General features: G+C 37.4%; 8 protein-coding genes across 11 annotated transcripts in view; 5 read left to right on the top strand and 3 right to left on the bottom strand.

Annotated features, from left to right (window-relative positions):
- Positions 1-315, bottom strand: part of LOC117986111 (probable ATP-dependent RNA helicase pitchoune) — a 7,346-nt gene extending 7,031 nt beyond the window's left edge. Inside the window, exon 1 of one of the 2 annotated variants that reach the window (XM_069501636.1) lies at positions 197-315. The gene's annotated coding sequence lies outside the window, so the exon portion shown is untranslated. The other variant, XM_034972937.2, reaches the window with a different exon arrangement.
- Positions 316-2,782: 2,467 nt separating this feature from the next.
- LOC117986110 (peroxisomal N(1)-acetyl-spermine/spermidine oxidase-like) lies at positions 2,783-10,117 on the top strand. Its single transcript, XM_034972936.2, has 8 exons — positions 2,783-2,896; positions 3,826-4,008; positions 4,308-4,523; positions 4,652-4,868; positions 5,000-5,178; positions 5,731-5,992; positions 6,295-6,398; positions 9,672-10,117. The coding sequence occupies exons 1-8, from the start codon at positions 2,832-2,834 to the stop codon at positions 9,988-9,990; spliced, it is 1,545 nt and encodes a 514-aa protein (XP_034828827.1). The 5' UTR covers positions 2,783-2,831; the 3' UTR covers positions 9,991-10,117.
- A 1,602-nt stretch (positions 10,118-11,719) lies between these two features.
- On the top strand, positions 11,720-21,561 carry LOC117986041 (probable ATP-dependent RNA helicase pitchoune). Of its 2 annotated transcripts, none has more exons than XM_069501215.1 (11): positions 11,720-11,912; positions 12,961-13,050; positions 13,301-13,438; positions 13,907-14,167; positions 15,294-15,443; positions 15,951-16,115; positions 16,553-16,694; positions 17,851-18,010; positions 18,432-18,584; positions 19,883-20,053; positions 20,806-21,561. In XM_069501215.1, exons 1-11 carry the CDS (start codon positions 11,801-11,803, stop codon positions 21,124-21,126), a joined length of 1,863 nt encoding a protein of 620 aa, XP_069357316.1. In that variant the 5' UTR covers positions 11,720-11,800; the 3' UTR covers positions 21,127-21,561. The 2 variants fall into 2 exon arrangements, with proteins under 2 accessions (XP_069357316.1, XP_034828745.1); XM_034972854.2 differs by having other exon boundaries at positions 11,772-11,912; positions 12,961-13,047; positions 13,303-13,438.
- Positions 21,560-29,766, bottom strand: LOC117986109 (ATP-dependent RNA helicase DDX18-like). 2 transcript variants are annotated; one of them, XM_069501216.1, is made up of 10 exons: positions 29,295-29,766; positions 28,496-28,744; positions 28,236-28,388; positions 27,439-27,603; positions 26,458-26,596; positions 25,508-25,670; positions 24,269-24,421; positions 22,926-23,093; positions 21,894-22,071; positions 21,560-21,641 (listed from the first exon to the last, which is right to left on the bottom strand). In XM_069501216.1, the coding sequence occupies exons 2-10, from the start codon at positions 28,740-28,742 to the stop codon at positions 21,595-21,597; spliced, it is 1,413 nt and encodes a 470-aa protein (XP_069357317.1). In that variant the 5' UTR covers positions 28,743-28,744; positions 29,295-29,766; the 3' UTR covers positions 21,560-21,594. The 2 variants fall into 2 exon arrangements, with proteins under 2 accessions (XP_069357317.1, XP_034828826.1); XM_034972935.2 differs by lacking the exon at positions 29,295-29,766 and having other exon boundaries at positions 28,496-28,869.
- Positions 29,767-30,384: 618 nt separating this feature from the next.
- Positions 30,385-32,800, top strand: GCS2beta (glucosidase 2 subunit beta). Its single transcript, XM_034972855.2, has one exon. It carries the CDS (start codon positions 30,514-30,516, stop codon positions 32,089-32,091), a length of 1,578 nt encoding a protein of 525 aa, XP_034828746.1. The 5' UTR covers positions 30,385-30,513; the 3' UTR covers positions 32,092-32,800.
- A 924-nt stretch (positions 32,801-33,724) lies between these two features.
- On the top strand, positions 33,725-41,736 carry noi (splicing factor 3a subunit 3 noi). Its single transcript, XM_034972856.2, has 11 exons — positions 33,725-34,013; positions 34,092-34,139; positions 34,704-34,862; positions 35,708-35,780; positions 36,425-36,516; positions 36,584-36,805; positions 37,484-37,644; positions 38,805-38,933; positions 39,659-39,851; positions 40,093-40,294; positions 41,513-41,736. Exons 1-11 carry the CDS (start codon positions 33,918-33,920, stop codon positions 41,644-41,646), a joined length of 1,509 nt encoding a protein of 502 aa, XP_034828747.1. The 5' UTR covers positions 33,725-33,917; the 3' UTR covers positions 41,647-41,736.
- An 857-nt stretch (positions 41,737-42,593) lies between these two features.
- On the top strand, positions 42,594-49,187 carry LOC117985886 (WD repeat-containing protein 36). The gene is made up of 8 exons (XM_034972692.2): positions 42,594-43,692; positions 44,016-44,185; positions 44,594-44,830; positions 45,039-45,221; positions 46,016-46,211; positions 46,553-46,631; positions 47,455-47,617; positions 48,476-49,187. Exons 1-8 carry the CDS (start codon positions 42,746-42,748, stop codon positions 49,174-49,176), a joined length of 2,676 nt encoding a protein of 891 aa, XP_034828583.1. The 5' UTR covers positions 42,594-42,745; the 3' UTR covers positions 49,177-49,187.
- A 14,357-nt stretch (positions 49,188-63,544) lies between these two features.
- On the bottom strand, positions 63,545-64,174 carry LOC117986108 (uncharacterized). The gene has a single exon (XM_034972934.1). It carries the CDS (start codon positions 64,172-64,174, stop codon positions 63,545-63,547), a length of 630 nt encoding a protein of 209 aa, XP_034828825.1.
- Positions 64,175-70,548: the final 6,374 nt, after the last annotated feature.

Genomic DNA, 70,548 nt, shown 5'->3' with positions numbered 1-70,548 from the left:
TGTAGGTTGTAGTGATATTGTAATAATATTATTATTAATAATATCAGAGAATGAGGAATATTGAGTCGTATATTTAGGTAAAACATTAAAAAGACATTTAAATAGTATCTCATCTATAAATAAAGGATAAATATTCTAGTTATAAAAATATTTTAGTACGTAAGTATTATATTTTAAAAAAATGTTATTTATTTACTTCCTAGTACTTAAATACTTTAGTCAATAAGCATTTAACATTCCATTCTAGCATGCCACCAGGGTCATCAATCTTAGAACAAATAGCATGGTACTTCAATTCATTTAGTACCAAAAGGCAATAGCAGACCGCGCTACTGTGACTGGACAAATTCGATATATTATTCTGTGGTCAAGGCATCCCATGTTTAATTTTTCTACCAAATTGGTAGTTTAGTTTACATTAACATATTTGTATTTTAAAGAAAAAAATATTCTCTAACCATTAATTTGTATTTACCAATATTTTATTTGGTTCTACCTTTGGTATGTATCATTGATTTAATAAATATTCTTCAAAATAAAATTTTCAGACAATTTTTTGCTATTGATATGGTAGAAATTGGGCAAACAACCTGGTCTGTGCTGGCGGTCGTAATGTTTTCTGATTTTGCTATTTTCAATACCTTTTGTAACTATTTAAAGCCAGTTTTTAGTGATTTCACGCTACGTTTAGCAAACTAGTGAACCTAACCCACGCTAAGTAAGCTGTCAGAGATTCTAGTGTTTTGAGACCAAAGAAATTTTAAGTTTTCCGTACCCATGTTTGAAACAGGACTCCAGTGTTTTGAGACAGAACTCCAGTGTTTATTTACGAGACAGGACTCCAGTATAGTTGTAGTTAGGTACTAGTTAAGTTTAGTGAACATTTCTTACAAGAGGGGCTGTATTCCAGGCTGTTCAGGTTCACTGCAGGTTTGTAAATGCCATTGTAATACCGTCATATCTACTTTAATCCTTGAATGCAATTTTTATTAAATTCCTTGAACTTGATGACAATATGGTTCACGCATAGGTTTTTCTTTAAGTATTGGGCGTTCCGATCCAGTGATAGATTCCCTTGACGATTCGAAAGCACCTATTTACAAGTTTATTTGAATAAAGAAGTAGGTATTTCTTTAGTTTTTCTAGACCAAATTCCTATCATGATCAACACATCGCTGGCTCACTACAGAGCACGGGTCACTTCTTAGAGTGAGAAGGGGTTTAGCCATAGTCTACCACACTGGCCATGTGCGGATTGGTAGACTTCACACCCTTTGATAACATTATGGAGACCTTTCAGGCATGCAGGTTTCCTCACGATGTTTTCCTTCACCGTTAAAGCAAGTGATATTTAATTAGTTAAAACACACAACTCCGAAAAGTTAGAGGTGCATGCCCTAGATTGAACCCCCGACCTCAGATTAGATGTGATTAGATTAATTGAGTCAGATTTAGTGAACATGTTATGAACTTGTGACCATACTAAGATACTCATATTTTTACTTTTCAGGTTTAGAAAATGTCCTGCATGAATTTCCAAATCGTGCAAAAGATTTGGATCGTTTTATGACCTGGATTCATAATATTGATATCTTGAAACTAAACTACTCGGCACCAGACCCCAGTCCTCAGGCAACTTTATAAACTGTTTTAGGATAAGGAAGAGTGATTAGGATTAATTTTGGTAAAAATAAAGATTAGAATCCAAAAATTTCTATTATTTAAAAATATGTGTTCAGATTAATTATTATAGATTTTTTTTTTAATTTACATGATATGTTAAATTGTAAGGGAGTCAAATATTAATAAATAATTAATCTGAACACAATCCTACCTTCCATAGCAGTCCTATATGTATAGGTATGAACCTATAAAGCAGTCTATATATATATAGGTAGGTATGTACATATTATAAACATTAGTTCCGTTCGTCAGATACAGATGGCGCTACTAAGCTGTTGCCACTATTAGCTCGCGAGATAGTACTCTATTTTCCATATGTTAAAAGTACTCTGTGTACTCTATTTCCATATGTTAAAAGTACTCTGTGCATGCCACTCGCATTTTATTTTTACCGCACCAAGGCTTTTTTTTAAGTATTTCAACATTGCACAAATTCACCTTCACAAAATACAAGAATTTTCTTTTTCAACTGTGTTTATTTCTGTGCATAGAGATTTCATCCAAGTTTCTGTGTGTTTCTGTGGTTTATTTCATGAAGTTTTATGACAGTCTATAACTTGGATGTCTATGTCTATAACATCTATGAACATGTACTCTGTGCTATGAACCAATATTTTTTTTAACTGGTTTTACGGCTCTGGGTTCTATGCCAATGTGCTATGCCAACACCATAGACCGTTTTCTGTGGTAAACAGAGTCCAATTTTTAGGGTTCCGTAACCAAATGGCAAAAAACGGAACTCTTATAGATTCGTCATGTCTGTCTGTCCGTCCGTATGTCACAGCCACTTTTTTCCGAATCTATAAGAACTGTACCTACTGTTGAAACATGGTAAATAAATGTATTCTGTGAACCGCATTATGATTTTCACACAAAAATAGAAAAAAAAAACAATAAATTTTGGGGTTCCTAGGTATAGAATAAATAAAATTATTCTTTTATTAACTACTAACTAGTTAACTAACTAAAATTGGGTGCCGTATTTAAACGAGGCGGCTATTTGACCGCCCGGTCATTTAACTGCCCGCGTGCGCTCAGCCTTAGCCTTCCTATAAAGATCCGTAATCCGTAAGGTTGGTAAGTATAGTTGCGAGAAAGTCAATACGGTCGTGATCGTAATACAAAGTAGTTACTTAGTATTGGCGATCATGGGAAAACGTTTTTTCAAATTGATTTTTCTCCTTTTCATTTTGGGATATGCTGTTTGTTACGTGTAAGTTAGATAAACAATAGTGTTGATTCATTTTCAATTTTAAGGCGTAGATATGGGTTTAATAAAAACTACCATACTCCTTCTAGGGTAGCCCACTTCCATCTTAGACTGCTTCATCACTTACCACTAGGTGAAATTGCAGTCAAGGGCTAACTTGTATCTGAATAAAAAATTAAAAATATTAATTTTCTATAGTAGGTAAGTACCTAGGTACCTACCTAAAAGTAGGTATATATTTCTTATTTTATATTTTATTATGGCTTTTTGTTGCCGATCTAAAGTTGACATCGATAAAGCTATGGAGGGTATTCTGTATTAGATAGACTACAGAATACACAGATACGTACCTAGATATTAGACTGTGGCTTCGTTGCGACAGTGCATATAAGTCGTTCACGCTGGTTAAGCAACGTTGATCCCGGTCAGTAACTGGATGGGTGACCGACTTGACAATCGACCGGTAGGTAAAAACTAGTTCAATCTCTATGCAAGTAGTGTTAGTCTCATCTGGTTAAGCCAAAAAAAAGGGTTTAAATTTCTCTGTCAAAAATTTCTCAACCTTAGGTCGGATTTGGGACTTTGGAGGTGAATAGGATTAGGTTAGGTACATGCTTCGGAAAGCACGTAAAGCGGTATTGGTCCTGCGTCGGATCTCTCTGTTGGAATTAAGGATGTTAAACCGTACCCCGATAGAATGATCATACGTAGGTAATTTTACTGTAAAATTAACAAATGTTACGTAATTTTCGCTAAAATTGTTTTTAGGGTTCTGTATCTCCAGATAAAAAAACGAAACCTTATGGGATCACTTCGTTGTCTGTCTGTCCGCTGTCGTGTCTATCAAGACCCATCAAGGGCACTATAGAGTACTTACTTCACAGTATACAATCCTGACAGTAGGTATACGGCATTTATCTTTCCGGTTAAAGATCCAAAACAGGTCAATCATATGACACTATAATCGTTGGCCTCGGAGCTGCTGGTACCACAGCCGCGTCCACTTTAGCCAAAGCTGGCAAAAAGGTTCTTGCTTTGGAAGCCCAGGACAGAATCGGTGGAAGGGTATGGACCGTGCCTTTTGGTGATGGAATTGTGGAGCTCGGAGCAGAATGGTGAGAATGAGTTTAAATAATTATTTAACTTCTTTTATAAGGAAAGGGAAGTTTAGACAGTAAATACTTTGAGTTCAGGTCAAATTTACCGCACAGGAATTTAAGTAGAGCTGTGCTTAGGTTTTATAAAGAAGTTTATGCACCTGACTAAGGAATCAAATGGTATTAATACTACCTAAGTATGTACCTACAAATTCAACATTCGAGATTCAAATCTCTAAAATAGGCAGAGCTATTAAATATGTAGATTACCCAGCTGCAGTTTATATGTTACTTATACTAAACATCCTTTTTATCAGGATCCATGGCACAGACCACAATAATTGGGTGTACAAAACGGCTGTAAAAAACAACATTTCTGTATTTCTTCAAGACACATCTTTTAAAGTATACAAATCTGATGGTACTGAGGGTAACAAGAAATTAATTGATGAACTTTTGGCGTATTTGTTCAAGGCTGTACAGTACCACCCATCTGAAAAGCCGGAGCCGCTGGGAAAATTCTTAACCAAGAAGTAAGTTTTTATATTGAGAGGTAGCTTTTTTCTTCAAGCAATATTTAGAGGTAAGTAGGTATATATTTTGTTGATTTGGCTTACATCTTGACAACACTGAATCATAAATTACTAAATCCTAATTCCAGATTGATGGAATACCTAAAAAAGAAACATCCAGAAGTTCTCAACGACCACGATTTTATCAGTGAGTTCCTTGATTTAGCGGACCTCGTCGTCAATAGTGACTACGGTTCTACAGATTGGAATAACGTTACTTCTCAATCGGATTACGAGCAGCTTGAAGGAAATCAACATACTAGCTGGCACCGATATGGTTACAAGACCTTTATTGAGCTATTATTGGTAAGCTTATCCTTGTGTGCACATAACTCAATCACAACATAATATACTTATGTAAAAGTGTGCATAATTTTGTAATTTTAATTGGTAGGTAGCTATTTCATTCGTTAAATATCGATTTTATTCATTAACAGAATACATACAAGAATGGAACAGGCTGGCCTACATTAGAAATTAAGCTAAATAAAGAGGTAATATTGATAAATTGGCCAAAAAAATCTACTGGCGATGTGGAAGTAGTGTGCAAAGATGGTTCCAAACACAGAGCTAAAAATGTCATTGTAACAGTATCTCTAGGAGTGCTAAAGGAAAGGTAAGTTTTGCTTGGTGCAACTGCAGTGCAGAGCATAATATTATTCTGCAACGCATTGTTATAATGAGTACAACGGAAAACGTGTTGTAATTCGTAATGGATTTAGACTAAAACACGTATAAAATTGTATAAAACAATAACAACAACAAAAACAACACTGTGTATTTTTTTTCTCAAATACCTAAATAAAAAACGATAATTAGGTACATGCGTTGACACATTAGCCCCGTTTCATATCAGGAAGACAACATCAAGGGAGCCGCAGCAGAAATGTCTGAAAACGGCAAGCGGCGCAAGTATGCCTCTCTTATCGAGAGTCACATTTTTGTTCCGTTTGCCGTGGAGACCCTGGGGTCATGGAGTCTTAGTGCAAAAAAAAAATTACGAGACATTTCACCGCGATTATTAGCCTTGTCCAGCGTGGAAATGCAGCCAGTATTATTGGCACCATTCCACGTGGGCATGATTTGTACAGTAATTAGATAAGGCAAACTTTAAGTTTTATTGTAAAATTCGTGCATGTAAAAAAGGATAATTTATAAATTTTTCCAGGTATTGGCTGTTCTCACCGCCAATTCCTGCTAACAAAGCAACAGTTATAGACAAGTTATCAATGGGAGTTGTTGGGAAAACCATCTTTTCATTCCAGCAAGCCTGGTGGCCTGATGCACCTGGATTTTTTTTCTTTTGGTCTCCTAAAGATAAAGAGGCATACAAAAATTATTCGTGGGTAGTCCAAATTAAAAGCGTGGCAATGCCAATGGGATCTAGCAATACATTATCCGTGTGGTCCAATGGGGATACGGCCAAATTGGTCAGTTTCTAAGACGTATAAAGGTGAAAATAAACTAAAGTGTTGTGGTTTGTCGTTAATTTTAGTAATGCGACAGAAGGTGTGCAGACTAGGCAATCTATCATAAAGTAGTGCGCTAATTTTAATCAAGGGTGCGAATTTTGAGCTTGATTTTGCGTTGATGGTTGCAACTTGCACCGCATCACAGCATTCTAGCTTATTTACACGTTTACCTACACATGATATTAAATTTTTACAATGAATTATTGTATGGATAATGGATTGTGGAGGTATGAAATCGATTTTATTGAAAAAATTCTCAGATTGAAACATTGCCAGAAGATGTTGTAAAAAGCAAAATGATGGAAATAATCAAAAAGTTTATGGGAAAAAATCTGACTGTACCAGAACCAAGCGGCATGCTCAGGTGAGGGGATTTTCAGGGTTCTGTACCCGAAATGTGTGAACAGGGCCCTATTACTGAGCCTCCACTAACCGCTCAGCCAGTATTAGTGTATTATCTATGCCTCCGCTGTCCGTCCTCCTGTCCATCCTACCGGCTGTCTGTCAGTCAGTGGGCTGCATCTCATGAGCCGTTATAGGTGAAGAGTTGAAATATTCACAGAATGTAAATTTGCCGCTATAACAATAAAAAAAATCAAAGTGGCCCGCCATATAAGTAGATTTAAAAAAGTACATAATCTTGTACGATGTCACGGAATCTTTCATGTGCGAGTCCGACTCGCACTTGATCGGATTCTTTTGGTTTCTTTACGAGGTAGGTAGGTAAGTACCTAATAAGTATATTATGTAAGTTAATTATTATTGTGCTAGGTATCTACGCCGCGAAAAACCAAAATAGTAAGGTTGTGGACTGTGATAGATTGCATTTTTGCATACTTTAGCGAATTAATACACGTTGACAAATTAATACACTTCTAATTGACTTTTGGTAAGTACATTTACATACAAGGTAATAGACGTACATAGGTGTAATAAAAAAAAAATACTTTGATTTTTCATTCGTTCCAATTTGATAAAATTTAAAGAAAAGTAAAATACTTAAATAAAGGCAAGCGGCGCAAGTATGCCTCTCTTATAGAGAGTTACATTTTTGTGCCGTTTGCCGTGGAGACCCTGGGGCCATGGAGTCTTAGTGCTAAAAAAAATTTACGAGACATTTCACCGCGATTAATAGCCTCATATGGTGACAGAAGGGCTGGCTCATTTTTTGCGCAACGGATCAACCTGGCTGTCCAGCGCGGAAATGCAGCCAGTATTCTTGGCACCATTCCACGCGGTCATCTACATCTACACTATATAATATTACAAAGAGGAAAACTTTGTTTGTTTGTTTGTTTGTTTGTTTGTTTGTTTGTTTGTTTGTTTGTTTGTTTGTTTGTTTGTTTGTTTGTTTGTACTGAATAGGCTCAAAAACTACTGGACCGATTTTAAAAATTCTTTCACCATTCGAAAGCTACATTATCCACGAGTAACATAGGCTATATTTTATTTTGGAAAAAAATAGGGTTCCGTAAGATATTTGGGTTTTTCGGACACAAGGTGTAAAAAATCAACCAGAAAAGTTACTTATTTTGCGTACGCTGCCTAAACTATAAAAGATAGAACCATAAAATGTTCTAATTAATTGTAGATCTTATAAATATCTACAAAAAAGTCCGCGACACACTATACCCATCTATGTCGAGTGAGGCACAGCAACCATTTTTTTATTTAAAAATCTTGAATTTTTTTTGGACTACATTTAAACGCGTTTATTTTACTCATGCTATTAATCCTTATCAAAATAAATGATTTCATCACTAAGAACAGTTTATGGAGATAATATTTGGTCTTTGAATGATTAAAATTGGACGTTTGGTTTTGAAGTTATGGCGAAATTAAAATATTACGATTTCTGCTGCACGGCCCGTTGTCTACACTATATATATAATATAATATATAATATATAATATATAATATAATATTATAAAGAGGAAAACTTTGTTTGTTTGTTTGTTTGTTTGTTTGTTTGTTTGTTTGTTTGTTTGTACTGAATAGGCTCAAAAACTACTGGACCGATTTTAAAAATTCTTTCACCATTCGAAAGCTACATTATCCACGAGTAACATAGGCTATATTTTATTTTGGAAAAAAATAGGGTTCCGTAAGATATTTGGGTTTTTCGGACACAAGGTGTAAAAAATCAACCAGAAAAGTTACTTATTTTGCGTACGCTGCCTAAACTATAAAAGATAGAACCATAAAATGTTCTAATTAATTGTAGATATTATAAATATCTACAAAAAAGTCCGCGACACACTATACCCATCTATGTCGAGTGAGGCACAGCAACCATTTTTTTATTTAAAAATCTTGAATTTTTTTTGGACTACATTTAAACGCGTTTATTTTACTCATGCTATTAATCCTTATCAAAATAAATGATTTCATCACTAAGAACAGTTTATGGAGATAATATTTGGTCTTTGAATGATTAAAATTGGACGTTTGGTTTTGAAGTTATGGCGAAATTAAAATATTACGATTTCTGCTGCACGGCCCGTTGTCTACACTATATAATATTATAAAGAGGAAAACTTTGTTTGTTTGTTTGTTTGTTTGTTTGTTTGTTTGTTTGTTTGTTTGTTTGTTTGTTTGTACTGAATAGGCTCAAAAACTACTGGACCGATTTTAAAAATTCTTTCACCATTCGAAAGCTACATTATCCACGAGTAACATAGGCTATATTTTATTTTGGAAAAAAATAGGGTTCCGTAAGATATTTGGGTTTTTCGGACACAAGGTGTAAAAAATCAACCAGAAAAGTTACTTATTTTGCGTACGCTGCCTAAACTATAAAAGATAGAACCATAAAATGTTCTAATTAATTGTAGATCTTATAAATATCTACAAAAAAGTCCGCGACACACTATACCCATCTATGTCGAGTGAGGCACAGCAACCATTTTTTTATTTAAAAATCTTGAATTTTTTTTGGACTACATTTAAACGCGTTTATTTTACTCATGCTATTAATCCTTATCAAAATAAATGATTTCATCACTAAGAACAGTTTATGGAGATAATATTTGGTCTTTGAATGATTAAAATTGGACGTTTGGTTTTGAAGTTATGGCGAAATTAAAATATTACGATTTCTGCTGCACGGCCCGTTGTATTATATAAAGAGGTAATGTCGTTAAGTTTGTTTGTAGGGGGTAATCTTTAGAACTACTGAACCGATTTTAAAAATTCTTTCACCAGTAGAAAGCTACATTATTCCTGAGTGACATAGGCTATACGGGATCTTTAAAAACCTAAATCTACGCGGGCGAAGCCGCGGGGATCAGCTAGTGATTTATATAGTAATTAGATAAGGCTAGCTTTAAGTTTTATTGTAATATTAAAAAAAAATACTTACCTACTAACGGTATATACGTTACTATACGTTACGGTGTTTGAAATCGATTGACGATCATACCTAATATTTTACTATCGCTGGTGTAGGTAGTGTACCACCTAGCTAGACGTTTAATTTTAATTTTAACTTAGTACTTAGGTAAATTAAATAATATTATGTAGGTACTTAGGTTGGGTATCTCGTATCTTCATAGTTCATACCTACTTATAAATAATCGCTTTTGTGAGTACTTTGCTAAGCGGTGCATATTTTAATTTTTTGATTTTTTTGTCGCAGATCCAAATGGTATTCCAATCCATTCACACGGGGCTGTTACACATATGACAATCTCTTAAAGCACGACTATCCCAATGCACGTGCTATATTGGGAGAGCCTTTACTCGACGCAACAGGCAGTCCCAAAGTACTGTTCGCGGGCGAGGCCACTGATTTATTTCATTTCTCTACCGTCCACGGGGCGAGCGAGTCAGGTTTCAGAGAAGCTTCAAGATTATTGCCTTTGAGCACTGTTAAAAGAATAGCAAACCAACGATTTTTTCCGATGTATTTTTCTATTATCCTACGGGGAAACCTAGGCCTAGCCAATCCTGACTAACCCTGGTTTCTTTATAAAAATCATGGAGCTACGAATCAGCTTAGCTTGTTGCTAAAAACTTCTATGGGTAGGTAGCTTCAATAAAATAAGTCTAAGATGTTGATAAAAATAAAACTCCTTGCATAATTAATTTGTATTGTTGTTAAGTGTTGTTTTATTTGTCTAAAGAGCACCTATGTAGGTACAATAGCCCGTTTTATAGACTTAGATTCCAGATCAAAATCTGGACACACCGAGACCCGAGTCCCTACTTTCGATCCCACCCAGTCTCAATACTGTCCTCAGTCCTGGCTCCAGTACCTACTGAGGTCTGAGTCCTAAGACTGAGCAGCGGCGACATCCGTAACGACACGAAGGTAGAGTACTTATGTGAAGCGCTGAATGAAGGAACGACAGAGTCAGTCTTCTGGCGTGGCATTAAAAAAAACCGGCCAAGTGCGAGTCAGGCTCGCGCAATGAGGGTTCTGTATACGGTCGTATTTTTTCGACATTTTGCAGGATAATTCAAAAACTATGATACATAAATATAAATAAAAATCTGTTTTAGAATGCACAGGTGAAGACCTTTTATATGATACCCCACTTGATATAGTTATCTTACTTAAAATTGAAAATACCAATTATTAGTTCATGACCACAATTTAATTTTTTTGTGTGCTGTAACCACAAATTCACGGTTTTCCGTTTTATCCCCTAATGTCAGCTATAAGATCTACCAACCTGCCAAATTTCATGATTCTATCTTTGAACCACTCACTTCACTCGTGGCTCAACCTTAGAATCCTTCGCTGGCTCAGAATTCAATACAAACTCTCGCGATAAAATAACAATTTTGCAGCCTTGCATAACAACTAGGTACTAGCCTTGCATAACTATTAGGTATTCAATATTCGGTTTTGGGTCAACGTTCTACATCAAATACCACAGGTTTGTAACTATTTTCGCCTAAGAGCTACAGAAAAAGAGACCTATGAGATGCGGGCAGCAGACAGCAGATAGGGCTTTGTTTTTACCCTTTGGGTACGGAACTCTAAAAACATTTCATCGCGTAGATAGAATAATAAAGCTAGATAAATGAACATTTGCTTTCTCATTCACACTAAAAAGAGATCACAGATAAAGTTACTAATATGATAAACAGAGACGCAGCTAACCTATTTTTATCCCTTATCGTGTAACCGACTTAAGTTGCAAAACAAACTTTGAGAATTCGTGGCGTCATTGTATTTCTCATTAGTTATTTACTTGTTTTCACATAAAAAACGTTTAATACCAATATTGTTGAGCAGTTTATGCAAAAATATTGACTACTAAACAATAATTGTCGTGTTATTCATCGTTACGTCGTGCTATCGCTATCTCATACGCGGTTACACAGTCCTACTTTAGTCTAGCTTTTTTAATCAGTCTACGTTTTGCAACTAAAGTTGTAGTCCTTGAAAGAACCGTTTACGCGATAAGGGACAAAAAATAGGTTAGCTGAGTCTCTATTTATCACATTAGTTAGTTACTTTTTGCGCTCTCTTTTTAGTGTGAATGAGAAAGCAAACGTTCCTACGGAGTCCAAAGAGTATGTAATATTCCTCAGTCTCAAAGAGATTATAATCACCACGTTTCTGTCTCAGCTAGTATATAGTGATCTGTGGTCTCAGGGTCTCAGTCTTACACCACAGAGTACTTTGTAAATTCTATGTCACAGACAGTACATGTACATACTCTTTGGTCAGAACTATTTTGTCCTTTTATTTCTGGTCGGTGATTTTGTCCATGTGAAAGTAATTTAAATTTATTTATAAAATAAAAACCAAAAATGCCGACTCCAGATAAGATACTAATGCGAAAAATAAAGAAACGTGAAAAGAAGAAATTAAAACTTATTTCGCAAAAAGCAAACGGCGTAAATAGTAATGACTATACAACAGGTACCTAACCTCTATGATACTTTTTATTTTTGAAATTATGAAAGCTTGTTATATGAATGTATTTTACTTGAGCTACAATGTTTTATGATAGTAAAGCTAACTACTAGGCGTACCTTAGCTTACAAACTTAACGATAGGCTGTAGGCGAGTAAATTAATTCTCTCGGACTCGGTGGTAACTGGTAGAAGCATGTTTTGGTAGCACTTGTTAAGAAATCTAAAAGTTCACTCAGAACTCTAGTGCTCTACCGCCACGAGTCTAATGGCTTCACCTAAGCAGAGATTGCCTAGCTTCACAGTCTAAACTTGTTTGAACAATAACTTGGCGAACTTAATTATTTATAACCCTATCAAAAGTTTACGGTTTGACACCTGAATAACATGCAAATAAACATGCCTCAGTTACTAATAGTGCTTCCAGCATGCTTAATCACATGCGTTCTAGACAGATAACAATGCTTATATTACTGAGTCTAAAAACTTGATTTTGATTCTCTAAAATGAAATAAAATCTCAGGCTGCCCCACATGACTGAGGATAATATTAACCCCCCTCTTTATTCTCTTTTGGTATGTCAAGACGATTCCACCTCTAATCTATTAAATCTATATATATAAAAGGAGAAGGTGACTGACTGACTGACTGACTGACTGACTGATCTATCAACGCACAGCTCAAACTACTGGACGGATCGGGCTGAAATTTGGCATGCAGATAGCTATTATGACGTAGGCATCCGCTAAGAAAGGATTTTTGAAAATTCAACTCCTAAGGGGGTGAAATAGGGTTTTGAAATTTTGTAGTCCACGCGGACGAAGTCGCGAGCATAAGCTAGTAATACATATAACGGTGTATATACATATTATAATCTATAACATAGACCCAACTAAGAAAGTATGTTCAGAAATTCCATTTAAATGAAACTGGGTCTGGTTAGCGAGGACTGACTACAGTTTTGCTGTTGTTATACATATTAATACTAATTATTATTAAGTCTGTTATGTTTTCCTCTTAGAGTAATATATATTTTTATCTACAACAACCTGCAGGAACTGAAGAAAGTGAAGTTTCTCAAAATGAAGTAAAGAAACGACCACTAGAAGAACAACAAACAAATTATGTTACATTGCCAAAAAGTAAGATATTTATATACACATTACACTTACCTTCTATTAATATAACCCAATTGAGGTACTAATGTTATAAATGTGAATGAGTGTCTGTCTGCTAGCTTTTCACTTCTCATCTGTTTAACCGATTTTGACAAAATTTGGTAAAGATATAGCTTGCATCCTGTAGATGGATACTACTTTTTATCTTAGAAAATTAAAACTTACGCGTACGAAGTCGCGGGCATCATCTAGTCCTTTAAAAAATTGTAATTTTTATAGAAAAGAAAAAAAAAGCAAGAGGTCACTAAGGTGGAGGTGGAAGAAATAAAAGACGAGCCTGCTTCAGATGAATCTGATCAAGAACAGACTAAGGACAATAATGAAGATGAGGTCAAAACAAAAGAGGAAAGTCAGTGTAAGTGGATTTTTTTTATACTGTGTCAAAAGCAGTGTGTCACAGTGCAGTATGTATTTGTTTGTAAATTCACAAAAATTCAAAAGCTCTGCATGCTGCTATGTGGCATTTACTATTTTTATGTTTTTTGCATATTAATCATTATTCCTATCTCAATTGTTGTGATTGGCTGAATTTATAGTAATCTTGTTGCAACAATGCTTTGTGCCAACAGCGAGAGAGTTTAGACCAATCAGAGATGATTGTGATTTGTTAAACTACAAAGGTAGGTGTCCAAGTCTATCTGTTACATTCAATTTCTGGAATGTTTAGCCTCCCTGCTAGGCCTAATTCCCCGATCGTCCAATTTGTTCCAGCTTGGAATTAAATCACCAGCGGACACATTCAGCTTAGAATAAGCATAATATTAATGAAAATTTAATAATTACTTGACAAATGACTTTCAGTAATATAAAATTCTATTTACAGTACCTGGCTCAAGTTTATGCCTAGGAATCTTATCAGATCAGAAGTTCTCTTGCCTGGAAGGCAAAGTTTGTGAGGCAACTCTTATGGGCATCAAGGATATGGGTTTCACTACAATGACAGAGATACAGGCTAAAGCTATCCCCCCTTTGTTGGAAGGGAGGGATCTTGTCGGAGCTGCAAGAACTGGGTCTGGGAAGACTCTAGCCTTTCTTATACCTGCTATTGATCTTATATACAAATTGAAGTTCAAACCGAGGAATGGTAAGATTTCATCTTTAATGGCTTATAATTTTTTTTGGGGAAAAGGCAATATTTAAACATGTTTTTTACCTAAAACCAAATCAAGTTATTGTTAAAATTGAACATTTTAATTTTAAGTACCTGGAATTATATTTCCTCTATCTGGAAGAGATGTGGTTTTAAGTTTTGTTGTCTGTACATTCATGTGTTCCTTTATAACTGCCAAAATATTCACTAGATTTCGAAAACTAAATCATTGACGTTCTATTAACATTCCGCGTGTCTGTTGCGATTATGACGACATCGACATGACAAATTAAACGTGGCACTTATGACACAAAAAAGTATTTAGAATAAATAAAATTTTAAATTATACTAAGGCCATTACGAATGTGTGAACTGGGTCATAAATAATTTTTGTCATACCTCTCGCTTGCACTTACAGGCCTTATGGAACTAAAACCTGATTCTATGTTATGTGTAACAGTAAAAAAGGGATTTGTCGATAGTCAATAATCCATACTAATATTATAAATGCGAAAGTGTGTCTGTCTGTCTCTCTGTCTGTCTGCTAGCTTTTCACGGCACAACATTTGAACCGATTTTGATGAAATTCCGTACAGAGTTAGCTTACATCTCAAGAAAGGACATAGGCTACTTTTTATCACGGAAAATCACAGAGTTCCCACGTGATTTTTAAAAACCCTACATCGACGCGGGCACTCTCTAGTAGGATATAAAAAGCAACTTTTTACCTTTATCGATAACGACTTATGCAGCATTCTCACAATCCTATGATCGTAATAGTTTGTGACCCCGTTCGCACGTTCGTAATGGCCTTATTATAGCAATAATATATTAGTCAGATCTTAGTTTCGAAGTTATCTTGCTAAATTTGAAAGAGTCTTTAAAGTGATGATAAAAAAGGCGAATGTGAAAATTGGACCCCATAATGTGTCTGTAATAAAAGCAGGTCGAGTCTCCAGTTAACACTGTAGAGGCACATCTGTTTCATTGCAGTTTCACTAAATTATGGTACGTCCAGAGTTATTTCATGAACTGAGAATGGATATCTGATTTATTAAACTTTAAAGTGCAAAATTAATGTTTTTTTAGTGTTTTTTTTTAATAAAAATAAGTTTTTTAGGTACTGGTGTCATAATTTTGTCACCAACTCGGGAGTTGTCAATGCAAACGTTTGGTGTGCTCATGGAATTGATGAAGTATCATCATCATACATATGGGTTGGTTATGGGTGGAGCGAACAGGAGTACAGAGGCACAGAAACTTTCTAAAGGTTTGTTGACATAGTATCAGCACCAGTGACGTGCACAGGGTTTGAAGCCAGGGTAGGCATTAGTTAGGTGGGAACCTTTACTGGCAGGTCATAATGTAAAATTTGCATCGAGCTATTACAACTGGGGTAAGCAGTGCATTTATGCCTCTATGACCTGGACACCACTGATCAGCACCTGGTTCTGACCACAATTAAATTTTAGAGTATTTGCATCCTTTTCTTACTGATGTAATACGAAAAGGACAGACACAGTTTGACAGGTTTAAATTTAATTTAAAACTGTCAAACTTCGTCACTTTAGCTGCCAGTCGCGATCCTATTGTTTAAATTTGCAGCGTGCAGTAAAATTCAGAGCCTTTAAATGTAAAATTCATGTTCTATCCCTTTTTTAGCAATATTAAAAAGAAAAAGATGCAGATATTCTTAAATTTAGTTTAGAGAAAGATAACAGAATCGCCGCCAATCATTACATTACATTACTGTGATTGACGTATTATTTTTTCACAGGAATTAATATTCTAGTAGCAACACCAGGTAGGTTACTAGACCACTTGCAGAATACACCAGATTTCTTGTACAAAAACCTGCAATGTCTTGTGATTGATGAGGCGGACAGAATACTGGAAATTGGTTTCGAAGAAGAAGTTAAACAGATTATAAGACTTTTACCAAGTAAGTACAGTATGCGGCAGAAAATAATGTACAATCAGCATTTAGAATGACATTTCGGCTTTGAAAAGCGTTGTCTCGTTCACTCATACCTATGTGACTCTACAAAACCGCTACCTCTTTCTAATGGCTGATGTACATTATTTTCAAAAGTCATTCCTACTCTCAAGAGTTCCAAGATTCGCTATAATCTATGTGATGTTGATGTCTCGCAGTCAAAAGTAGTTAACCACGATAGACTGTAAAGTGATTAATCTTTGATTGATCAGTTAATTCTGAACTCTAGACCATTTGTAGGCGGGCCTTACCCAAATTACACAATCCAAGCTGCTTTTGAGGCTCCCGGTTTTATCCCTCGAAATAACACGCAGCCAATATTATGTCAACGCATTTTGCGTCCCACATTAGAGCCTGGTCTCGAGAAACACCTTTGATTCCAGAGCGTCGTCAAACTATGCTCTTCAGTGCAACACAGACAAAAAAGACGGAATCGTTGACAGCTTTGGCCGTCAAGCACGAACCTGTTTATGTTGGCGTCGATGACCACAGAGAACAGGCCACAGTGGACTCATTGGAGCAAGGGTGAGAACATACTGCAATATTATAATTGAGAATAATATAATTGAGAAAAAATGTAGAAAATAACTTGTTTTAACTTTGTTGTACAAAACATTAATAACATCGTAATAACTAATCATCATCATCATCATCATGACCAACCCATCGCCACAGAGCACGGATCTCCTGTCAGATTGAGTGAGGAGGGTTTTAGCCTTGGTCTACCATGCTGGCCAAGTGCAGATTGACAGACTTCACACATCTTTGAGAACATTATGGAGAACCCTACGGCATGCAGGTTTCCTCACGAATGTTTTCCTTCACCATTAAATCAAGTGATATTTAATTACTTAAAACGCACATAACAATCAGTCGCGAGCAAGCGTTCGCAAACGCACACATTTAGTGTACCTTACTTATACCGACACGACTTAAACACAAGCATGAGCCACTCGCTTCGTGAAATGCAAGAACTATGAATAAGTATGAAAGTAACTAGAAAAATAAAGCGGAAAGCGTAGCGTTGGAAGTGCCCTCACTAGGTGGATTAAACGAAAGAATGTCGTGGACGAGCTGGGAGACGAGTTTGGGGCGGAGAGCCTCGTAAATACTATTCTGGAAGAGGAAAAGAAGTGGGTGATAATCCAGAGATATATGGAAACCATAATGGAAAGACAAAAGAGAAGGAAGATGAGTCAGACCGCGGCAGTAATGGTAGGCCAACAAGGCGGGAACGTTATTGCTTGAAGAAAGGAGGGGTTTTTAGTCGGTAGGAGTCCAGCACTATGTCCATGAGGATTTTCCGCTCCTACGAAAAAAAAAAACAAAAAAAGGTGGATTAAACGAGTCGCAGCTGCCTCCGGACTCAGGTGGCGCAATACTGTAGTGTGTTTTGTATTTCATCAAAATCGGTTAAACTGTTGGGCCGTTAAAGAAAGACAGACAGACACACTTTTGCATTTATAATATTAGTATGGATGGTGGAATAAAGAAACTTACATACAAGAGCCGTAAAAACATTACTCTTTTTTTTGGTCTTGCATGGTGCTTAATGTTATTTGATCATCATCATCATCATCATCAACATAACATGGACATAAGTCTCTTGTCTCTACAAGAGACCTATGTCCAGCTGTGGACATCTATTAGTCGATAACGATGATGATGAAAAAACTTTCAGATACATTGTGTGCCCATCGGACAAACGCATGATGGTACTGTTCACATTCCTGAAGAAAAACAGGAAAAAGAAGGTGATGGTTTTCCTGTCCACCTGCATGTCTGTCAAGTACCACAATGAGCTGTTCAACTATATCGACCTCCCTGTTATGTCTATACATGTAAGTATTGAACTTGCCACTTTTGTAGCGAAATTTAATCACAGACCTTTCTCAGAGTCTCCGGCAACGCCAGGAAGTAAATGAGTAAAAAAGTCATTGATAGTGTTAACTTCCCGAAACACACTCGAAATAGCTACTTCTTGTTTTACTTAATTTCGTACGGACTGAACTGGATTGGACCAGACTAAACCAGATCAGATTGTCAAAATTACTTTCACCAACTTCGTTGTTTCCCTTGACACCGAATTTTTTTAAAATCAAGATTTCAAACTCGTGTTAATTTTATCATAATATGATCTTTTAATAATCTGAACACATCTGCTTCACAGTGGACAGAGGCACCCTTAAAATCTATGACTGTGTATCTGAACTTTCGTGGCGATTACTATGATAATATTATAGATCATAATTTCATTCATAGGGTAAACAGCAGCAAACAAAACGCACAACCACTTTTTTCCAATTTTGCAACGCGGAGAGTGGCATACTGTTGTGCACCGATGTAGCAGCTAGAGGGCTCGACATTCCCGCCGTGGATTGGATCGTACAGTATGATCCACCGGATGATCCAAAGGTGAGAATTTACTAACAAAAATGTTTAGTAACAAAGAATATACAAGTACTAGCTTCTGCCCGCAGCTTCGCCCGCGTAGCCTACAGGAAACAAATGGCATTTTTTTATTCAGAAACAAACAATATAACATCAGGACGCGCACCCTGCACCAGCAAAACCTTCCAACCCCCAAACCCCCATTTCATCCCTTTAGAAAAAACCTACTTTCCAAATTTCAAGTTAATAATATCAATAATTAAAACTTTCCCATACAAACTTTCATCCCCTATTTTACCACCCTTATGGGCGAATTTTTCAAAAATCCTGAAACACGTATTTCTTCATTCGTGACTGAAAACCCAAATACCAATTTTCATGCAAATAACTTGAAAAATGACGGACTTTCATACAAACTTCCATCCCCCATTTAACCCACTTAGGGATGGAATTTCGAAAAATCCTTTCTTAGTGGATACCTACTATAAAGAATAGACCCTCCAAATTTCATGTCTTGAGGACCAGCGGTTTAGGCTGTGCGTTGATATATATGTCAGTCAGTCAGGACTTTGAATTTTATATATAGATTAAGTATAATAAAAAAAAGGTCAAATGCGAGACGGACTCGCACAGGAAGGGTTCCGTACCATCGTACAAGAACATAATAACACTTAATTTTTTAGGGTTCCGTACCTCAAAAGGAAAAACGGAACCCTTATAGGATCACTTTGTTGTCTGTCTGTCAAGAAACCTACAGGGTACTTCCCGTTGACCTAGAATCATGAAATTTGGCAGGTAGGTAGATCTTATAGCTGACATTTGGGAAAAAATCTGAAAACCGAGAATTTAGGGTAAGATCACACAAAAAAAATTTAATTGTGGTCAAGAACTAATAATTAGTATTTTCAATTTTCGAAGTAAGTAACTATATCAAGTGGGGTATCATATGAAAGGTCTTCACCTGTGCATTCTAAAACAGATTTTTATTTATTTTTATGCATCATAGTTTTTGAATTATCGTGCAAAATGTCGAAAAAATACGACTTTAGTACGGAGCCCTCAGTGTGCGAGCCTGACTCGCACTTGGCCGGTTTTTTTAATTTTCATGACGCCCATTTTGAAATTTTTATTTTGTTGGTAAACGAATAAAACAAGGAAGCCTTCTAGTTTCGTTTCCGCACCGCCGCGCGCCGCGATAAACTACCGCAGGAACCTACTCATTTATGCGTTATGCCTCTAGTAGTAGGTATATTAGGTAGGTAGGTAATAGGACGAATAGGTCATTGGTAGTAATAATGTGAAATGTGTAAATTTTCTTGCAGGAATACATACACAGAGTGGGCAGAACGGCGAGAGGGCTGGGCACGAGCGGACATGCGTTATTGTTCTTACGTCCAGAGGAAATAGGCTTCCTCCGATATTTGAAGCAGTCTAAAGTTACCCTCAACGAATTCGAGTTCTCTTGGAATAAAGTCTCTGACATACAATTACAGGTAAATAAGTAACTTATAACAATAATAAGTAGTGATAGTTTAGTGGTTAAGATTTCGGCTTCTTACTTGGGGGTGTATAATTAGATAACTTTTGGTAGTTAGTTGCGTTAATCAATTAAATATCACTTGCTTTAACAGTGAATTAAAAACCTGCATGCCTGAGTCTTTCTGAAAGTTATCAAAAATGTATGAAGTCTGTTAATCTACACTTGGCCAACGTGGTGGACAATGGCCTCACTCATTTAATTCTAAAAGGAGACTACTCAATAGTGGGCTGGCGATGGGTTAAAATTATTGGACCAACTATTCTAATAAGCAAGACTACTAGAATTAGGCAATGTTACTGTTTGCTAAGCAATGCTATCTCCTGTCACCAAATAAGTTCAGTGACTACAAGATAGACGAACAAATATTATATAATAGTTGTTTTCTTGCGACAATATTGCAGAGGGCCCCAGATCCTTACGCATACGTCGCTACAATTATTACGAAGCCAAGCTGTGTTTTGACCGAAGTCTGCATAGATGGGTGCCCCTTTTTATTCTAACTCCTTTCGTTTGTCAGTCAGTCAGTCAGCTTTTCCTTTTATATAAATATTTATATTTCCTTTAAATATTAGGTCGTATTTATATTTCCTTTAATATTAGGTGTTCGTGCATTGTACCATACAAGAGTAATTAATAGATTTAGCGTCTGTTTAAACTGCGCCTAAAGTTTTTGTAATAAGCCGAGTAATTATTGTTTTTTTCTAGCTTGAGAAACTGATATCAAGAAACTATTTCCTCAACCAATCTGCAAAGGAAGCGTTCAAGAGTTACATCAGGGCTTACGACTCGCACCATCTCAAAACGATATTCGATATCGACACGATAGATTTGGCGAAAGTCGCCAAATCTTTCGGTTTCACTGTCCCACCGGCCATTGAGCTCAAGATTGCCAACAAAGGACCTCCGCAAAAGAGGAAAGGAGGAGGTGGTTTTGGTTATTTCAAGTCGTTAAATGCACATCATAAGAAAAACGAAAAAACTAAGGTTTACAGACAAAAGGGTAATAATAAAAGATCTGTAAGCTAAAATTGTGTTATTTTTGTAATTTGTTAAAGTACATCAATTTAAATGGCCTAAAAGCTAGTATGTGCCAGACCTTCCTTGTTTTATAAAAGCTGAAAGTGTCTCTGCGTATTGTCCCAACACAAGGAGGAATGTTTGTTTTGATCACGGTGGCTTTAGGAGATAACAGGTAATGAAGGTGTAAAAAATCTTACGTCAAAGTAACTAGGAAGGTCTGGTACGGGCTGGCTTCTCTCTAAAAGGATATTCTATTAAGATTATTGCAGAAAATCGTTAAAGTTGCAACATGTTGCAATGAGCGTGTAATACGTATCTGTTTTTCTGAAATGACTATAATATTATTATTAAAATGTTCAAAACAAAATACTGTACTTGTATATGTAATATGTATGTATAATTCAATAAAATATTGTTGGTTTTAAATAAAACACGTAAATTAAACAATTCTATTGTTTTATTTAAATAATGAAATTACCTTTCCGATGTCCCTTTGCTTTTCTTGCGTTTTCTAGTATTCACTGAATTCAATAAGTTAAAGAATTATTTTATAATTAATGGCACAAACCATTATAGATTAATAATTACAAATGGACAGATCATAGTACCTATTTACTATTTATCAGTGTTAGTTTTTTCAGTTTACTTCATTATTTTTATTCCAGTTTATAATAAAGTAATAAAAAAATTGGAGTCAAATACCCAATTGATTGACTCTTTCCTTTATATGCTATATGGTACTGCAAAGTGTTACTTATATTATGAAAGGATACAGAAATCGACGTGCGGTTGCTCCAAGAAGCCGAATGCTTTCGCTGCAAGCTTTAAGTCCAAGTTTTTTATATTGAAAACTTCATTGTGTGAATGTTTATTGTAACATCGCAGAAATGAAAGGTATGCTTTGCGGGCGAGGATCTTCATAGTGCCGTCTCTTTGAATAAGATCTTCTAGCTGCAAAAGATTTATTTTTAGGGTTCCGAACCTCAAAAGGAAAAACGGAACTCTTATAGGATCACTTTGTTGTCTGTCTGCCTGTCTTTCTGTCTGTCTGTCAAGAAACCTACAGGGTACTTCTCGTTGACCTAGAATCATGAAATTTGGCAGGTAGGTAGATCTTATAGCTGACATTTGGGGAAAAATCTGAAAACCGTGAATTTAGGTTTGTTTTAATTAAAAAATTAAATTGTGGTCATGAACTAATAATTAGTATTTTCAACTTTCGAAGTGAGCGACTATATCAAGTGGGGTATCATATGAAGGGTACACCTGTACATTCTAAAACAGATTTTTATTTATTTTTATCCATCATAGTTTTTGAATTATCGTGCAAAATGTCGAAAAAATACAGTTACGGAACCCTCATTGCGCGAGCCTGACTCGCACTTGGCCGGTTTTTCGATGATACCCGCGGTTTCTTCCGTGTGGATTTAAGTTTTTTTTATAAATCTTGTGGGAACTGATTTCCGGAATGAAAAGTCATTACCCATATTATAAATGCGGATGTGTATTGGCTTAATAGTTTGTTCTTCAATCACGTCGCAACATAGCAATGGATCGACGTAATTTTTATATGGGTATTGTTAAAGATCTGGAGAGTAACGTGGACTACTTTTTATGTCCTTCCCCGGGATGTAAGCTAACTCTGTACCAAATTTCATCAAAATCAGTTGAACTGTTGGGCTGTGCAAAGCTAGCAGACGGACAGAAACACTTTCGCATTTATAATAATAAGTATGGATTGAAGATTTGTAAAGACCTCATCTCATCTCTTTTTACTGATATTACGGCTTAGGACAAAACCTTACCATTTTCTGTACATCATCAGATGGTTCACCAAAATTGTATTTGTCCAAATAAACTTTCTCTCTCTTCAAATAGTCAACGAATTTCTCTTCCTCCGCTCGCAACAGAATAACGGCATTGCCAGTGTTGTTCAGCCCTCTCGCCGTGCGACCCACTCTGTGAATATATTCCTAAAATTATACAGAACTACTCAGTTTAACTAGCCCCATAAAGATTTTATTTTGGTAGTCTACCCACATACTACATTAGGAAACCTGCATGCCTGAGAGTTCTCCATAATGTTCTCAAAGGTGTGTGAAGTCTGCCAAGTGGTAGACTATAGCCAAAACCCTTCTCAATCTGAGACTGAGAGAAGACCCGTATTCTGTAGTGAGCCGGCGATGGGTTGGTCATGACTGTTATTTGTAGTATAATCGTAGGTGAGAACAATATTATCGTTTAGTGGGGAATCGAAAGGTGGTACGATTCATCCTGCGCGGCCCGGCGGTACGACACCACAAACTCCCCTATATTGTGTAGGTACACTTGCCAAAAAGAACTAACAGAATTTAAATATTGTGTACATATAACATGGTGCATGTTGCACCATGCTTTCTAAGCGATATCCAGATAAGTTTGATATTGGAGACATTTCGCTCTCGGCTCGGGCTGTCTGGTCGCGGCGGCGAACGTGACTGCCCGTGGCCCTCAAACTGCCGCGCGGATTGTCGCCCCACCCGCCGCTTCGCCGTTCGCGCCGCCCGTTCCCGTAGCCAGGTCATAACTGATTGACTTGACGCACAACAGACGGAAACGTTTAAGGTGACGCAGTACGCTCGACCGAAATTGGCAGCGCACGTGGGTAAACTGTTTGCTTTTCACTTGACATTGTATGAGAAAGGTGTGAGGCACGATGATTTTCACCGAAATCAAGCGCGCGAAAAGGGTTTAGGAAAAGTAATTTTGAGAAAAAACTACTGCATTTATGTTTACAAAGTATAGTTATTTCAACAACTAATGAATAAATATACTGTGTCAAATGTTAAATTCTTTTAGAATTTTTATACCCCTAAACTTATTTATTTACGCCCAAAGTTGTCATAAATTTAGTGTTAAAATAGGACTCTTTTGAGGCTCGCAACTTTAAAATATATTTTTTTTCAATGTTTTATATATCAATAAACCTAGATAATGACGAGATAAACTGATATAATACTTAGTTTTGAGCGTGCAGTATCAAATAATGTTGTAATTACCCTCCTACGTTTGTATGAAGAAAGCACCGTCCTGAGCCCTCTTAAGTGCGGAAACCAAGCCAGAGAGAGAGAACTAATTGACTTTTCAATATAGGTTCATAATTAGTTACCTTCATATCCGTAGGGGGGTCAAATTGCACGATCCAATTCACTGATGGAATATCTAAACCCCTGGCTGCCACATCGGTACAAAACAGTGCCCCCTTTTCTGCTTCAACAAACGTTTGGAATGCATCTTTTCTTCTCGACTGACTTTGTTTACCCTAAAATTAAATGAATTTTAGTATAACGTTGTTTATTGACAATTAAGTAGGTGACTCTAAATAATATCTGTCCCGGCTGTACTCACGTGTTTAGTCACGTGTTAGATATTATTTAGAATGGAAATCAATCACGGTAGTTTACATGCTAAAGTAGGTGTAAATAATTCTATCAATCGATCAAACAAATGCTTGATCTAGTTTCAGAAATCGTGGGATTCAACAAAAATGAATTGATATATGTTATGCTATCATTTTTATTAAACAAAACATGAATTTATATGAAAACCTCAATAGCAAAAGGCATGTGCTTAAACTGCGGCACCCTCCTAGTAGAACCGCTCATTTCTCCAAAAGTTTTTTTTCCACTGGGCCACTCTTGTATAATCACTTGCCCAAATATATCATTGAGACGCGAGAACTTCCTTTATTTAAGATAAAATTAAAAAAACTATTGTTAGAAAAGACATTACTCGATTAATGATTACCTTGTAGAGAAATTTTAGTTTTATTATAATTTTTGACATTTGTAACATTATCATTTAAATTTGTATTTTTTTGTGACTAAGTATTTGATGTGACTAATTTTATCAAAACTATGTACACATTGTTAGGTATATCATAAGTCATAACATATTGCATGCTAATAGGCAGAATTTGGCTGTACCTTTTTGTTTTGTAATATCTGCACTGTTTACCCATATTCGCAATAAAGAAATTTGAATTGAATTGAATTGAATTGGTTTTAACAACTCCAAGTTATGTCTTAGCTGCAATATCAGGTATTTATACCAATTCCGAACATAGATTATTATCAACGTAGGCTCAAACTGCTAGGTCTAGAAAACTGTTGAAAAGAGCAACCGCCGAGTTTCTTGCTGGTTCTTCTCGGTAGGAACGGCATTCCGAACCAGTGGTTAAACTAGTTGACAATTCAAAAGCACTTGTAAAAATTTACTTTAATAATATATATTCTATTCTATTCAATTCTAAGAACTAGAACTTTTGCATGGGTTCACTTTCTAGGAGCTGCATTGGACTTGGATAGAAATAAACAACTATGTATCAATATTATTATAATATACTCACATGTATACTAATCACTGGAGCCTTACAATGCACTTTGAAGAATTCATAATGGAAATCAACAGATCTGCACGAGGAAAAGAAGACCATTACTTTCAACTTTTTGCACTTCCTAAGCATTTTGTACAGCCAACATAATCTCTTGTCCACGGAACATATGGCATATCTGGAATATAGGAGAACAAGTGGGTACATTTTTACATCCATACTAATATTATAAATGCGAAAGTGTGTCTGTCTGTCCGTCTGCTAGCTTGTCACGCCCCAACAGTTCAACTAATTTTGTTGAAATTTGGCACAGAGTTAGCTCACATCCCGGGGACATGGGCTACTTTTTATCCCGGAAAATTAAACAGTTCCCACGTTATTGTTACAAAACCTAAATCCACGCGGATGAAGTCGCGGGCATCATCTAGTATTATATAATCTAAACTAGCTTATCTCCGCGACTTCGTCCGCATGGACTATACAAATTTCAAACACCTATTTCACCCCCTTAGGGGTTGAATTTTCAAAAATCTTTTCTTAGTGGATGTCTATGTCATAATAGCTATCTGCATGCCAAATGTCATCCTGATCCGTCCAGTAGTTTGAGCTCTGCATTGATAGATCAGTCAGTCAGTCAGCTTTTCCTATTATACGGTGAAATTTTAGTGGTTGTCTTCCCGCGGCAGAACGATTTGCCCCCAGTAGTACTATCGAAATTTTGAGTTTTTGAGAAACTTAAAAAATAAAAATGTTTTTGTTTTGAAATAATTTAAAAAAAATCGACAACTCGAAAGTGTGAGAAACAATAGTAACTCCCTAGACGTAACGTGAATAGTAGGTAGATACATACATCCATACTAGTGTAAGTAGTAATACATACTACACTACAACAACTAATTTTTTGGCTTAATGTTTTGGTTCTTGAGTATTTGAGCTAACTAACTAAGTAAGTACTAAAGAAGTACCCTTGTTCTAGACCTGAGGCTGTTGACTGCTTCTCATCCTTCACAGAAATCAATTTGGGATTATCTTTTAGGGCCAATCTTGCTAGATTTTCAACTTTTTCATCTATTGTTGCACTGAATAATACAGTTTGTCGGTTTTCTGTAAAAATTACCATATTTTAATAAAAGTTGTAATAAATGATATCTAAAGAAAATACTATTTATATAGAATATTGCCAATATTTGACAGTAATACTGATACAATATTAATAATGCTCAAAATACTAGATTTTAGTCTCAGTACATTTTTGACTATATACTTAGGCCACATCATCACTTTCCATTAGCTGTGATTGTGGTCAAGTGTTTGCCTATAATGAATTTAAAAAAACCCACCATGATCATCATGATCAACTCATCGCCGGCTCACTGCAGAGCACGGGTCTACTCTCAGAATAAGAAGAGTTTTTGGCCAACCAACTACCACACTGACCAAGTGCGGATTGGCAAACTTCACACACCTTTGAGAACATTATGGCGAACTCTCAGGCATGCAGGTTTCCTCACGATGTTGTGCTTCACCATTAAAGCAAGCGATAATATTTTAATGACTTAAAAACTCACATAGTTAATAACATTCCGAAAAGTTACAGGTGTGTGCCTATACTCATACTAAATACAAATTATTTGAAACCCTTACAACTTATGAAAAGGGGGGCCTTACAAAATACGTAAAAATCCAGGTCCTATGTAAGTTTTCAGTTTGATAACCATTTTAAATTATCGATTAACTACAAAAAGCATATGAAATGTTTAAGATATATATCAGAAAGCCAATAATTGGGAATTGAATTAAAGATATAACCAGTTGGCAACATCCCTATTATATGAAGCATGCTGCAGTTCGAAAACGGCACCATACTGGTGATAGATTTGGATCCCAATATCAGCTGCTCCGCTGGCTACCCTGCTAAAAGTAAAGAGTAGTGTTAGTATGCTTACTTGGCAGTTTTCTTATAATTCCAGCTATGTGTTTCTCAAATCCCGCTTCAAGTAATTTATCAGCTTCATCCAAGACAAGGCACTTGAGATTATCACAGCTAAAGTCAGAAGTATTCTCTAAATGGTCTAGTATGCGGCCAGGTGTCCCCACTATAATGTTAACACCTATAATACAAAAAAATAATTAAACACATTACAGACATAGACAGCTCAAATCAAATGTTTGGATTCCTATAACTACAAAACAAATTGCTTCAAATTATTACTATAAAACTGTACTATTTTATAATAAAAGGCTTTAAAAATAGGCTGAATATGTTGTATGAACCTTTTACTAGCAGTGTGAATTACGTTAAATCCAGCCTTATACCTTATCTACATAATAGAGGGAACCTCTTTGTATTTCTGCTTTTTATATTTAAGGGCTGGGCGGTGATTAGTCAGTTAGTGTTTGAGTTAGGATTTATTTTTATACATTAAAAATATATATTACCAGCTTATGCTCGCGACTTCGTCCGCGTGGACTACAAAAATTTCAAACCCATATTTTACCCCCTTAGAGGTTGAATTTTCAAAAATCCTTTCTTAGCGGATGCCTACGTCATAATAGCTATCTGCATGCCAAATTTCAGCCCGATCTGTCCAGTAGTAGCTGTGCGTTGATAGATCAATCAGTCAGTCAGTCAGTCAGTCAGTCAGTCACCTTTTCCTTTTATATATATATATAGATTACCAATTCACTAATATATAAAGCTGAACTAACTATAAACGAAAAATATTTAATAAGAGCTAAGTACCCTTTTGCAATGATGCAATTTCTTTTATTTTTTTCTCACCACCAACAATCAAGCTGTGTGTTAAATTGATTTGACCAGCCAACAGTTTTTTCAGTACTATGTATGTTTGGAGAGCCAATTCTCTGGTTGGGGAAATGATTAAACAGCCTACACCTAAAACAAACAAATGATTAGTTCCTACTACTCACTAAGTAATATATAAGTAAAGTACATTTTACAGCAAGACAGATTAGTAGTTAAATCGATAATCTAAAACTTACCATGTTTCTTACTAAATCCCAAGTTTATTAATTTTTCAACAATTGCTATTAAGAACGCCAAAGTTTTGCCACTGCCCGTCTTCGCAGCACCTATGATATCGTCTCCAAGGAGTATGTGAGGCAACGTTCGAGCTTGAATTTTTGTTGGCTTTAGAAATCCCATCGATTCCAGTGACTCCAAAATGCGACTATCAATTTTACTCTCTAACATAGAAAAGTGGAATTGCGAAATAATTTCGTCTTCCATGGCTTCAAATAAAAACAGAAATAGTTAATTCAAAAAGGATACTATTACACAATCTACTAGTGCTACTAATTTAACTTCAAACCACAACCGAAAAAGATTTGTACATAACCAAAACAATAGATCTCAACACCGACCAGAACTAAAAGATCTCAATACGATCTCAAAAGATTAGTGATTATATTATACTCTTTGATCTCAATAAAATAAACATAACCTCGAAATGGCAGTCAAATATTTTTCAAATGACGTCTGGCTTTGGGTAAAAAACTTCTAAGTACTAGGTATTAAAGAATAAAGAAAAGTATTAAAGAATAAAGAATTTCTAAGTACTACTTGTACTAGGTAGGTACTTCGTAATGAAAAAACTATAATCATATAACTATTTATTTTACGGCCTTGGATACTAGTCTTTTATTAAAGATGTAAAATCAGATAAATGAGGTTTTGCATGATTTTTTTTCTATAAGCAAAAAGAGGGTTTAAACATTTTTTTTAACTCTTAATTCTCGTCTATGGTTAACTTGTACACCAAATAGAATTTTACAACGTCACCTTTATTTTCATAGATATATTGTTCTGAGTTTATATGTCCAGCGTTCCGTAATCTCCCATTTTTACGGGAAATCCTTCATCCTACTGAAGGTAGTGATTCCCCATCCCATCTTCCGATTCTTCCTCATCCCAACTTCCATTTATTATAAATTAAAGGTTCGGTCGCCCTTACCGATCAATTATCGACCGTGCGTAATGGCTCTCAACGGTGCGCAATAGTTCTTATTGATTTTTTCCTTATATCGTTATTAAACTCCTTCCTTCCTGTCAATTATAATCCGGGTATCTTTAAAACAAGAGTGAATAGGCACCTTCTAGGCAAACGCGTCCCATCTTAGGCCACATCATCACTTCCCATCAGGTGTGATCGTGTCAAGCGTGCGCCTATAACGAAAAAAAAACCCTAAGTGTTAAGGTTCAAATACAAAACTTTTTTCTCCATTTTATAATAAGATAGATAGATGTATATAATAGTTAATTTAGTAAGCAAATGAGTGTGTGTTCAAGACCTGTAAACTTGAACAGCTAACCTACTAATATTACTGATGCGTAGGTGTAGTTAACTAACTACCTACCTATGTAAAAAAAATGTTGCTTTGTTTTTTTAATATTGATAAGACATGTTTGTTACTAACTACCTAGTTATGTTATACAAAACGTAAATTTAAATTCTCTCATCTTAATGTATTAGTAATATAACAAAAATGTATTCAAGAATGCTATATTTTTGCTGTATCTAAACCTTTAAATTCTGCCTATTTCTTCCGCTTATCTTCTTTTTTTTTTTTTTTTTAATGGCGCGCGGCTGCACCAAACGGGCGCAATTTATTTCGCCAATGTCGTGTGGAATTGAAGAGACACGATACGAATGGTTGGTGATAGCTGGGAAGAAGACTATCTATTAATTTGGATAATTTATAAGTAGCAGGTTTTTTCAAAGAATAATATATTATTGTATAGGGTTAGTTTCAGGCCTGGAACAACACAATTATTAGGTATCCGCTTATCTTACTTTCTAGCGAATTATTATTATCTGGATTGGTAGCACTGCATATGTCAATCCTCAATCGGTCAACGTCACTCCAGTAGTAATACATACTCTTTGGTCACTCGTCAGCGATCGGCTGTCAATTTTCTACACGTTCTATTTATCAATACCTATCAAGTTTTATTTCGTATTTACTGATTAATTGTGCAAGAGGAGGTGTTCTAGTTAATCATGATTTATTCTGCTTGGCTTAGGCAATTACATTCGCTAACAATAGTCATATTTACGTTCATAATTTCCGCACAAACGGACGTACCGCGTCCGCGCGGAGTTTCTTTATCTAAAGCGTCGCTGTATTCGCCGACTAAAGATTTTACATGTTTCGACGGAACAAGTACTATTCCTTTTAGTTATGTAAACGACGACTACTGTGACTGCTTCGACGGCAGCGATGAACCAGGGACAGCCGCTTGCTTGAACGGAGTTTTTCACTGCACAAATGCAGGCCATCGGCCGCAGAACATTCCAAGCTCTCGGGTCAACGATGGGATCTGTGATTGCTGTGATGGCACGGATGAGTACGCTACTCCCGGCACGTGTTCAAATATTTGCGAAGAATTGGGCAAAGAGGCCAGAGCCAAGGCACAACAATTGGCTGACCTACACAAGTCTGGAAACCACATAAGGTTAGAGCTTATAGAGAAAGGTAATAAAAAGCGAAGTGAAATGGCTGAACAACTATCACAGCTAGAAAAAGATAAAACTGAAGCAGAAAAAATCAAATTAGAAAAGGAGGCTCTTAAAAATGAACTGGAAACCAAAGAAAATGAAGCCCTCAAAGTTTACAGGGATGCTGAAGAGAAAGATAGGCAGCGCAGAGCTGAGCTAGAACGCCAGCAAGAAGAGAAGGAAGCTAGTGAACAGTTTGCTAGGTTTGATTCTAACAATGATGGCATATTGACAACTGATGAAATTAAAGTAGTCAATGTTTTTGATAAGAATAAGGATGGTGAAGTAGATCAAGATGAAATCCTACATTTCTTTGGTGACAAAGATAGTGTAAATAAAGAAGACTTTATGTCAACAACTTGGCCAATGTTAAAACCTTTGCTGATGGCAGACCAAGGTATGTTCCGTCCAGCTGGTGATGAAGAAGAAGACGAAGAAACTGAAGCTGATGAAGAAGAGGATGCCCAGAGAGTTGAAGACGCAGAGGATTTGGGTGGTGATGATGAGAACATTGATGATGCCCCTCATGATGATACAGATGAGCATGATGTAGAGCCCGACAACTCCAGGACATATGATGATGAAACACAAAAACTGATTGACGAAGCCACAGAGGCCCGACGCCAGCTCACAGATGCTGAACGCACAGTAAGGGAAATAGATTCAAATATAAGAACATTCCAGCAAAACCTTGAGAAAGATTATGGTTTACAGCAGGAATATGCTACACTAGATGGTCAATGCTACGAATATGAAGACAAGGAGTATATCTATAAACTATGCCTTTTCCAAAAAGTCACTCAAAAGTCGAAAAACGGTGGCATGGAAGTTGGACTCGGTGATTGGGGAGAATGGGGCGGCGAAGAGGGTAAAAAGTACTCTGTTATGAAATACACTAATGGAATAGCCTGCTGGAACGGGCCCAATAGAATGACTACAGTAAATATTAACTGTGGTTTAGAATCTAAGTTAACCTCAGTCACAGAACCATTCCGTTGTGAATATAAAATAGAGTTTACTACTCCAGCGGCATGTGATGATTCTAATCTCTCACAACAAACTTCACATGATGAGCTGTAGTTAAAATAGATATTTCTATGTGCTGTGTGAAAGTTAGATTTATAGGTCACTCATTTTGATCACTTTCTAAGTTTAAATGATAATGTAGATTTGTCAGGTCAAATTTGTACATCTAGTTTAAATACTAGACAACAAATTTAGACTTGTAAAGTGTTCCATAACAGTTGCTCTGTCCAAAAACCCTAAACTATCACAAATTGAAACTTTAAACAGTCACAACCGTTAACTATGTGACTAATAATTCTACTGTACTACTATTCTTAACAAAACTTGAACAACAGGTCTAAATGTATTGCTATTTCCTTCCAAATTGCTCCCTGGATTAAAGGGTAGCACTAGATTTAGATCTGGCTATTTACATTGGGATGTTGGACAACATTGTGGCTACTAAGGGGATATGTACTACACTGCAACTGAAATTTAATATGTGAAAGAAAAGTTGGTCTATCATATAAATAAACACTATTGTTGAACTTGTAGCATTTACCATAAATTATGTTACATTTAAGATTACTTATTTATTACATCATTTTCAAGTGAAGACTGACCTGACTAACTATTGTTTTTACCATAACTACTGTTTATGGTTTTTACACATTCCTAGAGTTTAAAGTTGTATTATTTTCTTCTATAACAGTAGTATGATTAAAAATCATGATGTGAACAAAACATTGTAAATGATTAGTAAAATATTGTTTTTGATTACAAACTGTATAGTTTATTATTCTTTTTAGGGTTCTGTAATAAGCCAAGGTACCCCTTATAGTTTCGTCCAGTCTGTCTATCAGTTATGAGAACTGTTAAGTTGTCATTTAACTTGTTATAGAAACCTATTGACAAAGATATTTAAAATTAAATAAATCTTAGCTTGTAACTGTCACAGCCCACACAGGCATATATAATATTAAATTTTGATTTGAAAAAAAAAAAAAAGATTTTTCACATGAACATGATAAGTGAGTTGAAAAAATAAATTAGGTTTACCCCCTTGACTTCGAATAATAACTATTACCTAGCGACAGATTTTGAAAAAGAAATAGGTGTACCTACATGACAAAGGTCGATGTACCTATATTTTCTGTCGCGTACTGTACCTATATATTTTTAGAGTTCTGTACCTACCTCAAAAGAAAAAGGATCACTTCTTTGTTGTTTGTCTGTTGTGTCTTTCAAGAAACCTAAAGGGTATTTCCCGTTGACCTAGAATCTGTTAAATGAAATTTGGCAGGTAGGAAAGTCTTATATCACACGCTTGGGTAAAAATCCGAAAACCGAAAGTGTTTATTAACAAAATATTAGTTTTTTCAAAGTCAAAGTAAGGTATCATGTAAAAGTGCTTTACTTGTACTTTCTAAAACAGATTTTTATTTATTTTTATGCATAGTTAATGATTTTTAATTTATCGTGCAAAATATCGAAAAAATACGAATATAATACAAAACGCTCGGTGCGCGAGTCTGACTCGCATTTGGCCGGTTTATTCCGATTGGAAACTACTATCGAACTTTGGAAAAAATTAACGTAGGGTAATCTGAAAAAATTAAGACGTCATTTTGCGAAATCGTTCTTTGTCTGGAGCACGTCTGGAGCCGAATGGCAACTTTCATATTTAGTCAAATTGAAATTATTATTAATGTCAAATGTCAATGTCAAAGTGCTTGGCTTGTTGTTTCTTATGTTTACGCATTAGGTATTAATAAAAAAGTATTTTGAAATTAAAGATAGGTAATATTTAAGTACTTTTAGTAGTTATTTGATCATACTTAAACCATAACATTATAACACTATTTAATATCACATATCACTGGAGGAAATAACCATACAAAATGGAGACAATATTAGAACAACAACGAAGTTATCATGAAGAAAGAGAACGGGCTATGGATGCAATGGTTAAAGAGATTTTGCACAAAAAGACTGGGGTATGTAGTTAAATTCCTTATTAACTATGTATTTACCAAAATACAAGAAATGTAACCTAACCTAAAAATTATTTTCAGCATCGCGAAACAATCAATGCAGACCACCGTCTTAAAAATTTACACGATGTAAGTTCACCTTACCATTTAATATGTTAAGTTACTTAGAAAGTTCAATTTATAATTTTATCAAATCTGTAATTTTATCTGCAAGTGGTATATTCTCTATATCTTCATCTCATCTTCATAATTGTGGACTGTAGTGACTAGTGGTTCGCACCACAGAGCTGACTGGTTTACACCAAAACGCCTCGTCACTAATCAGTTGCAGCAAGAAGTAAATTTTTGAAAAATTAAATGAATGAGTAGTATTAGAAAATAAACGTATTGTTAAGCTTATATCAGCAATACTGCTATACTTAAGGTTATGTTTATTTTATTTCATTTTAGTACTCCGGGGTCAAGCACACAATATGCGATGAGAACCTTCGCTTTAAAATATTTTTTCACGTATAAATAAATAAATGTATTTTTTATTCAATTAAACTTTTACAAGTACATAGGTACTTTTGAATCATCAAACGCATCTACCACTGGTTCATTATTGTTGTTGTAGTATATATTTGTATAACATTTTATTTATGTATTTATTTTAGTTAGATATATTAGGTTTTAAAATGTGTTCTTTTACAGAGGTACATAGAATCCACAATACGGCTCAAAGAGCTGTATGAAGATAAAGATGGTTTACGGAAAGAGGAAATTGCAGCATTATCAGGGCCTAACGAGTTTCAGGAGTTCTATGCTAGACTTAAACAAATTAAAGAGTTTCATAGAAAACATCCTAATGAGGTATGTGGACATAAAAATAAATTTTGTTGTGATATAAGTTTAAATATGAAAGAGTAGTGATAGCATAGTGGTAAAGACCTTAGCCTCCTATTTGAGAGGTTGGGGTTTGATCCCAGGTATGCACCTCTAATTATTCAGAATTATGTGCATTTTAAGTAATTAAAATATATCACTTGCTTTAACAATGAAGGAAAACATCGCGAGCAAACCTGCATTCCTGAGAGTTCTCCATAGTGTTCTCAAAGGTGTGTGAAGTCTGCCAATCCAAACTGGGCCATAATGGCAGACTATGCCCTTTAAACCCTTGACTCTTCTTATTCTGAGAGGAGACAAATGCGCGGTGATAAGATGATAAGTACTTGGTACCTCATGTTTAATAGGCCTCAGATCCTGTAACTAACTTCCTGCTCCATTATCAGACCTGTTCACTGTCTGAACACGAACTGCTCATCAAGTCTTAATAAGAAGTTATAGTAATATGATGTAAAAGGAAGAATGTTTTATTATTATTTAATTATAGTTTTTAAATTTATAAACTGCCTATGTATTCTTATGCTCTATCATTTTCACTAGCTTATGCCCGCGACTTCGTCCGCGTGGACTACACAAATTTCGAACCCCTATTTTACCCCCTCAGGGGTTGAATTTTCAAAAATCTTTTCTTAGCAAATGCCTACGTCATAATAGCTATCTGCATGCCAAATTTCAGCCAGATCCGTCCATTAGTTTGAGCTGTGTGTTGATAGATCAGTCAGTCAGTCAGTGAGTCACCTTTAGATAATCATTATCTCTGCTTAAATGTATTCTTATCTTGTATCATTTTACTCACAAAGTATGGTTTTCAGATCTGTGTTCCTATGTCAGTTGAATTTGAGGAAATTGCCAAACTTCGAGAGAATCCTTCAGAAGATTATACAAGTAAGTGACATTTGTCACATATCATCAAATATACCTAAGGCTTTATCACAACTTTATCTAGAAAATAGTTAATACCACTTAGTTAGGGTGCATTTCCATCTACAAGAACATTTGCCAAAGTTTGCATAAGTGACTCTGCCATGTAATATTGATTCCATTGCATTTTTGGAACTTATCGCGTCATGAATCGTGATTTTTTGTTTTTGTTTTGTTGTTTGTGGTGTATGGGTTTTTTGATACTAAGACTCAATTTTATGTAGGTATTTATAATATTCATACAAGCTATAAAAGCTGTAGTAGCCTAGTGGTTAGTACGTCCGTCTTCTAATCGAAGGTCGGGGTTCGATCCCGGGCATGCACCTCTAACTTATTGGAGTTATGTGCGTTTTACGTAATTAAATATCACTTGCTTTAACAGTGAAGCAAAACATCGTGAGGAAGCCTGAGAGTTCTCCATGGTGTTCTCAAAGGTGTGTGAGGTCTACCAATCCGCACATGGTCAGCATGGTAGACTATGGCTAAAACCCTTCTCTCTGAGAGGATACCCGTGCTGTGTAGTGAGCCGGCGATGGGTTGATCATGATGATAGAATATGTCATTGTCATTACAACTCACAAACTCTACAACAATTTTTCTTGTTGCAGCACCAGTTGAATTCACTGATGAGGAGGGCTATGGAAAATACCTGGACTTGCATGAATGTTATGAAAAATACATCAATTTGAAAGGGATAGAGGTATTATATCAACTTATGCAGGTTTTGATTTGTTTGCAAACCTATTCTTACTTTTATAATATTCCAGAAAGTCGATTATATTACATACCTAAGTATATTCGACCATCTGTTCGACATTCCGCGAGAGCGCAAGAACAGTGAATACAGGAACTATATACGGGCACTGTTGACGTACCTCAAGGACTTTGTGAGCCGAGTGAAGCCACTGCAGGACCAAGCACAAGAGATGGCAGCGGCACATCAAGAGTTTATCAAGCAATGGGAAACTGGGATGTTTCCTGGATGGCCAGTGAGTACCGCTTTTGCAATATGTAACGGTGAAAATATTAGGGTACAATAGCTGATGCCTGCGACTTCGTATGAGTGGATTTAAGTTTTTAAAAATCCTGTGGGAGCTCTTTGATTTTCCGGGATAAAAAGTAGCCTATGCCACTCTCCAGGTCTTGTACTATACCCATGCAAAAATCACGTCGATCCGTTGCTCTGTTGCGACGTGATTGAAGGACAAACCAATGAACCATCAAACAAACACTTTCACATTTTATAATAATATGGGTAGTGATTGTGTATTCAAGCTTTGTGACATCTCAAGATTTATTTATTTATTTAAAACTTGCTTATGCCCGCGACTTCGTCCGCGTGGACTACAAAAGTTTCAAAACCCTATTTCACCCCCTTAGGGGTTGTATTTTCAAAAGTCCTTTTTAGCGGATGCCTACGTCATAATAGCTATCTGCATGCCAAAGCCCAATCCGTCCAGTAGTTTGAGCTGTGTGTTGATAGATTAGTCAGTCAGTCAGTCACCTTTTCTTTTTATATATTTAAATTTAATGGTACCCATGACTTTGTCCTGTGGCTTTGGGTTTTCTGAAAATGGAAACTTGTTGTGTAGAGGTCAGAGCTTTGATACAATCTTGAATTAAAAGACAGCTAGTCAAAAATATTGTTTAATTTAACTTTAATTCAGAAAGAAACTGGTGGAGCCTTAACAAACATTGGTGCACATTTGGATTTATCAGCCTTTTCCTCTTGGGAGGAGCTTGCGTCACTCGGACTGGACAGGTTGAAGTCAGCTCTCATGGCCCTCGGGTTGAAATGTGGTGGCACTTTGGAAGAAAGGGCACAAAGGTATGGCTTATGTGAATTCTTTGCTATAGTATAGTGCGCGCAAAACAAGTACCTAGTCCAATCCTACTATAACAAAATATTGTGAGTAGGGAATAGGAAAACTAGCTCAATGCATTCTTGAACTTTTTACGATGTTGATAACAAAGACGTAGTAGTAAGTTGATAAGATATAGTAAAGTTCATTTATTTATCTTTAACTTCTATTGATTATTATATTTATTTCATTGATGATAATTATCAACATGCCCACAAGTATTACTAAGCAAATTTCTTGCAACACAAAACCTATTTCCGCATGAAAGTAGAGGTTTTGTGTTGCAAGAGATGAAGCTGTTATGATTCATTTAATTTGATATAATTATCAATCTTGCATCAATGATCTGTTTAACAACATACATACATAAAATATAATATGATAAACAAATTATCTTTTAATTATTTACTTATGCACTTCATCATCTCTATTATCCATACTTAATATTATAAATGCGAAAGTGTGTCTGTCTGTCTGCTTTCACGGCCCAACCGTTCAACCGATTTTGACGAAATTCGGTATAGAGATAGCTTGCGTACCGGGGAAGGACATAGGCTACTTTTTTTTCGGAAAATCAAAGAGTTCCCATGGGATTTTTAAAAACCTAAATCCACGCGGACGAAGTCGCGGGCATCATCTAGTTTATAATAAAGCGTTAGCTATATTTATATATTTAATGTACAGAAATTGTCCAGTTACAACTAAAATATACTACTACTAGCTGATGCCCACGGCTTCGTCCGCGTGGAATTAGCTTTTTAAAATCCCGTGGGAACTCTTTGATTTTCCGGGATAAAAAGTAGCCCTTGTCACTCTCCAGGTCTTTATCTATAGGTACCCATGCAAAAAATCATGTCAATCCGTTGCACCGTTGCGACGTGATGAGAAGGAAAATGCAATATTCAGCTGAGTTTTATGTAGGTAACTACAGTTGAAATTACATCACTAGAACATTTTTGTCCGATAAATATTTAATTGAAACATTTTTTTTGCATTAATCTATATAATTTCCAATTTTATTCAGTTCCGATAACAAAACAGGTTAACAAGTGCACTGATAAACATGTTTACGTACCTGGTTAATTTGTATGTTATCTGTTTTTGTAAAGGGGGGGTTTTTTCGCAGATTATTCAGCACGAAAGGTCAGACGGCGCTAGATAAGTCCTTGGTCGCGAAGAAAGGGGCCAACAAAGCCAAGGCCACGACACTGCAGCGGCACAAAGATATTGCAGCCATTGAGGCCCAAGTTTACAGGTCATATTTCATTTTTGGGGTTCTGCACCTCAAAAGGAAAAGCGGAACCCTTATAGGGTCACTTTGTTGTCTGTCTGTCTGTCTGTATGTCCATCTGTCTGTCAAGAATCGTACAGGGTACTTCCCGTTGACCTAGAATCATGAAATTTGGCAGGTAGGTAGATCTTATAGCTGACATTTGGGGAAAAATCTGAACTTGTGAAGTCCACGCGGAAAGTCGCGAGCATAAGCTAGTATTAAATATGCCATGCCAATATACTTATAACTTCAGAAATTCATGTCAATGGCATGAGATAAGCACAAGCAGTTATTTTATTATCACTTGTGTGAGTCTAGTTTTTAAATTACTATAGGTATCTAAATACATACAAAAGATAAGCTGACTGAACAGTCAGTGACTGGCTGACTGACTGATCTATCAACGCACAGCTCAAACTACTGGACGGGTCAGGCTGAAATATGGCATGCAGATAGCTACTATGACGTGATAAATCAGAAAGTTACCACGGGATTTTAAAAACCTGAATCCCGGGAACGTACATGGACTATTTATCCCGGGAAATGTATTTCTCGGGATTTTGAAAAACCTCAATCCCCGCGGACGAATAGTAGAAACAACGATAAATTAATATCGTCTGATTTTCAAGCATACAAAATCTAGATTTTTTTCTCCGATAACCTTTAATTGCCTTTTGACGAACTAGATCTTTATTTTTTTACAATAGATTCGCAAACATAGTAAGCAGTACTCGTGCGGCCACAATAGAGAATGTGACGCGACGCGCCGCCCGAGCCGCAGGCGAGCGTCGTGACGAGAGTGACGAAGAGAGTGATGCTTCCGTCACTGGCGACGTTGACTCCGATGACGACGAAGTGCCTTACAACCCGAAGAACCTACCATTGGGATGGGATGGAAAGGTGATTACTATTGTTAGCTGTTAGGTTTATATATAATTTAATTATAATTTTTTTTTTTAAAGGACGCGATACGCCGCCCGGACCCTAGAAGAGCGTCGCGGCGAAAGTCTATTTATCAATTTACCAAGATTAATTTAGCAGTACAGTTTCTATTACAATCCAATATCATCTGGTGTTTATTTATGAGTTTTGAAACACAACTAAAAAGAGGATTTAAAAAAGTATTTGTTTTTATTTTTAGCCCATCCCCTATTGGTTGTACAAACTGCACGGCCTCAACATCAGTTACTCGTGCGAAATCTGCGGCAACTTCACATACAAGGGCCCCAAGGCGTTCCAGCGCCACTTCGCGGAGTGGCGCCACGCTCACGGCATGCGCTGTCTCGGCATCCCCAACACGGCTCACTTCGCTAACGTCACGCAGATTGAAGACGCGCTTGCGTGTAAGTACATCTACACATACAAGGGCCCCAAGGCGTTCCAGCGCCACTTCGCGGAGTGGCGCCACGCTCACGGTATGCGCTGTCTCGGCATCCCCAACACGGCTCACTTCGCTAACGTCACGCAGATTGAAGACGCGCTTGCGTGTAAGTACAACTACACATACGAGCGCCCCAAGGCGTTCCAGCGCCACTTCGCGGAGTGGCGCCACGCTCACGGCATGCGCTGTCTCGGCATCCCTAACACGGCTCACTTCGCTAACGTCACGCAGATTGAAGACGCGCTTGCGTGTAAGTACAACTACACATACGAGCGCCCCAAGGCGTTCCAGCGCCACTTCGCGGAGTGGCGCCACGCTCACGGCATGCGCTGTCTCGGCATCCCTAACACGGCTCACTTCGCTAACGTCACGCAGATTGAAGACGCGCTTGCGTGTAAGTACAACTACACATACAAGCGCCCCAACGCGTTCCAGCGCCACTTCGCCGAGTGGCGCCACGCTCACGGCATGCACTGTCTCGGCATCCCCAACACGGCTCACTTCGCTAACGTCACGCAGATTGAAGACGCGCTTGCGTGTAAGTACAAAACAAAACAGTGTTTATGATCTGGTTCTGACATGATGGTAAACGGCAATGCAGTCAACTATGCTTTAACGGAACTATCATTGTTTATCACATTGTGCTAATTACAATATTGTTGTTGTTGGGATATTTGATTTTATAGGAAAAATATCAGTAAAAGGAAAAACTTGGACGTCCTGTTTGAGAAATATATTTGAAGTAAGCCAATATGTCATCGAATGTAAAACAAAGACTCTTAGAAAAAATAAGAATAAGAACATATTTAAATATAAACAATTTAGTTTACAGCCAGTTCCAACAGTTGTAATTGGCTGATTTATGATATTTTTGCTTCAGTTGAGCATTTTTGCTGATAGCAATATAACATCAGCCAATTGTCACACTGTAGCTGTCAACTATGGCTGCAGGCAGTGGCGTGCACAGGGTTTGAAGCCAGGGTAGGCACTAGTTAAGACAGAGCCTGTTCACTGGCAGGTCATAATGAAAAATATGCATTGAGCTATTACAACTGGTCTAAGCAGTGCATTTATGCCTCTATGACCTGCACGCCACTGGCTGCAGGGCTGAAAAAGGCCAATATGTGCGAATTTGGAGTGAACAGGACTATCTTAGTAAAAGTGTTTTCTTTTATTTCAGTATGGGAAAAAATTAAAAACCAAAAGGAAGGCGAGAGGTTTGTTGCGGAAAATGATGAAGAATATGAGGATTCCCAAGGAAATGTTGTTAACAGGAAGACTTATGAAGACTTGAAAAGACAAGGGCTTCTTTAAAGTATTAAGTAGTCTAATAATAACTATTATTATGTATTCATATTGCGATAGGATAAGTGTGGATTAATAATAATAAATCAATTTAAAAAACTGTGTTTTTATGTTATACATTTAGGTAATTCCTAGTAGGTAACAAAATTTAAATATGACAAATTGAGAAATAGTGTGTAATGTACAAACAGCAAACATAATCAGTTGGACCCGTCCAGTGTCGCGTAGGACGTAGGTAGGTAATGGTTGAATTTTACGGCTAGTCAGACTTCAGAGGGTTTTTATAATGACCAATCACGATCGAGCTATTCAGGGATGTATCTTAGAGAAAGGTAACTTTTTGGTTCCGGGTAAATATAGGTATATTTATCTAGTGCTAAATGTAGCTATATTATGATAATTTGAGTACCTATTAATAAGTATTTGATTGGACGTAAATATGATAAGTCGCAAGTCCATGGCATATAATAATGGTTTTTATTATTTTTTCTCGATTTGGGCTTCAGGGACGGCTTTCTCGATTTCTCATTCAGTTAAAATAAAATAAAACTTGATTTTCGACAGACATTTTAATATATTCCATAAAATTGAGGAGATTTTATTTGCTGGCAGCCTTTTGTCACAGAACACTATTACAGGCCTTTACAACCTTTATGTTGTTCAAGTGCCAAAAGAGCCTTGTCGTTTTGCAGCAAACAGTACATGGTAATACAACCACCCTCAAACACTAGGCAAGCTGTGCTAACAAGTGTCTGGATGGGTGTTTGCGTAATGCTTGCCAACCCGTGTTGCCAACCCATTGCCAAGGCTTGGAGCATGTGGGCCGGGTGGGCCATAACAAACCTTTAGTCTATGGTCAAGTGTCAAATTAAAAAAAAATCAAAATGTCAATGTCATAAACTCGTGGTCATGTCATATCATTGTCGTGAACGGTGAAGTCGGTGATTGTCAGTGATTGTCATCATCATCATTGTCATCTTTTGTGATTGTCATAACAAACGGACTGCCGACTGCCGAGTTTAATTTCTTTATTAAAAATTGGTTTCATCTCTTGGTTGAAAAATAATTATCCATTATTGTGTGTCCACTAATGTAGTAAAAATTAAAAATGACAGAGGGAAATAGGCGCAGTCAAATATTTACTGGTGCGCGGGTGTTAGGTTATGTTAGTACACACATACCTTTTGTATCCAGATTTATTAAGAGAAGAGGCGAAACATTGTTATGTACGAGTGTGGGTAAATGGTTTCATACATACGGATGTGATAAATTCCGTTTGTTGAGCGTAAGTGGGGAACATCCAGGTCCCATAACGTGTATGAGCGGCGACAGCTATCACGTGTACACAGCGAGCGAAAACAATATTTACGCTTGGAGACGAGGCTGCGAACTTAAACACGTATATAAAGGTCACCAGGCACCTGTATGCATAATCTTACCTTTTGCTATACACATAATATCTATAGACACAGATAATGTTCTCAAAATATTTGATATAAAAGAAGAAACAGAGTTTCTTGATCTGCGGTTTGAAGCAAAACACTTCAAGGTAACGACAATATGCCATCCGCCAACTTATCTCAATAAAATTTTGCTCGGGAGCAAACAAGGTCAGCTGCAATTGTGGAACATAAGAACTTCAAAATTAGTGCATATATTCAAAGGATGGAAGTCTACGGTTACTGTGACAGAGCCAGCGCCTGCAATTGATGTGGTTGCCATTTGTTTGGCTAATGGGAGAATTATTCTTCATAATATCCGCTATGATCAGATAGTTATGGAATTTCTCCATGACTGGGGAAAAATTAGTTGCTTATCATTCAGAATGGATGGAGTGCCATTAATGGTAACTGGCAGCACAAATGGAAATTTAGTCATGTGGGATTTGGAAGAGAAAAAAGTTAAGTCTCAGATACAATCTGCACATTTTTCAAAGATAGCTGGCCTGCAATGTCTCATGTCAGAACCATTGATGGTAACTAATTCACAAGATAATTCTTTGAAGATGTGGGTATTTGACATGCCTGATGGTGGAGCAAGACTGCTAAAAAAGCGGTAAGTGATAATCAGTTTGTTATTTAAATTATATTGAACTAGCTGATACCCGCGACTTCGTACGCGTGGATTTAGGTTTTAAAAATCCCGTGGGAACTGGGATTTTCCAGGATAAAAAGTAGCCTATGTCCTTCCCCGGGATGCAGGCTATCCCTGTACCAAATGTCGTCAAAATCGGTGGAACGGTTTTTTTTAATTTGGGACACTTGTTTAAAGGTTTCTGCTGTAGTACCACCAACATACAAACAGATGGTGTGTGAGTCTCATTGCTGTGCATTCCGGGCATAAGTTACTGTTAAGTACATTACTATACATTATTATAGAGAAGGTCATGCTTTACCGCCGAATCTGGTGCGGTACTGTGAGCCGACAGGTGAAAACATCCTTGCCGCAGGCAGAGACAGCAGCCTCCATATCATGAATACAGTCACTGAAACATTTAATAAGAGTATGGGAAGAGCGTCTAAAAATAGAAAACTTTCTAAGAAGAAAAGTGAGTATTCCTTGAATGTATTTTTTTTGCTTTGTATTATGTACATTATAAATATACCAAAAGAAACAAAAATATTGTATAAGTTATATATATATATTATATTGCCATATTTATGCATTCATTAATCTGTACAAAATAGTTAGCAACATCTTAAAATTTTAAGTCTTATTTTATCTATCATTGTTATGAAAGAAAGAATCACAGAGATAGTTGCTTAATAAGACATAATATGTGTGCATCTTAATATCCTGTTTTTATCTGTGTCAATATGTTATAATATGTACATTGTACATAATAATTTCATTCAGTGTTAGATGATAAAAGTTCAGTGATAAAACAAAAGTACCTACTGCAATTTTGAGCCAAAAAAGGAGCTCCCTATCTATCTAATTTTAAATCTTTTTACAGAAAGTACCCAAGCAGACCACCTCATCCTACCACCAATAACAAAGCTAAGTTCCTGCATGCAAAGGGATAAGCAATGGGATAGCATTGCGTCACTTCACGAGAATCAGTACCTAACAACAACATGGTCTTACAACAAAATCCGAATGGGCAGCCATATACTGAAGCCCCCAGGAATAGAAAAGGGTGTTGTAGCAACTTGTTTGACAGTTACACATTGTGGAAATTTTGTTATTATAGGTGAGTCCAATTTTCTTCAGGATATAGCATAAAGCAATTCAGAACTTATAACTGTCTAACTTATCAATGCCCAACCAAACACTTGGACCTAGAAACCTGAAATTTAACAAGAGGTACCATTTGTAATGTAAGACCGGATTTTTCGAAATTATCTCAGGAGTGAAGCTGCAGGCGGTTGCTAGTAATTACGAAACATCGTTTTTTTCAGGCTACGGCAATGGTCAGGTCCACAAATTCAACATGCAGTCTGGTATATACAGGGGTCACTATGGCAATGAGAGCAAGAAAGCTCATAAAGGAGCTTTAAGAGGAGTTGAGAGTGATCTGTGCAACCAGAGAGTGATTACGGTTGGATCTGATGAACGACTCAAGTTTTGGCATTTTAAAGATGGTATGATTTATAATTTTTTGTTTATTTACTAGCTGTTGCCCGCGACTTTGTTCGCGTGGTTTATTAGGTTTTTTAAAAATCCCGTGGGAACTCTTTGATTTTCCGGGATAAAAAGTAGCCTACGTTACACCGTTGCGATGTGATGGAAGGACAAACCAACAAACCAACAAACAAACATTCTTTCGCATTTATAATAAGGGTACCGATTCTGATATAAGTTAGGCCTTGACTGCAATCTCACCTTAGAAATTATAAAATTCCAAATTTCACCTGCCGGGAATTGAACCCAGGACCTCCCACTAATAAGACCACAGACAGCGCTCACCACTGCGCCAGGGATGTCATCAATAATGCTTAACCTCCGGATTCATACACTGGAACCCTTACCTTTAGGACAAGTTGCACCACAAATAATAATTTATTATTGTTATATAATAACATGTTTAACAACTTGCCCACTGCCATAATTAAGGTTGTAATGTAAAGTGTAAGTCATAAGTCTAACTTGTAATGTGCTTTGGCATTAAGCTGTAAGCATTAGCAAGGATCTATAATAAAATAATAAAAGTAGTTTACGGTAACCAACCTTGGTGGTCTATTCTGCTGTCTCGGTTTCTGAAATGAGCTTGGATGTTGGACGGCTGGAGTGAATTCTTCGGCGTGGAGGCAATGCACTCACAACAGACGGAACCCAGTTTAAGTGCGGAAACCAGTCTAGAGCGAAGAAAGAAAGAAACCACTCGTATTGCAACTGACTGTCAATGTGAACTTTATCCTTAAATTTTTACTTTTAGCAACATCTCCTTACCACGTGTTAAGATTAGAGGAAACAGTGAACATGACGAGATGTCACAGAGACAGTGGTTTGCTGGCGTTAGCTAATGAAGACTTCACGATCACCCTTGTTGATATCGACACGATGACTGTGGTGAGGAAGTTTGAAGGCCACATTGGGAAGATTAATGACATTGATTTTGATTGCCAGAGTCGGTAAGCTCGATTTCATTAATATTTTTATCTATATGTAATCTATATCTATACACTAATATTATAAAGAGGTAATGTTTGTAAGTTTGTTTATAGGGGGTAATCTCTGGAACTAGTGAACCAATTTTGAAAATTCTTTCACCAGTAGAAAGCTACATTATTCATCTGTGAGCTTCCGTGGCGTGCGCTGCGTAAATAGTTAAAGTTACACGAAAACAATTTGATTTATCGTGCAAAATGTCGCAAAAATAGACTGTAGTACGGAACCCTCAGTGCGCGAGCCTAACTACCACTTGGCCGGTTTTTTAATGTAAGTTAAAAAATAAAAATTTCTAATGTTTTAGATGGCTGGTTACATCATCAATGGACTGTACAATATGCACATGGGATATACCGAGTGGGCAACTTGTTGATATATTCTCGGTAAGTTTTTATTCAAGCATATATTTTACTAGCTTATGCTCGCGACTTCGTACGCGTGGACTACACAAATTTCAAACGGCTATTTCATCCCCTTAGGCGTTGAATTTTCAAAAATCCTTTCTTAGCGGATGCCTACGTCATAATATCTATCTGCATGCCAAATTTCAGCCCGATCCGTCCAGTAGTTTGAGCTGTGCGTTGATAGATCAGTCAGTCAGTCAGTCACCTTTTCATTTTATATATTTAGATTTTGTTGTAAATAAAGAATCAAAAAGTAACGATTCCCTCATGCATCCACAATTTTTCCTTAGCTGACTTAAAAGGTAAACAAGTCGCTTCTCACAGATATGCGTAAGCGACACGACGCATCAACAGTTTCTCCCACAGAGTTTGAGAAAAGAAGTTTTGCCTACTAACTAAATCCAAACTTTATAACGCCTTGACTATGCAAAGCGCGTCACGTGTGTTTCCGAGGTTTCTCCGAATTGTTTATATTTTAAGCCAGCTGAAGTGGAAACATTTTTTGTGTTTTTTAAATTAGTAAAAAACACAAAAAATATCCATCATAGACTTTGAAACCATCCTACCGATATGCAACAAACCGGTTTCATTAGAAAGGCAATAAGGCCGTGTCCATGCACGGACGTCACACGGACATAACCTGCTCCATACAAAATGTTCGTGATGTTTTGAATCCGTGCCTCGTCCGCGCTTCGCACGTGGTACGGCCCGCGTCCGCCACGTGCTGGTATAAATCATCCCTTATATAACCACACTGCTCATCACTGCGCCAGGGAGGTCGTAAAATTTGTTTTGTTGTCAGGTGGAGAAGCCGTGCACATCGCTCAGTATGTCGCCCACGGGGGACTTCCTGGCGAGTACCCACGTAGGCGAGCTTGGCGTGTTTCTGTGGGCCAACAAGCTGCTGTACGATAAAGTGTTCCTCAGGCCCATCGATAGACGCACCGTTGATATACCGCGTTTGAGTGAGTTACCTATCTATTTTCATGTATGTATAATGTATATAGACAGGCCTATCGGTAGGCCTTGTTTCTCCTTCACCGTTCTACCATAGAACTGCGATTTATCTTAAACTAGCGACCCGCCCCGGCTTCGCATGGGTGCAATGTAGATACTAATGTGGTGTCATTGAGGTGGCATTGCCTCGGAAACTCTCAAATGAGAGGATTTAATTCCGACATAATTCACATTATTTCAATTTCTCTAGGGATCTCTAATTTTTTGAGAATTAAACTATACCTATAAACCTTTCTCTTGAATCACTCTATCTGTTGGTAAAACCCGCATTAAAATCCGTTGCGTAGTTTAAAAGATCTACGCGTTCATACATACATACAGACAGCGGGAAGCGACTTTATTTTATACTATGTAGAGAAGCAAGAATGAATAGGTTTCATCTAGGCAACCGCGCTCTTGCCTAGATTGCGAGCATGCCTTTGCCTCATTGCATCGTAAGCCTATCTTGCAATAAAAAAAATTTGCCATAGTTCAAATGCGAGTGTTTCATTGTTCTTCAATCAAGTTGCAACTGAGCAACGGATCGACGTGATTTTTTTTGTATGGATGTAGTTAAGTTTATAGTTGGAGAGTGACACAGATTACTTTTTATCCCGGAAAAATAAACAGCGTCGTCTGGGAACGTATAAAATTAGCCTTTTTTTCTAGAAACTTGAGTTCATGCAAGTTGGTATATTTTACTATCCAACTAACGCAATCGAAAAATCCGGGCTTCCAATGTCAATATTCGCACTATAATAATATATAACTATAGTCATAATTTCTTCGGAGAGCAATTTTAACGCTGATTAATTATTTTTTAACAGAACTACCAACAACGAGTGCAGAAAAACCAGACATCGAAGACCTTGGCACCATCGATATAGGCGACGAACCAGAGTACAAGTCTCCCGAACAGATTAGCGAAGAACTCCTCACTTTATCTGGTCAACCCACTTCAAGATGGCTGAATTTACTCAATTTAGACATAGTCAAAAGGCGCAATAAACCGAAAACACAACTAACCGTGCCCAAGTCAGCCCCATTCTTCCTACCGACGATTCCTAGCCTTGAACTAGAGTTCGATTTAGAGAAAGAAAAACTTAGCTCAGACAAAAAGCTTCTGATTCCCGAATCGTTATCAACATTAAGTCCTTTCGCTAAGAAACTTCACGCTTGCGAAAATTATGAAGAATATAAAGAATGCTTAGAAAAGTTAAAAATACTTTCTCCATCTTCGATTGAAGCTGAAGTAATCAGTATGGCGCCAGATGTTGGAGGTTCCATAGATGTTATGGAGCAATTTCTCAAAATGATCGATGTATTATTGAAATCGAACAAAGATTTCGAGTTAGCTCAATCGTATTTGAGTTTGTTTCTGAAAGTGCATACAAAAACTGTTTCGGAAAACGAGGAATTGAGAAAAACGCTCGAAACTGTCGAAGAGTCGGCAACGCAGGCTTGGTCCAAATTGCAAAGTCATTTATTGTACAATATTTGCGTGGTTAAAGCATTAAAGGATATGTAATTTGTTCTAGATTTTTGTAGTTTGTATTCCTTATTTCCTTCTACATCCAATTTCTACTTCGGTTCTTTTGGCAGGAACCTTATCTATTACACAATACACTGTAGGTATGGTTTGAAAAATCTCAAATAATACCTAGTACCTACAGAACCATATATTTTAGTCAGACTATTTACCTACAGGCTTACAAAATATAAAGTCAATCTCATAACACATAGCGATTTTGTTGTTCAAATCTAAACTCCAAGTCGCTTTGAGTTCCGGAAATTATTCAAAGGCGAGTACTGTGCAGGAGAGAATTGAAAACACGGGTTAATGTAACCGGCCCGTCATAAATATTCCATATGAAACCCTTTTTTGTCATTACGTGCGTAAAAACGGATATCTTAATTTTCCCGTTGCTAATTGTAGAGGCTGGATATAAATAAGCATTTTCCAAAAAGTTTTTGTGAACCTATTTATTTTTGTGAGGATGGCTAAACACTATTATGGGTATTGCCCATACCCATAGTGTTATATGTGGGCTATATCGTCAACAATCCAACGCCGGCTCACTCAGGAGAAGGATTGAGCCCTGGCTGGCCACGCTCGTAGTCAGACTTCAACATCTTTGAGAACATTATGGAAAACTCATAGGCAGCACATAACTCCGAAAAGTGCGTGCCCAGGACGTTTCGTCCGGTGCGTCGATTACCCAATAGAGAGAGCGCAGCGCGTGCCAGACCTTCCTTATTTTATAAAAGCTGAAAGTATCTGCGTATGTATTGTCCCCAACACTGGGAGGAACGTTTGTTTGGATGTTTGATTGTGCGGGTGTTTGCGGGGCGTGCCCACCCCGATTGCCATCTCGACTTGTCGCTTAGGTATAGGTGGCCCAGGTGTTGATCATGCAGGCATGCTATCTAAACTGCAATTAGCGCGCAGAAATGAAAATAAACGTTTTGCAATGTAATGCACACACACGTATAGGTCGGTAGGTACTATGTTTGGTTTTAATTAATCTATGGCCAACAACGCTTCATACACTTTTGAATTTTGATGAAACAAGTCTAACAAAGCGTGTAGTGTTACTGAACATTATGTTCGTTACCTTCAAGCTACATACTCAGGTATTTACCATAGGAAGCCTGCACCTACAAAAGAAAACAAAATGACCGGAATTGTGTTATTTAACTATATGTTATAGGTACCTACTCAACCGATTTCAACGAAAAACAGGACAGTTTGAATCTCGGAGATACATATATATTTTGTAATTGCAAACCCGAGCTCTCCTACTTTTGGGCACTGGACACTTGCGCCAGGACGGTCGTCAGAAAATATTTTTATCATAATACTTATTATCAAAAATTACAGAACCGACCGGCACAATTTGAAACTTGCGTCTCTATGGGTAGGTAGGTATTGCGCCCGGAGCGCCTTTAACACCTAGGCCACCACTTCATCATCATCAACCGATAGACGTCCACTGCTGTACGTTGGGACGCACCTTGGGACCCCAACGTCTATCGGTTGTACGAACTATGTGCCCTGCCCATTGCTACTTCAGCATCGCAACCCGTTGAGCTATAACGGGTTGTTGTTGCACACACAAAAGCACACACACACTGTTGTAATTTTATTATTGTATATACCTACATTTATTCTAAATCTATTCTGTTAAAATAGTTTTAATTATAATTTTAAGTAATCTCTTTTGGCCTTCTGTTATACCTAGATTTAAATTTAAATAATAATTATGTATTTACGCTGTTGATTACTTTCAAATAAACAAAATAAAAAATAAATAAAATAACCACTTATCCTTATTAAAATAATTTATAAATTTAAGCACTAAGTATCATAAAAATTATAAATAGGGATCATAAACGTTGGTATCGAACTAAAGAAAGTAAATTAGGATTGCCTATCAATTTTTTTCCCATAGAAAAATTTGTTGTAAAAATACTTTAGATTGGTACCTAGATCTAGGTCTATACCCTATATCTGTACCAATCTACCTTCAATAAAGGAAACTCGAGAGGTAATCAATAAGTAGGGACTAGGGTAGATAGATAGTAGGTAAGGCAAAGGAGCGCAATCCGATTTTCATTGCAAACCTCGCCCCTTACCTATCGAAGAAATGAATACTTATTGGAAATACGAGAAAGCCATTAATGAACGCCGTCTTCTGCCGTCAGGAGCGATTGGCCGCGGTTTAATTCTCTTCAAAAAATATTCAATAAACTCCTCGGAGCGATTGTCGATTGCGACACTGAGAAGACTTTATAATTATTTCATGCAAATCTATGGTCACCATTCTCGTAAAATTATAATATTTATTGTAGGTATGAGCCATGAGCTTTTATTACTTAGGTAGGTATAGTCAGCCCAGGTTGAGATGGATATCGGGGTATGAGGCAGTGGGACGCCCCGCACAACCGTACTTCACCCGCGCTCGCCCGCACTGGGTTAGCGCGGGAGCTGGGGCGTTCCCTTCCCGATTGCCATCTCGACCTATCACTTACTATACCTACTTAATATACCTACTTATTATGATTTTTCGAAAACAATCATGGACATACATAAGGCAAAAGCATTTTTTTTTGTGGTGAGCCCATCTAGGTATGTTGAGTAGGAGAGCTTAAATTAAATTAAAATAAAATTAGTCCTAAATTCTTAGCTGATTGTTTAGGTAGGATGCACCTACCTAAACTACTCTGATGTAACGTAGGTACATGTGGCTAAGTGCACAAGCAAAATAAGGTAGGTAGGTATGACGCGACGGCGAATTGAATTGAACTTAGTATTTCCATGATACTTATTACTTAAGGGTTTGTTTATTATGTACCTACCTACTCTGTTCTACTTTCTAAAACCTGACAAAATTCACTGCGGCAGGTCATGCATTCTTGCATTTCTCGTGGGGACATAAATGCAATTTACTAACAGTAAACTTAGTATCTTACGTAATGCCTTGGATCTTGTGACTTGTATTATCAGTATGCAGGTCCATTGAGCTCCAATGTTCAAATGCCATTAATTTTATCTAACTCCAGCGTAGGTACCAACAGATTTGGCGTCCAGAATTAGTTCGGACTAAACAGAGTTGCTTTTAGAGTTGCTAATTACATTTTGAGCGATTAAAGATCTATTGTGAATTTCTCTTGCATGTCTCGTTTATACTTAATCGCTTTTCTCTAATTACCGTTAATTACTAATCTATATTGGATAAAATGTAAGTAGGTAGAGCTCTTCTGTCTATCTAATAATTATTTATTATATGCAGTCGTTTAAAAACTAAAAAGAAGCTAAAATCGATACAAGTTATAAGTACTATTAGTTATTAACCGACTTCAAAAAAGGAGGAATCTTTTTTTAACAATTAAAATTATACCTAGTACTTGTTAGGTAAATATAAAATTTTACGGCGTTTCTGACGTCACTAGTCACCTTAAAATATATTATATTAGGTACACACTTAGGCATGGATATTTTAAAATATCAAAACACCTGTTTAAATAACTGCATACCTACCTAGTTACCCCTATTTTATTTATTCAAAATGTAACTTTAGTAAGAGATAAAACGTTATGAAGAGAGAGCCAGCGTGTGCCAGACCTTCGTTATTTTATAAAAGCAGAAAGTTTCTCTGCGTATTGTCCCCAGTACTGGGAGGAACGTTTGTTTGGATTGTGGTGGCTTTGGGAGATAATAGGTAAAAAGATTCCGACGAATTGAGAACCTCCTCCTTTTTTTGAAGTCGGTTAACAAAAGTATAAAAAATCTTATGTCAAAGTATAAAGTCAAATTTTTATATTTAGCTTAATTTTTAGCTCGGCTTTGCTTTTTGCGTATTTTGTATTGTAATATCTACCCTGTAAAAACCGGTGTAGTTATTTTTTTTAAACGTGGAAATAGGTCAATTAGTTTAAAAAGACAAATTTTTGGTCCAATTATACGACATGGGTATGTGAACAAATTCGTCCTGCGACCTGTGATGTGCAGGTAAACTGCAATGTTTGCTTTCAATTACCCATCAGTAAACAGTCAGGTACGCTCTATACCCACACTTAATGCAGTGCCTTGTTTGCGTACATTTTACGAACTGGTAAATTACTTCGTGTCAACAATTCCTTAGTATTAACAAGAGATTAAAACTGATTGTTTCATGATTACTTGATGAACTCCTGCTATTTGGTAGAAACTATACCTATCTACTAAATCACCTTACACCGGAAAGCGGGATAGAAAATCCCTCCACTTGGTGAAAGAAAGAGAACTCATATCCACCATCATGCGAAGGAAGCTCGCTTTCTTTGGATATCTACAGAGAGGAGCACAATTCTCATTCTCAAGATTAGTGTTGGATGGTAAAATTGCAAGCAAAAGGTCTCCAAGTGGCCAAAGACGCAAATGGTTGGACGATATAAAAGGGGGTGGTCATGGCTTAGATTTTATTATACCCGAAGCTAAGAGAGTCGGTTTTAGAAAGAGAAGCTTTTCGGTTGTTGATCGCCAAACCACGATTAACGAATTTTTTGCATCCCAATTCCCAATGTAGCTTTCGTGTGGTTAAATTTAATGCAAACAGTAACCTCACTAAAACCGTCTGTTAGGCAATGCCCTTACACTTAGTGCTTCGTCGAGTCATATTCCATATACAAAACTAGGATTCAGGTTTATAAAAATCCCGTAGGAACTCTTTAATTTTCCGGGATGAAAAGTAGCCGGGATGCAAGCTAGCTCTGTACCAAATTTCGACAAAATCTGTTGAATGGATAGATCGGGAAAGGCTAGCAGACAGACAGACAGGCACACTTTCGCATTTATAATATTAGTATGGTTGATCTGGGAGCCACTTTTTCTAAGTTAGCCTAGAACGAAACTCAGCAATAACGATTACGACATAAAGGGGACTGAGTTTGAGACGGGTCAGTGGAGCGAGAACTCAAACTAACTACCTATTTTAGTCTTAGCATTAATAATTCATATTTTAATAGTTTCTAGCTACTTACTTAACACATCGTCCGTTCAGTCCCTGCGGACAGGATCGACCGCAAGCTGTGGCCTTTCTCAGTGTTCCAGTTTAAGCGAAAAGTCAACTGTCGAGGGAAAACGTTAAACGGCTCGGAACGGCATCTGTATTTAATAGAAATTGGAAGCTGGTCTTTATTTCCTTATTCGGTTTCATCTTTTATGAAGTTACTGAAATCTAGATGATGCCTGGCACTGTGTGTGGATTTAGGTTTTTGAAATCCCGTGGGAATTCTTTGGTTTTTCAGCATGAAGGTTTCCTACATCCGTCTTCAAGATGCAAGCTATCTTTGTACCAAATAGGTAGATGATGCTCGCGACTTCATCTACGTAGATTTAGGTTTTTAAGATACCCCGTGGGATCTCCTTGGTTTTCCGGGACATAAAATAGTCAATGTTCGTCCCCGGGATGTAAGATGCAATCTCTGTATACTTTTTGTCAAAATTGGTTAACGGATGGGCATTAAAAAGCTAGCAGACAAGTCGACACACTTTCACTTTTATAATAATACCTACGTATGAAATTGTATTAAATGAACTTCTCATTCTCTGTATCGTATTCCTCATTGCTGAGAGTCGTGACCCCACTCCATCATTCATCCTTGAAACCTTAAAGTTAAAAAATGATAATAATTTAATGATTTTATAATGTAGATAACGGGTACATTTACATATCACGATTAAGTCATTTGATGTTTTTATCGTGTAATAATCGTGATATGTAGTAGGTATCTACATTAAAATAATTTGTTGAATAGAGTTGTTGTTAATTCTACATTAACTAGAAGAAATTGTACCTAGGTAAATGAGGTTGGCTGAGTACAACTTCTCTATTATATTCAGTTAACTCAAGCCTTAAATTAAGAATTTATTTCACAACTTCGCACTTTTCCGTACCTCGTGGTTCTTTGTATTGCATTATGTTTAAGAAAATTATTATCCGTCGGAAAAGTCTTCCTTACGTATTTCTGTTCTTATTGTCGGACTGGATTATTATTAGTGTATATACCCGACAGGTCGAGATGGCAGTTGGGGATGGAAAGCCCCGCACACCCACACAACCCCCGCTATCTCGATGCGGGGAGCGCGGGTGATGTGCGTCCCTCCGCGTCATACCCCGATTGCCATTTGAGCTTGTCGCGCACTATACCTATACTTAGGTATATTTTCTAGAGATCGACTGGGTAGATGGGTAGGTATATAATTAGCTTTATCAGTGATCCAAAAATTAAGCTCAAACTCAAAATTTTTTGGAGGTAGAAATATTATATATAGAATTATAATTATGAAACTTTAACACCAACTTTCCTATAAATAATCATGAATCTATATTTTTAAGGTACCTGCCTATAGACCGCGACAGGTTGAGATGGCAATCGTGGTACCTATGAGGCGGGGCGAGACGCCCCGCACACCCGCACGTCACCCGCGCTCAACCGCACTGGGTTAGCGCAGGGGCTGTGTGGGTGTGCGGGGCGTTCCCTCCCCGATTGCCATTTCGACCTGTCGTGTACTATAGAATATGAAGCAGATAACTTATTCGTTGAGTAGGTAAACTAAGTAGGTACTTTATAAAATACTTAGCCAGTAAAATAGCGATGTCGGCGGTCGCACCAACTAAGTATATTCCCAGATTGAATAGCCTTCATGTTCTTATTTCTTATTTCATCTATTAATAGATAGACGCAATCTGGGAAATGATGAATGAATGTAATAAGGTTTTCACGCTGCTGATATGATGAAACAAAAAGCAAAGCAACCTCTTTCAGGGGAGTCGCTATACAACGGTTCCAACGGGCAAAGACACATGCCCACATGGACGCAAGACATAGATATCCAAGTTTCAAAGAAGTAAATAGCTGTATGCGTTATTATTCTGTTTTTTATTTGTGACGAGCCTCTGGAAACTATGTTTTGAATATTTTGCACTTATTGTTGCGCTCCCAGATGTGTTCGTCATCGGCGAACCTTGCTAGTTTTGTATATCGGATTGAAGAGAACTTCGTGTTGTAAGTTCTTTTCTTTTCCTAATTAATTATTTTTTAATTAATGGCTTAAATGTATACCTACAAAGTTATCAACTGCCGTATGCTCGTTGAATCCAAAATTAAAGGACACTATAAGTGGACGTTTATTGTTGCATAGGTGGGGGCCACACGCTTCGTTGAGTTCACAACAAAAATACCATAGACGAGAGTGCGTAATGACCTCTGTCTTCTCCCAGGATGTATCTACGTGTTGCTCGATGGATGAGAGTGAAATGTGGTTGATTTCTTGCTTTTGATGTGGCTTTGGCGTGCAGTGATTAAGAATGGCCTTTTCAATGCTGCTTGCTCTATGAAGTTAGGTACATTTACATTATGAAGTAAAGGCATTACAGCCGCTCGCTACGTGAGCTTGCATTTGATGATTAAGTAACTTCTACACGTATATGGATCTACAGAAAATGTAATGTGAGGTTCATCCCATACATTATGTTAATTAAGTATATGTCACTACTAAAAATAGAATTTCTGAAAATCCTTTCTTTCTCTATGCTATAAAGAATCTTCTCTATGTTATACAAAGAATCAAAAGCTTAATTTGCTATTATCCGCTGAAACAGGCAAATTTGTATGGTACAACATGCAGCATGCGACATGTACGTTTCGGACGCCCTCCCTATGCTAAACATGCAGGAAAAGCCAGCTACCAAGCAAGCAGGAGTTGTAGACTTTACAATGCATACATTATTATATCTATGGCTAACTTTCCATTTTAAACAAGTAAGAATTATCATCGGTTCTCTTGCTATAAAGGGAAATTCATAAACTGAGTTTAAACGTGGAGTATATTATTCAATGCATTAATATATTTTATCCCTATGAAAGTCGGATATTGTTATTATGTGTCACGGCGAGCATAGATAATATGAATATTGAATGCGTTAAATTATTCAAATGATATGGGGCGTGTTTGTAGGTATTAGGTAATAACATAATCGAATATTTTTCATAAATTATCTGATTTTACTAATTCCTATTCAGTTGTTGTGAATAAGTAAAGCAATGCCAAACATTTGGCATTTGGCATTGGCATTGCTCTACTTATTCAACTCAAATCCTGTTTAGCTATTTTAAAACTGTAAGTAGGTAAGTACCTATTCATATTTTTGTTCGGGTTCAAGGACGGTTCAAGTAAGTAGGTAAAATCATACGGAAATATTACTGACGATAAGTAGATATAAGTTTGAGAAAATATTCATAATATACAATTACTAGTATAAGCTAGGTCATTCCTTTAACTTTATTAGGACCTCTCAGAAAAAAATTAGGTACCTACCTACTATAGGTATGCTGTTAAATGTAGGTCATTGATGGTCATCAAATGATTAATTATATCCTAGTATTAAAATGAGTATGCAATTAATAGTATATAATTACCATAATATCATTCTAGCAGTTCACATGGTTAGTAATCGCCTGCAGGCCTGCCTCTAACGGAAAAGCCGCGATTTACGAGCGACACTGCGGAAACGTTTTCATATAGGAAATATTACTATAACTAGTAATTGCAGTAGTATTACAATTATTAGTACTTACCTATGTAAATAAATGTTACCGTTATAATAGGTAATCATTAATGTCTGGTCTATATAGATTACCGGGTTCAATGGGTTAATGTGCGGAATTTTACGTAAAGTAACAGATTTTTGAATTTTACCTTATTATTTTCACCTTAATTTATACTAAACCGTTGAATTCCGGAACTGACTTTTTATATTTCACCTCATATCTATACATATTTCATGATGATCATCATCATCATCATTTCAGCCTGCGGACGTCCACTGCTGAACACAAGCCTTCCCAAAAGAGCGCCATCATACCCTGCCCTCAACCCTCTTTATATCGTACTAGATGATGCCTGCGACTTTTTAAAAATTCCTTTGATTTTCCGGAATTAAAAGTACCCTATGTCCGTCCCCGGGATGTAAGCTATGTCTGTACCAAATTTTGTCAAAATCGGTTGAACGAATGGGCCGTGAAAAGCTAGCAGACAGACAGACAGACAGACAGGCACACTTTGGCATTTATAATATTAGTATGGAATGGATTAGTATGGATTTACTCTTGCGTATATTTATAATATCTAACTAAAAGAAAATATTATATACCTAGTACTAAAAACGGTAGAGGAGAATCGTACTCAGTAGTGGACCGGCGATGGGTTGAGATATGAGATGACGATGATGAAGAAGATTAAAGAAATCCAACTTATTCGTTTGCCAAGGGTGTCAAGAATTTATATGTGCTATGCTAGAATACTAATGGCTTCGCGCTTTACAAAACTATCAGTTAGGATAGTCCGCGACAGGTTGAGATGGCAATCGGGGTATGAGGCGGAGGGACGCCCCGCACACCCGGACTTAAGCCACGCTCGCCCGCACCGGGCTTCGCCCCTGCGCCGTGCGGGTGTGCGGGGCATTCTCTCCCCGATTGCCATCCGACCTGTCGCGTACTATAGGATCACAGATAAGACTGTTTGAAGTCGGGGTTCTCAGGACCAATTATTTTATGCTTTATTTATAAACTTAATCATAATTTATTCCAGTGAAGAATCTATTTTTTACACTAACGAGTAACGAATGCTTAGTCGTTAGACTTCAATTATTAACCTAGAAAATCTCAACATTAACTAGTTAATTACAAAATTGAGACAATTTTCCGATGAAACAAAGCATTCTGTGTATTTAGGTAGGATTAACACTCTATAGCTCTTTGGTGAATGTTGTGTTTTTAATAATATTGTATTGGTCCTTAAAATAGCGATGGTAATACTAAAGATGGCTGCGATCCAAAGCTATGCACATTCGATCAGCTTGTATGGCCTCCGTAGTGCCTATTGCTTTAATTATGGGCGTACAATTTGGCTGGATATGTCAACTTGGACCGGAATAGGGCTGTAATTGGTGCCCCAGTTAGATGTGAGTTTATGAGGTCCTGTACTTTCCTGTAATTCCATTGATTTGGGTGTTTCCCTAACACTAGTGGATCTTTCATTACATGACCTCTCTGGCGCAGCATTGAGTGCTGTGAGCTTGTAAGTTTCAAGTTCGATACCCGGTTGCATCAATTTGAGAAATAATAATACTCTGAAATGTTGAGAGGCTGAGGATGCGGTTAGTTATTCACTGGCAAATCCGTGCCAGTACATACGTTCCTTTTTTTCTAGCGTTCCTATACTATTTCTTATAAGAAACCTATGGCCTAAACTGCCCTTTCAGGTTAGCAGGTAGTTATTTTGATTGCATTGCACTAAGATTCCTATACTATTCGGTGATAAGGAGAAACTTGTTATCAAATAGAAATACGGAACCCTAAAAATGTAACTTGTCTCGTACAAAGAAGCGTATTTAGCGAAGTAGTGCCTAGCCCTAGTGGAATCAATTAAGCTTAGAATAAAAATGGGAGCCATTTGTCGTTTTCATTACCTACTAGAAGAATAGGATATTTTTAATATTCTTTGACGTAAAGCTCTGAATAAATAGACTGCTCGTAGCGAAGGAAAACCAAAGTTAAAAGAATTTTAATTTTGAAAAGTACTTAGGTAACAAAAACAAAAATGTTGTATTCTTTCTGTTTCTACAAAAGTACCTACTTACCTAATAGTCTACAAAAGAATTATAGGTAGCAACTAAATTTGAGGATCTTTTCAAGCCTGTGGTACGGTAATGTTAATGATAATATTACCGTGGCTATGGTGTAAGAAATATTTATCTCGCAAAATTAACTAGGTACTAAGTAGTTTGATATTTACGAAACCTTATACGGATATCTATCGAAGATTTAACTATTTAGTTAGCGCTCTAACGTAGAAACAATTAAGTATGACTTTTTTCAAGTCGCTTTCGTCTCTGAATATCAGATGAGATCGCAGTAAAAGGCTAACATTTATAGTAGAAAAAATCGGGCTTTAGTTTGTACGCTCTTTCGGTTGGGTGAGGCGAGGGTCGTACACACAGAAACAATGACCGGTAGTCTTGTATTTTTATTGCACACACACAGTTTTGTCTTATTATAAGTAATTACTGTAGATCGTAACATAAGTGATCTTCCTTATTATTATTGCATCTTGACAGGCCGTGACATAGAGTCCCTTTTCGCTGGGTACCCCAGAGCACAACCGCTCTACCGACCACAGCGACAAGAGACGGCATTATTATGCCGCCACACCACCCCCCCAGGAAGAAAGGAAGATTACACGTCGAACGGACGAGCAAACCGGACCTTCCGGCCTGCTCGAGTGGTGTACTCCTTAAATGATTGCGCGGGTTGAGGTGTGTTTTTATTGTGGTCAGTGCGAGTGTGAGAAGTGTGGTGAATGTCTTCATTGGGATGAGTTTGTGATTCTAAATAAGCTGGCTTGACCCGATCTATGCTTACGACTACCTCTTTGTTCCCAACTATGATAGTTAGGGTCTTATCATTTCGTGTAATGATTGGAAATGGTCCTGAATATGGAGATTGTAGAGGGGGTTTCACGTGATCCGCACGAAGAAAAACGTGAGAAGCCGTGGTCAAATCTTTGAAAACGAATGTGCCTTTAGGACCATGACGAGCAGCTGGAACGGGTCTAAGGTCAGACATTATCACCTTAAGTCGAGCAACAAAATCTGACGGATCGATTGAGGTGTTTGTGGTTGATGGAGGAGCGATCATGTCTCCTGGTAATCTTAGTGCTTCGCCATAGACAAGCTCAGCCGATGAGGTTTTCATATCCTCCTTTAAAGCTGACCTCAGGCCCAAAAGCACCAACGGCAAGGCTTTGATCCATGATTCTTCATGGCACATCAAAGAAGCCTTTAGCTGCCTGTGTAAGCGCTCGACCATGCCATTTGCACAGGGATGGTAACTCGTTGTTCGCAGTTTCTTTGTGCCGAGCATAGCCATAAGCTTACGAAACAAATCAGATTCAAACTGCCGACCCTGATCCGTTGTTATATATATCGGAACCCCAAAACGGGAAACCCAGTTTTGCATAAGGGTATCCGCTGTTTCTTCTGCAGTGATGTTACGCATGGGCCATGCTTCTGGCCAACGGGTAAATCTATCCACCGCCGTAAGAAGGTACCGGAAACCATCACAAACGGGCAGAGGGCCAACGATATCCACATGGATGTGACTGAACCGTCCTGAAGGCGTACCAAAATCCCCTAAGGGAGAGACGTTATGCCTTGTGACTTTATTCCGTTAACAAGCCAGACAGGATCGGGCCCAACCACGAGTGTCTTTTTGAATGGATGGCCATACAAACTTGTCCGCCATTAGTCGAGATGTAGCACGAATACCTGGATGGCTCAGGTTATGGAGTCTATCAAAGTACTTGCGCCTGAAAGGCAAAGTTAGGTATGGCCGTGGCTTTCCTGTGGACGTGTCACACATAATCGTGATGTCGGTGCCGGGTATAGGTATTTTTTTAAATTTTAATGCCGTGCCATTACGTTGCAAGTCACGAAGTTCGTGATCGTTGCATTGAGATTCGGCGAGCTCGGAAAAATCTTCTTGTAAGGCAATCGCCTCAATACGAGACATGGTGTCAGCCGCGATGTTGTCTACCCCTTTTATGTGCCGGATGTCGGTGGTAAATTGAGATATAAATGAAAGTTGATTTAATTGCGTTGGAGGCAATTTTTCTCTCCGTTGTTTGAACGCATAGAGAAGTGGTTTGTGGTCAGTGAATATAACGCAGTGTTGACCTTCCAAGATGTGGCGAAAGTGCTGCACGGCCTCGTAAACCGCTAACAATTCTCTGTAATACGCTGGCCAAGAAGACTCACGGGAAGGTAATTTTTTACTGAAAAATGCTAAAGGTTGCCAATCTTGTTGTATGCGTTGTTGCAAAACGGCTCCGACTTGTGCATTTGAGGCATCCGTAAATAGGGCCAAAGGGGCGTTTGTTAATGGATGTGCAAGGCGCGTAGCTTGAGCCAGATGTTGTTTGCATGCATGAAAAGCATTCTCGAGATCGGGGGTCCAGGGAACTGGTTTGGTGCCTTTAAGTTTTGAATCCGACAATATGGTAACCAACGGCGCCTGCATTTCAGCCGCACGTGGAAGAAAACGGCGATAATAGTTTATCATTCCCAGAAACCTACGAAGGCCCTGAACAGTTTGTGGAAGCGGATACTCCTGCAGAGCAGAGATACGTTCAGGTGGGGGGTAAGTTCCATCTGCCGAAACCCGGTGACCTAGAAAATTAACCTCACTGGCACCCAGGCAACATTTGGTTGGATTAATGACCACGCCATAGTCAGCTAGTCGCTGAAAAATGATGCGAAGGTGATGTGCATGTTCTACTGAGTTACGTGAGAAAACGAGGATGTCATCTATATATGAAAAACAAAAATCCAAATCACCGACGACTTCATCCATAAAGCGTTGGAATGTCTGCCCCGCGTTTCGTAGCCCGAACGTCATATAGGGAAATTCAAATAACCCAAAGGGCGTAGTAATGGCCGTTTTGCAAATATCCTCCGTGTGAATGGGTATTTGTTGGTATGCTTTTACCAAATCCAGCGTGCTGAAAATTGTAGAACCTGCGATGTTATGGCTGAAATCTCCTATATGACGAACGGGATAGCAATCCGGGACAGTCCGTGCATTAAGAGCGCGGTAGTCACCACACGGTCGCCATGTGGCGTCCTTTTTAGGAGCCAGATGAAGCGGCGAGGACCAAGGACTCTTGGAAGGTCTTGCTGTGCCACATTTGACCATATCCCCAAACTCTTTCTTAGCAGCCAAGAGCTTCTGGGGTCCAAGGCGACGGGGGCGACAAGATACGGGAGGCCCTTCAGTTGTTTTTATAAAATGCACCGTACTGTGCTTAATTGTCCTATGAATTCCAGGGGGTCGAGTAATGGTGGGAAATTCAGTAAGCAGCTGGCTGAAGGGATGATCAGCTGCGGCGTTCATAATTACTTTAACACAATCCTGCTCCACGCATGCAATAGATGTAGGAACTGCAAGTCCAGTTACACCATCAAGCAAACGCCTATTTCGGCAATCGGGAAGAAGATTGTAGTGGGCCATAAAGTCTGAGCCGATAATAGGGATGCTCACATCGGCAACAACAAATTGCCAGCAAAAATCCCGTCGCAACCCAAAATCAAGACTCAGGCTATGAGTACCATAGGTCTTAATGGCACTACCATTGGCTGCGCTTAGTTGATACTCACTGGGGGCAATCTTCCCTTGAAAAAATTTTCGAGGATAGCAGCATATGTCTGACCCGGTATCCAGTAGGTAACGGACCTTGCTGGTTTTGTCGGTTATAAATAGACGGCGGCCCGAAGATGGACAGTCAGCAGCCGTCATTACTGCCTGTCGTTCCCGTTTTCCTGCTTCCAAGAGCACGGGCTGGTACACTTCGTGGCGTTGTGCTGAAACTTCCGGTGGTACCAGCAATATTCGTCGCTACCAGATTGAGAACGAGAGCGTCTGTTAGAACTGCTGCGGCTCCTGTTACGTCCGGAGCGTGAATTATTAGTAAGGGCGGCAATGTTAACTGTTAACTCTTTCATCTGGGCTGCAAAAGCGTGGAGGCCTAAAGGATCGTTTGATTCGCCTGATGCAGCAGCAGCGTACACACTTGCCTGTGTGGGTGTTGCTGTGATATTGGGAGCAACCTCCAATATTTTATCTGCCCGCATTGCAATATCATCCAGTGGGTCGGCACTTGCAGCTAATATGGTTTGCAAGTGGAGAGGCAGTCGGCGCATGAACAGCTGTCGGAGAATGCCTTCATCAGTCAACGTGTTTCCTGCTAAAGAGCGCAGGTGCCGTAGGAACTGGGATGGTTTTCTGTCTCCCAGTTCTTCTTCAGTTAATAGTTGACGGACACGTTGTCCCTCAGACACCGAAAGACGCCTTATTAACTCTGCTTTTAAATGTTCATACTTGTTCTCTTGTGGCGGACTGGTGATTATGTCCTCAACTTCTAACATGACTTTTAAATCAAGGTTAGACACTACATGGTCATATTTGGTTTGATCCGCAGTAATGCCTCGTACTCTAAATTGGGTCTCTATATGGGCAAACCACATGGCTGGTTTTGACAGCCAAAAGGGTGGTACTTTGACAGAAACTTTACAGACACACTCATTTTTCTCTTCCATGGTGATAATTATAGTACAGTATATGGTAATCTAACCCACCAGTTTCAATTAAAAACAAAGGAAACGATACAACAATGGAGTTCTAGTAAAAATATGAAAAACTAGTGGAGGCCTTTACTTAGAGGCGGACAAAAAAAAACAGCAATTGACATATTATTTAAAAAAATATATATATACTTAAGTTTCTATAGTTAAGTTCTAAATTAATATAGTACCTAATCAAGAAGTTGGCAAAAAAAAACATGTAGGTATCCTTTAACTTAATAAGTTGTAAATCACAGGTTAAAAATAAGCAAATAAGCATGGAACCTTAATAATTGTGTATGAACTAAGTAAGTACCTATCAAAGTGTGAGTACCTAGCTAATAGAAAAATAGGATCTGTATGTATGTTATTATTTTTTTAGTCAATAAGACGCTTATTTATATAGTAGTATAGTAATTTGTGTGTGATGTGATGAGTGTAACAGTGAAAAACTATTTTAATTTAAATTTTATATGTAAATAATCATTTTGGTCCGGTGGGTGGTGTGCCGTTCACAAACTCCAACCATACAAAAACAAAACCATATGAAGACAACTAATCACAGGGATGTCCAATGATAATTATTTAAACACTTAAAGGCTATATGAGTAGGTAATTATGATATTGTCTGATTTATGTGGAGTAGCTATTAGTCTCTTACACAACAAAAACTTGGGTTTCTACATACGTTTGATCACAGGTCATTTAACACTTTTGGAGCCGTGGAGATGGGAGGCTGTAGGAGTACATGAACTGGAGCCCAGATGCATGCAAGACGAACGTTCTTCACGGGTTGAGTTGATGGAATTGTTTTCGAAAACGGGTTTCCTGAGAGTCTATTCGGTCTCGGTCCGAGGTGTTTGGGCGTACTTGACTTATTTCATTGCGTATTGCCTTCAAATTTCAATCATTGTTATGAACCAGAGCGTTTTGCTCGTTTGTGTTACGGGGTCACCATTGTACGCTCTTTCGGTTGGGTGAGGCGAGGGTCGTACACACAGAAACAATGACCGGTAGTCTTGTATTTTTATTGCACACACACAGTTTTGTCTTATTATAAGTAATTACTGTAGATCGTAACATAAGTGATCTTCCTTATTATTATTGCATCTTGACAGGCCGTGACATAGAGTCCCTTTTCGCTGGGTACCCCAGAGCACAACCGCTCTACCGACCACAGCGACAAGAGACGGCATTATTATGCCGCCACAAGTTCTTAAATCAGAATACTGAAAATTATATAGGTAAGAAGCTATTATTTAATTCCGGTCTGATTTTTCTAATTTTTAGCTACGCCTAGGCGTGAATATGTATTTGAATTGTGGTAAATTAAAACTACCTGACTATTCATAAGCACTTTTAAAAAGTTTACATGAATAAAAAAACATTCTATTCTATTCTATTCTAATTCTGCAGCAGTATTTAAGCTGGATTTATACATGAAAGGGAACATGTAACAGGTACGTGAGAGGTTTATTTTTGCCACGTTATTAGAAGGTTTCACATTGTAAACCTCAGCCCCGAAAATAATTACGGCGATCCCTCGAATATCAAAGAAAAATATTTTGCCACACCACACCTATGTTAATTATTACGATTGCGTAGGTACCTGAGACCCTTTCAACCCAATTCAAATTTTCCGAATTAGTTTGTTCAATCATTTTGGATTTAAAAACCAAGTTTTAGATCCTCATATGCATATCCTAGCTGATGTCCGCGACTTCGTCCGCATTAATTTAAGTATTTAAAAATCTCGCGAGAACTCTTTGATTTTCCTGGATAAAAAGTAGCGTGCACGTTCCAGGTCTTTAAAGATATCCATGCAAACAATCACGTTACGCGTTGTTTCTTTACAACGTGATAGAAGGACAAACCAATAAACCAACAAATAAACACTTTTGCATCTAAATATATAAAAGCGAAATACCAGTCACTCACTCACTCACTCACTGACTAATCACGAAATCTCAGAAACTATAAAGCCTACAAACTTGAAATTTGGAAGGTAGGTTCCTTATAGGATGTAGGTATCAGCTAAGAAACGGTTTTGATAAAATCTTCTCCTAAGGGGGTGAAATGGGGGTTGGAAGGTAGCATGAAAGTCCTATTTTTTTAAAGTTAGAGAGACGTGAAAATCGACATTAGGGTTTTAGCTTTAAATAAATTTGGGAAATTCCCAAACGAAGACGAAGTCGCGCGCAACTGCTAGTTTATAATATGAGTAGTGATACAGAAGTACATAGGTACCTAGTAGGTAAGAGGCAAAGATATGGTAATAGTTAGATAGGTACTTAGGTACTCAGCGCAGATGGTTAATAGCGCATGCCCCAATGTTTTCTTACGCCTTAAGTCTATGGAGGAGATAAGTCCGCGCCACGTCTAAGTCGCTAGCCACTTTGGCATACACAGCATCTAAATTAAGATCTAGGCATCTAGGTATGATTTACTGATTTTTCTTTGAATGTCGCTTTATGCTTACTTTATTAGTACTTACGGGAAGTATAGGTACTTATGTAAATTATGGCTCAAGCCATATTGCGGGAGAATAAAAGCGCTTATAGATAATCTATGCGCTTAAGTAAGTAAATGCTGTAAAGTGAACTGACTTTTTATCTTCTTGTAATGTGCATACATAAGTATTTGTGAGAAGCTTTACCAAAACAAATCGATGCAGACCGTCGTCGTCGTCGTCTAACGCTTTCAGATTTACTTAGCCTTTATTGCTACATCACGGAGTGCTGAAAAATTCAGAAAAATGTAACAAAGAAATGAAGTGTCCGCGTGGCTTCGCTTCGGCTTTGCCGCAATGTGCTTTGAGCCTATAACAAATACAACATGTTAGAAAAGTTTACAGCTTCAGTACTTCTTAACTAAACGCTCTGTAGGCAGGTACTCTAGCATCATATAGAAATTATAGGCTATATACATTACTCGGATTCATATTGAATTATTACATAAGTATGTACCTATATAATTATTCGATATGTGCTTTATAGGTCTACTAGAATATGAGCTATATCACTGCATTCTATTGGGGATTAGGAAACCACTGAAATTATCAGAAATGTACATTGTAATAGCCGAAGTTCATAATGCAACGTTTAGGATTACGTACGAAAATTTAACAACAGTGCGTTAACGTTAATATGAATATTGTGTACCATAACAATATGCATTACAAAGTTCCCGCTTCTAATTTGTATAAAACAGTAAACACAATTTGATGAAAAGTAAGTTTCCAGACTTCAGTGTACAGCGACCGTATAAAGATGTCTTTGTTCTTCTAATGCCAAGTTTGCTTTTAGTTTTTAGTGCTGTTAGAGCATAATTATTACTATATTTTTCTTCTTAAAAGAATATTAGCCATATTAAATGAATAATATTCCCCTTTCCTCTCCAATTAAGCGTCAGGCTTGTGCTAGGAGTAGGTATGACAATAGTGCAACGGGCGGGATTTGAACCGTCGACCTTTCGGTTTTCAGTCCACTTCTATACCGGTTGAGATATTAAGGCTCTCTGAGATAGGTATGTGATGACTGATGTGACTTTCACGACTATAAAAATCGGCTTTTGTAAAAACTCACAAAATATATAATCGGAACTGCTACAGATGCGATGAATCTGTATTTATTTGCGTTCAAAATAAATTTACCAAGATACTTGTAGCATTCAGGATTATCATACGACATCTGCGCCCGGAGCGGCTGCGTGTTTATGGATTAAAATTTAATTACGCAATCAACTTGATTAATACAGAACACCGTGTGGATTAAAATGTGTAACGAAAACTGGTTTGTGTGTTATACAGGGCTCGGTGTTGTCGCCACACTGTTTATCCTGCATATCAATGACATGTTGCATGCGGATGACAGTACGGGTAATGCCTCCTAAAAAGGACATGCACAGCTTTCTCGCGCAGTGCTGGAGGAGTGTAGAGCCAAACTTATGTCTGACATAGAAACCTGCCTAGGTAAAGTGTCGGAATGGGGTCCTAAAAACCTAGTGCAATTTAACCCAACAAAAAACCATAAGTTTGTTCGTCTACCGCCAAGAAGACCCTGTTTATCTCACCTCTTCTCTTTCAGAGCACTCCTCACCCCTTCCAGCAGCATTGGGATTCTTAGAATCAACATTTCGCGCGAGGTCTAATTTCGGGATCACTTGAAAGGTAAGGTGATGCATTTTATAGTTCCTTAATGGAAGGAATGGACCATGAAGCTTCTGCTACAAGTAGATAGTAACTATCTACTCTAAAATACAATAGAAAGTTGTAAGAAACCAACCACTAGGCATGCCATGCCAACAACAGCCATAGATGAATCAAAGCCTAAACATTCAATCGAGAAAATAATGTAGAATAACTTCTACAATAAAATGTATACATAATAATAGATATTCAATAGAGGAAAAGTTAATACTTACTTATTTTGTTTCGCGTTCGCGAAAGTATGAAAATTCGCATGTGTTGTGTAGCTCAGAGAAAACCTTCGGGGAATTGCAACTGTGAAACGCCGCACCGACTTCTGAATGAAAGCCTCTTTGTGTATTCTCAACACAACACAACACAACACTGCCAAGTTTTGTTCACGACGGGGCTTTTAAACTGTTACAACTTAACTTGCAAGATAGAGGAAACCTTTAAATAAACAATGTCCTACCTACCTTTGATACAAGTACAAGTAACGACAACCTACTAATTTGATATACCTATAAAATGTAATAAATCCACAAAAAATTACATTTTCTCCTTTTTACCCGACTACGGCAAAGCCAAAAGGAAGGGTTATAATTTTAGCAGTCTATGTAGGTATGTATGTATGTATGTTTTTACGTCATAGAGTTATGCATATTGGATCCATCAATCCTTTGATTATTTTTTTGATTTGAAGATAACTAAGTATTTTTCATATAGCAGAAGAAGAAAAGAATATGTATATAGGTACATACACAGATACATTTCTTGTAATTTACCCAAGAGCATGCATTATAATATAGTTAGATAATATTTTATTTATTTATTCATTCGACTTCAAAGTAATAAACTAAACCTAAGTAAAAACTTAGTTCTATGCATTATTTTGCAAATTCCCACATGTTTTGACTATAACTAGAAAAATATATTATTTTGTAGTTAACGGCATTTTAGTTAACGGACGACAATTAATTGTAGATACCTATTACTTGGATAGCGCTCTAATTGAAATCACCAAAACACTTTGTGACAAAGTTTATCTGGGCGCCGGCGAACAGCTTTCACCCTGCACCCATGTCTTAAGGGCAGGACTTTGAAGTTTGTGAATTAATTTGCCAAATAAAGACAAGACATGACTTGCACAGCTCCCCTTGTGAAATTAAAGACGAAGAGCATAATTAATAAAATGACTGAGTAGAGCTGTTCGAATGGAAATTGCACCACTGGGCGGTGGTTTTTCAACCTTCTTTAAAACGTTTACCTTTTACAAGTAAATAAAAACCGGCCAAGTGCGAGTCAGGCTCGCGCAATGAGGGGTCCCTACTACAGTCGTATTTTTTCGACATTTTGCAGGATAATTCAAAAACTATGATATATAAAAATAAATAAAAATCTGTTTTAGAATGCACAGATGAAGACCTTTCATATGATACCCCACTTGATTAGTCATCTTACTTAGAAAATTGAAAATACTAATTATTAGTTCATGACCACAATTTAACTTTTTTTGTGTGATATAACCCTAAATTCACGGTTTTCAGAATTTTCCCCAAATGTCAGCTATAAGATCTACCTACCTGCCAAATTTCATGGTTCTAGGTCAACGGGAAGAACCCTGTAGGTTTCTTGACAGACAGACGGACGGACAGACAGACAGACAGACAGATAACAAAGTGATCCTATAAGGGTTCCGTTTTTCCTTTTGAGGTACGGAACCCTAAAAACTCTGGCAATCCATCAGGGTCTTGATAAAATTATGTCATTCATTCAAATACTTTGTATTTAATTTTCTTTATATTGAAGGAGAGCTATATTGATCGGAAGGTTCAAGCTTGGACTAGATGAAACGTGGTTGGTTGGTTGTGTCGTGGTATTGTCTAAGTCGTGTCTTGATCGTGAGTTGGTTTTGTCTTGGTCGCGTGGTCTTGTCGTAGCATTGTCGTAATCTTGTCGTATTCCAGACGTAGTCTTGTCGTAGATTTATCGT

Source organism: Maniola hyperantus, chromosome 10 (assembly GCF_902806685.2).
Source record: "Maniola hyperantus chromosome 10, iAphHyp1.2, whole genome shotgun sequence".
Taxonomy (NCBI): Eukaryota; Metazoa; Arthropoda; class Insecta; order Lepidoptera; family Nymphalidae; genus Maniola; species Maniola hyperantus.
This window is presented reverse-complemented; position numbering and strand designations above follow the sequence as displayed.

Bases quoted from the DNA above. Each gene is read 5' to 3' on its own strand.
- noi (XM_034972856.2), top strand. From the start codon at position 33,918: ATGGAGACAATATTAGAACAACAACGAAGTTATCATGAAGAAAGAGAA. The intron at 38,934-39,658 runs GTCATATTTCAT...TTTTTACAATAG, and splicing joins ATTGAGGCCCAAGTTTACAG to ATTCGCAAACATAGTAAGCA. The intron at 40,295-41,512 runs GTAAGTACATCT...CTTTTATTTCAG, and splicing joins GATTGAAGACGCGCTTGCGT to TATGGGAAAAAATTAAAAAC.
- LOC117986108 (XM_034972934.1), bottom strand. From the start codon at position 64,174: ATGTTAGAAGTTGAGGACATAATCACCAGTCCGCCACAAGAGAACAAG.
- LOC117986110 (XM_034972936.2), top strand. From the start codon at position 2,832: ATGGGAAAACGTTTTTTCAAATTGATTTTTCTCCTTTTCATTTTGGGA. The intron at 4,009-4,307 runs GTGAGAATGAGT...CCTTTTTATCAG, and splicing joins GTGGAGCTCGGAGCAGAATG to GATCCATGGCACAGACCACA. The intron at 6,399-9,671 runs GTGAGGGGATTT...TTTTTGTCGCAG, and splicing joins GAACCAAGCGGCATGCTCAG to ATCCAAATGGTATTCCAATC.
- GCS2beta (XM_034972855.2), top strand. From the start codon at position 30,514: ATGATTTATTCTGCTTGGCTTAGGCAATTACATTCGCTAACAATAGTC.
- LOC117986109 (XM_069501216.1), bottom strand. From the start codon at position 28,742: ATGGAAGACGAAATTATTTCGCAATTCCACTTTTCTATGTTAGAGAGT. The intron at 26,597-27,438 runs GTAAGCATACTA...TAATTTTTACAG, and splicing joins AATTATAAGAAAACTGCCAA to AAAACCGACAAACTGTATTA. The intron at 25,671-26,457 runs GTACTTCTTTAG...CCTATATTCCAG, and splicing joins GCCTCAGGTCTAGAACAAGG to ATATGCCATATGTTCCGTGG.
- LOC117985886 (XM_034972692.2), top strand. From the start codon at position 42,746: ATGACAGAGGGAAATAGGCGCAGTCAAATATTTACTGGTGCGCGGGTG. The intron at 44,831-45,038 runs GTGAGTCCAATT...CGTTTTTTTCAG, and splicing joins TGGAAATTTTGTTATTATAG to GCTACGGCAATGGTCAGGTC. The intron at 46,212-46,552 runs GTAAGCTCGATT...CTAATGTTTTAG, and splicing joins GATTTTGATTGCCAGAGTCG to ATGGCTGGTTACATCATCAA.
- LOC117986041 (XM_069501215.1), top strand. From the start codon at position 11,801: ATGCCGACTCCAGATAAGATACTAATGCGAAAAATAAAGAAACGTGAA. The intron at 13,051-13,300 runs AGATATTTATAT...TGTAATTTTTAT, and splicing joins TGTTACATTGCCAAAAAGTA to AGAAAAGAAAAAAAAAGCAA. The intron at 18,585-19,882 runs GTGAGAATTTAC...ATTTTCTTGCAG, and splicing joins ATCCACCGGATGATCCAAAG to GAATACATACACAGAGTGGG.